Source organism: Carcharodon carcharias, chromosome 17 (assembly GCF_017639515.1).
Source record: "Carcharodon carcharias isolate sCarCar2 chromosome 17, sCarCar2.pri, whole genome shotgun sequence".
Lineage (NCBI taxonomy): Eukaryota > Metazoa > Chordata > Chondrichthyes > Lamniformes > Lamnidae > Carcharodon > Carcharodon carcharias.
The window spans coordinates 9,365,926-9,438,014 of record NC_054483.1 but is presented as its reverse complement, the minus strand read 5'-3'; the positions used below and the strand labels follow the sequence as shown (position 1 = coordinate 9,438,014).

Genomic DNA, 72,089 nt, shown 5'->3' with positions numbered 1-72,089 from the left:
TATTACACCACACTCCCAGTTATAACACTCTCTCTGTATAGCTCACTCCCAGTTATAACATTCTCTCTGTTACACCCCACTCCCAGTTATAACACTCTCTCTGTTACACCCCACTCCCAGTTATAACACTCTCGCTGTTCACCGCATTCCCAATTATAACACCCTACCTGTTGCACTTCACTCTCAATTGCAACACTCTCTCTGTTACACCCCACTTTCAGTTATAACACTTTCTCTGTTATACCCCACTCCCAGATGTAACACTCGCTCTGTTACACCCCACTCCCAGTCATAACGTTCTCTCTGTTACACCCCACTTGCAATGATAACGTTCTCTCTGCTATACCCCACTCTCAGTTATAACACTCTCTCTTTTACGCCCAACTCTCAGTTAAAACATTCACTCTATTAAACCCCACTCCCAGTTATAACACTCTGTGACAACTCACTCCCAGTAATAACACTCTCTCTGTTACACCCCACCCCAGTTGAAACACTCTCTCTGTTACACCTCACTCCCAGTTATAACACACTACCTGATACACTTTCGGTTACAACAAGCTCCCTGTTACACCCCACTCCCGGTTATAACAATCAGTCTCTCTATTACACCCCGGTCCCAGTTATAACACTCTCTCTGTCACACCTCACTCCCAGTTATAACACACTCTCCCTCTGTCACTCCTCAATCCCAGTTATAACTCTATCTCTCTCTCTCTCTATTACATCACACTCCAGGTGCTAACATAGTCTCTATCACATCATACTCCCGGTTAGAACAGTGTCCCTGTTAAAACTCTATTAAATGACATTCCCGGTTATAACAAACTCTCACTTTCTCTCTCTCTCTCTCACTCTCGCTCTCTATTACATCCCACTCCCAATTATAACACTCTCGCTGTTACACCCCAGTTTCAGTTATAATGTTCTCTCTGTTATACCCCATTCTAAAGTTATAACACTCTCTCTGTTACACTCCACTTTCCATTATAACACTCTTTTGCACTTTTACACCCTAGTCCCTATAGCACTCTCTCTGTCACACCTCATTCCCAGTTATAACACAATCTCTCTCTGTTACCGCTCACTCCCTGTTATAACACTCTCTCTCTTGATTACATCATACTCCCGATTCTAACACTCGCTCTGTTAAACCACACTCCCAGTTATAACACACTCACTGTTTCACCCCACTTTGTTATAACATTCTTTCTGTTACACCCCACTTTCAGTTACAACACGCTCCCTGTTTCACCCCACTCCCTGTTATAACACTCTCTCTGTTACACCCCAATTTCTGTGATAACACTCTCTCTGTTACACCCCAATTTCTGTGATAACACTCTCTCTCTCTCTTACACCCCAGTCCCTGTTATAACACACTCTCTGTTACACCCCACTTTCCATTATAACACTCTCTCTCTCTTTGTTACACCTCACTCCATGTTATAAGACCTCTCTCTGTCTATTACATCACACTCCAAGTTATGACACGTCTCTATCACATCATACTCCCCGTTAGAACACTGTCTCTGTGAACACTCTATTACATGACAGTCCCGGTTATAACACACTCTCTCTCTCACTCTCCCTATTACATCACACTCCAGGTTATAACACTGTCTCTATCACATCATACTCCCGGATAGAACACTCTCTCTGTTATACCCAACTCCCAGTTATAACGCTCTCTCTGTTACACCACAATCCTTGTTATAACACTCCCTCTGTTATACCACACTTCCAGTTATAACACTCTCTCTGTTATACCCCACTTTAAGTTACAACACGCTCCCTGTTACACCCCGCTCCTGGTTATAACACTCTCTCTCTCTGTTACACCCCAGTCCCAGTTATAACACTCTCTCTATCACACCTCACTCCCAGTTATAACTCTCTCTCTCTATTACATCACACTCCAGCTTCTAACACTGTCTCTATCACATCATACTCTCAGTTAGAACACTCTCCCTGTTAAAACTCTATTACATGACATTCCCGATTATAACACACTCTAGCTCTCTCTCTCGCTCTCTATTACATCACACTCCCAATTATAACACTCTGGATGTTACACCCCAGTTTCAGTGATAACATTCTCTCTGTTACACCACAGTCTCAGTTAAAACAGTTTCTCTGTTCTAGCTCACTCTTATTTATAACACTCTCTAGTACATCACACTCCCGATTCTAACACTCGCTCTGTTACATCACACTCCCAGTTATAACACTCTCTCTGTTACACCTCACGCCCAGTTATAACACTCTCTCTGTTACACCCCAGTTTCAGTTATAATACTCTGCTATCCTCCACTCCCAGTTCTAACACACTCTCTGTTACACACCAGTTTCAGTTATAACACTCTCTCCGTTATACCACACACCCAGTTATTTCGCTCTCTCTCTTACACCATACTCCCAGTTATAACACTCTCCCTCTATTACATCTCACTCCCGATTCTAACACAAGCTCTGTTACACTACGCTCCCAGTTATAACACACTCTCTGTTACACCCCATATTCAGTTATAACAGTCTCTCTGTTACACCCAATTTTCATTTACAACATGCTCCCAGTTACACTCCACTCCCAGATATAACACTCTCTCTGTTACACCTTACTCCCAGTTATAACACTCACTCTGTTGCACCTCACTCCCAGTTATAACACTCTCGCTGTTATACCACACTCGCAGTTATAACACTCTCTGTGTTACACCCCACTCCCAGTTATAACGTTCTTTCTGTTATACCCCATTCCCAATTATAACACTCTCTGTTATACCACACTCCCAGTTGTAACACTCTGTCCCTCTCTCTCTCTCTCTCTATGACATCACACTCCAGGTTATAACATTGTCTCTATCACATCATACTCATGGTTAGAAAACTCTCTCTGTTAAAACTCTATTACATCACACTCACAGTTATAACACTCTCTCTGTTACACCGCACTCCCAATTATAACACACCTGCTGTTATACCACACTCCCAGTTTAATACTTGCTCTGTTACACCGCACTCCCAGTAATAACACTCTCTCTATTATACCCCACTCCCAGTTATAACACTCTCTCTGTTTCACCCCACTTTCAGTTATAACACTCTTTCTCTTACACCCCAGTTTCAGTTATAATACTCTCTCTGTTATCCTACACTCCCAGTTACAACGCTGTCTCTGTTATACCTCACGCCCAGTTATAACACTCTCTCTGTTATACCACACACCCGGTTATTTCGCTCTCTTTCTTACACCATACACCCAGTTATAAAACTCTCCCTCTATTACATCTCGATTCTAACACGCGCTCTGTTACACTACACTCCCAGTTATAACACACTCTCTGTTACACCCCACCTTCAGTTATAACACGCTCCCTGTTACTCTCCACTCCCAGTAATAACACTCTCTCTGTTACACCACACTTTCCGTTATGACACTCTCTCTCTGTTAAACCCAAGTCCCAGTTCTACTACTCTCTCTGTCACACCTCACTACATATTATAACACACTCTCTCTCGCTCTCTGTTGATTACATCACACTCCAGGTGATAACACTGTCTCTATCACATCATACTCCCAGTTAAAACACTCTGTTACACCACCCTCCCAGTTATAACACATTCACTGAGACACCCCACTTTCATTAACAACATGCTCCCAGTTACACCCCACTCCCGGTTATAACACTTTTTCTATTACACCCCAGTTTCCATTATAACACTCTCTCTCTCTCTCTCTCTCTCTCTCTCTCTGTCTATTACATCACACTCCAGATGATAACACTGTCTCTATCACATCATACTCCCGGTTAGAACACTCTCTCTGTTAACACTCTATTACATGCTGGTCCCGGTTATAGCACTCTCTCTCTCTCTCTATTACATCACAGTCCAGGTTCTAACATTGTCGTTATTACATCACGCTCCCAATTATAACACTCTCTCTGTTACACCCTACTTTCAATTATAACACTCCCTCTGTTCTACGTCACTCCAATTTATAGCACTCTCTAGTACATCACGCTCGTGATTCTAAAACTCACACTGTTACACCACACTCCCAGTTATTACACACTCACTTTTACACCCAGCTTTCAGTTATAACACTCTCTGTTACGCCTCACTTTCGATTATAACATTTGTTCTGTTACACCTCACTCCCAGTTATAACACTCTCTCTGTTGCACCCCAATTTCAGTTATAACACTGTTTCTGTTACAAAACAGTCCCAGTTATAACACTCTCCATGTTACACCACACTCCCAGTAACAAAGCTCACACTGTTATACCACACTCCCAGTTAAAACACTAACTCTATTACACCACCCTCCCCGTTATAACACTCTCTCTGTTACACCACACTCCCAGTTATAAAACTCTCCCTCTCTTACATCATACTCCCGATTCTAACACCCGCTCTGTTACACCACCCTCCCAGTTATAATACATTCACTGTGACACCCCACTTTCAGTTATAACAGTCTCTCTGTTACACCCCATTTTCATTTACAACATGCTCCCAGTTACACCCCACTCCTGGTTATAACACTTTCTCTATTACACCCCAATTTCCATCATAACACTCTCTTTTACACCCACTCTCAGTTATAACAGTCTCTCTGTTATACTACACTCCCAGTTATCACACTCTCGCTGTTACACCTCATGCCCAGTTATAACACACTCTCTGTTACACACCAGTTTCAGTGATAACATTCTCTCTGTTACATCTCAGTCTCAGTTATAACACTCTCTCTGTTATACCATACTCACAGTTATAACGCTCTACCTCTATTACATCTCACTCACGATTCTAACACACGCTCTGTTACTCCATTATCCCAGTTATAACACACTCACAGTTACACCCCACCCCCAGTTATAACACACTCTCTGTTACACCCCACTTTCAGTTATAATACTCTCCTGGTTACACCCCACTCCCGGTTATATCACTATCTCTGTTACACAACAGTCCCAGTTATAACACTCTCTCTGTTACACCCCACTTTCAGATATAAATCTCTCTCTGTTATACTCCACACACAGTTATAACACTCTCTCTGTTACACCTCACTTTGAGTTATAAGACTCTCTCTCACTGTTACACCCCAGTCTCAAATCTTACACTCTCTCTGTCACACCTCACTCCGTATCATAACATCTCTCTCTCTCACACACTCTCTCTCTGCCTATTACATCACACTCCAGCTGTTAACACTGTCTCTATATCATCATACTCACGGTTAGAACACCGTCTCTGTTAACACTCTATTACATGACAGCCCGATTATAAAACACTCTCTCTCTCTATTACATCACACTCCAGGTCCTAACATTGTCGCTATTACATCACACTCCCAGTTATAACACTCTCGCTGTTAGACCCCACACCCAGTTATAACACTCTCTCTGTTACACCCCACTTCCGGTTATAACACTGCCTCTGTTATACTGCACTCCCAGTTATAACACTCTCTCTGTTACACCTCACGCCCAGTTATGACACACTCTCTGTTACACCCCAGTTTCAGTGATGACATTCTCTCTGTAATACCACACGACCAGTTATAACGCTGTCTCTGTTACACCATACTTCCAGTTATAAAAATCTCCCTCTTATTATATCTCACTCCCGATTCTAACACGCGCACTGTTACACCACGCTCCCAGTTATAACACACTCTAAATTACACCCCACCTTCAGTTATAACACTCTCTCTGTTACACCCCATGCCCAGTTATAACACACTCTCTGTTACACCCCACCATCAGTTATAACACGCTCCCTGTTACGCCCCACTCCCAAATATAACACTCACTCTGTTACACCTCACTCCGTATTATAACACTCTCACTCTCTCTCTCTCTCTCTCTCTCTGTCTATTACATCACACTCCAGGTGATAACTCTGTCTCTATCACATCATACTCCCGGTTAGAACACTCTCTCTGTTAACACTCTTTTACATGCCGGTCGCAGATATAGCACTCTCTCTCACACTCTCTATTACATCACACTCCAGGTTCTAACATTGTCGCTATTACATCACACTCCCAATTATAACACTCTCTCTGTTACACCCTACTTTCAGTTATAACACTCCCTCTGTTCTACGTCACTCCAATTTATAGCACTCTCTAGTACATCACACTCGCGATTCTAAAACTCACACTGTTACACCACACTCCCAGTTATTACACATTCACTTTTACACCCAGCTTTCAGTTATAACACTCTCTGTTACGCCTCACTTTCGATTATAACATTTGTTCTGTTACACCTCACTCCCAGTTATAGCAATCTCTGTTACACCACACTCCCAGTTACAACACTCTCTCTGTTGCACCCCACTTTCAGTTCTAACACTGTCTCTGTTACAAAACACTCCCAGTTATAACACTATCCATGTTACACCACGCTCCCAGTAACAAAGCTCGCTCTGTTATACCACACTCCCAGTTAAAATACTCTCTGTTACACCACACTCCCAGTTATAAAACTCTCCCTCTCTTACATCATACTCCCGATTCTAACACCCGCTCTGTTACACCACCCTCCCAGTTATAACACATTCACTGTGACACCCCACTTTCCGTTATAACAGTCTCTCTGTTACACCCCATTTTCATTTACAACATGCTCCCAGTTACACCCCACTCCCGGTTATAACACTTTCTCTATTACACCCCAGTTTCCATTATAACACTCTCTCTTTTACACACACTCTCAGTTATAACACTCCCTCTGTTATACTAAATTACCAGTTATCACACTCTCGCTGTTACACCTCATGCCCGGTTATAACACCCTCTCTGTTACACGCCAGTTTCAGTGATAACATTCTCTCTGTTACACCTCAGTCTCAGTTATAACACTCACTCTGTTATACCATACTCACAGTTATAACGCTCTACCTCTAATACATCTCACTCACGATTCTAACACACGCTCTGTTACACCATGCCTCCAGTTATAACACACTCACAGTTACACCCCACCCCCAGTTATAACACCCTCTCTGTTACACCCCACTCTCAATTATAACACTCTATCTGTTATGCTACACTCCCATTTATAACACACTCTCTGTTACACCCCACCTTCAGTTATAACACACTCCCTGTTACATGCCATTCCCAGTTATAACACTCTCTCTGTTACACCGCACTTTGCGTTATAACACTCTCTCTCTCACTGTTACACCCCAGTCCCAGTTCTTACACTCTCTCTGTCACACCTCACTCCCAGTTATAACACACTCTCTCTCTGATACACCTCACTCCGTATTATAACACTCTCTCTCTCTCACTCTCTCTCTCTCCCTATTACATCACACTCCAGGTGATAACAGTGTCTCTATCTCATCATACTCCCGATTAGGACACCCTGTCTGTTAACACTCTAATACATGACAGTGGCGATTATAACACACTCTCTCTCTCTATTACATCACATTCCAGGTTCTAACGTTGTCGCTATTACATCACACTCCCAGTCATAACACTCTCTCCGTTACACCTCACGCCCAGTTATGACACACTCTCTGTTACACCCCAGTTTCAGTGATGACATTTTCTCTTGTTATACCACACGACCAGTTATAACGCTGTATCTGTTACACCATACTTCCAGTTATAAAAATCTCCCTCCATTACATCTCACTACCGATTCTAACACACGCACTGTTACATCACACTCCCAGTTATAACACCCTCTCGGTTACACCCCACTCTTAGTTATAACACTCTCTCTGTTATACTACACTCCCGGTTATAACACACTCTCTGTTACACCCCACTCCCGGTTATAACACTCTCCACATCACACTCCAGGTGACAACACTGTCTCTATCTCATCATACTCCCGGTTAGAACACTCGCTCTGTTAACACTCTATTACATGACAATCCCGATTATAACACACACTCTCTCTCCCTCTATTACATCACACTGCAGGTTCTACCATTGTCGCTATTACATCACACTCCCAGTCATAACACTCTCCCTGTTAGACCCCACTCCCAGTTATAACACACTCTCTGTTACACCCCACTCCCAGTTATAACACTCTCACCGTTACACCCCACTTTCGGTTATAACACTGCCTCTGTTATACTGCACTCACTCTGTTACATCTCATGCCCAGTTATGACACACTCTCTGTTACACCACAGTTTCAGTGATAACACTCTCTCTGTTATACCACACGACCAGTTATAACGCTCTCTCTCTCTTACGCCATACTCCCAGTTATAAAACTCTCCCTCTGTTACATCTCACTCCCGATTCTAACACGCGGTCTGTTACACCATGCTCCCAGTTATAACACTCTCTCTGTTACACCCCACGCCCAGTTATAACACACTCTCTGTTACACCCCACCATCAGTTAAAACACGCTCCCTGTTACACCCCATTCCCAGATATAACACTCACTCTGTTACACCTCACTCCGTATTATAACACTCTCACTCTCTCTCTCAGTCTATTACATCACAATCCAGGTGATAACACTGTCTCTATCACATCATACTCCCGGTAGGAACACTCTCTCTGTTAACACTCTATTACATGCCGGTCGCGGTTATAGCACTCTCTCTCTCTCTCTCTCTCTATTACATCACACTCCAGGTTCTAACATTGTCGCTATTACATCACACTCCCAATTATAACACTCTCTCTGTTACACCCTACTTTCAGTTATAACACTCCCTCTGTTCTACGTCACTCCAATTTATAGCACTCTCTAGTACATCACACTCGCGATTCTAAAACTCACACTGTTACACCACACTCCCAGTTATTACACACTCACTTTTACACCCAGCTTTCAGTTATAACACTCTCTGTTACGCCTCACTTTCGATTATAACATTTGTTCTGTTACACCTCACTCCCAGTTATAACAATCTCTGTTACACCACACTCCCAGTTACAACACTCTCTCTGTTGCACCCCACTTTCAGTTATAACACTGTTTCTGTTACAAAGCAGTTCCAGTTATAACACTCTCCATGTTACACCACACTCCCAGTAATAAAGCTTGCTCTGTTATACCACACTCCCAGTTACCACAATCTCTCTGTTACACCCCACACCCAGTTATAACACACTCTCTGTTACACCCCACCATCAGTTATAACACACCTGTTACACCCCACTCCCAGATATAACTCTCTCTCTGTTACAACGCAATTTCTGTTATAACACTCTCTCTCAGTGTTACACCCCAGTCCCAGTTCTTACACTCTCTCTGTCACACCTCACTCCCAGTTATAACACACTCTCTCTCTGTTACACCTCACTCCATATTATAACACTCTCTCTCTCTCTCTCTCTCTCTCTCTCTCTGTCTATTACATCACACTCCAGGTGATAACACTGTCTCTATCACATCATACTCCCGGTTAGAACACTCTCTCTGTTAACACTCTATTACATGCTGGTCCCAGTTATAGCACTCTCTCTCTCTCTCTCTCTCTATTACTTCGCACTCCAGGTTCTAACATTGTCGCTATTACACCACACTCCCAGTTATTACACACTCACTTTTACACCCAGCTTTCAGTTATAACACTCGCTGTTACGCCTCACTTTCGATTATAACATTTCTTCTGTTACACCACACTCCCAGTTATAACAATCTCTGTTACACCACACTCCCAGTTACCACAATCTCTCTGTTGCACCCCACTTTCAGTTATAACACTGTCTCTGTTACAAAACACTCCCAGTTATAACACGCTCCATGTTACACCACACTCCCAGTAACAAAGCTCGCGCTGTTATATCACACTTCCAGTTAAAACACTCTCTCAGTTACACCACACTCCCAGTTGTAACACTCCCTCTGATACACCACACTCCCAGTTATAACACTCCCTCTGATACACCACTCTCCCAGTCATAACACTCTCCATGTTAGACCACACTCCCAGTAACAAAGCTCGCTCTGTTATACCACTCCCATTATAACACTCGCTCTGTTACACCACCCTCCCAGTTATAACACATTCACTGTGACACCCCACTTTCAGTTATAACAGTCTCTCTGTCACACCCCATTTTCATTTACAACATGCTCCAAGTTACACCCCACTCCCGGTTATAACACTTTCTCTATTACACCCCAGTTTCCATTATAACACTCTCTCTTTTACACCCACTCTCAGTTATAACACTCTCTCTGTTATACTACACTACCAGTTATCACACTCTCGCTGTTACACCTCATGCCCAGTTATAACACACTCTCTGTTACACGTCAGTTTCAATGATAACACTCTCTCTGTTATACCATACGCCCAGTTATAACGCTCTACCTCTAATACATCTCACTCCTGATTCTAACACACGTTCTGTTACACCACGCTCCCGGTTATAACACACTCACAGTTACACCCCACCCCCAGTTATAACACACTCCCTGTTACACCCCACTTTCAGTTATAACACCCTCCTGGTTACACCCCACTCCCTGTTATATCACTATCTCTGTTACACAACAGTCCCAGTTATAACACTCTCTCTGTTACACCCCACTTTCAGTTATAACACTCCCTCTGTTATATTCCACACCCAGTTATAACACTCTCTCTGTTACACCCCAATCTCAGTTATAACACTCTCTTTGTTATGCTACACTCCCAGTTATAACACACTCTCTGTTACACCCCACCTTCAGTTATAACACACTCCCTGTTACACGCCACTACCGGTTATAACACTCTCTCTGTTACAACGCACTTTGCGTTATAATACTCTCTCTCTCACTGTTACACCCCAGTCCCAGTTCTTACACTCTCTCTGTCACACCTCACTCCCAGTTATAACACATTCTCTCTCTGATACACCTCACTCCGTATTGTAAAAGTCTCTCTCTCTCTCTCTCTCTCTCACTCACTCTCTCTCTGCCTATTACATCACATTCCAGGTGTTAACACTGTCTCTATCTCATCATACTCCCGGTTAGAACACCCTCTTCGTTAACACTCTATTACATTACAGTCCCGATTATAACACACTCTCTCTCTCTATTACATCACACTCCAGGTTCTAACGTTGTCGCTATTACATCACACTCCCAGTTATAACACTCTCTCTGTTACACCTCATGCCCAATTATGACACACTCTCTGTTACACCCGTTTCAGTGATGACATTCTCTCTGTTATACCACACGACCAGTTATAACGCTGTCTCTGTTACACCATACTTGCAGTTATAAAAATCTCCCTCTATTACATCTCACTCCCGATTCTAACACACGCACTGTTACATCACACTCCCAGTTATAACACTCACTGATAGACCCCAATTTCAGTTATAACACACCCTCTGTTACAACCCACTTTCAGTTATAACACTCTCTCTCACTGTTACACCCCAGTGCCAGTTCTTACACTCTCTCTGTCACACCTCAACTCCCAGTTATAACACACTCTCTCTCTGTTTCACCTCACTCCGTATTATAACACTCTCTCACTGTCTCTCTCTCTTTGTCTATTACATCACACTGCAGGTTATAACACTGTCTCTATCACATCATACTCCCGGTTAGAACACTCTCTCTGTTAACACTCTATTACCGATTATAACACACACTCTCTCTCCCTCTCTCTCTATTACATCACACTCCAGGTTCTAACATTGTCGCTAATATTTCACACTCCCAGTTATAACACTCTTGCTGTTACACCCCACTTTCGGTTATTACACTCCCTCTGTTCTACATGACTACTATTTATATCACTCTCTAGTACAACACACTCACGATTCTAACACTTGCACTGTTACACCACACTCCCAGTTATAACACCCTCTCTGTTACGCCTCACTTTCGGTTATAACGTTCGCTCTGTTACACCTCAATTCCCGTTATAACACTCTCTCTGTTGCACCCCACTTTCAGTTATAACACGCTCTCTGTTACAACAAACTCCCAATTATAAGACTCTCTCTGTTACTCCACACTCCCAGTTATAACACACTCACTGTTTCGCCCCACTTTCAATTATAACATTCTCTCTGTCACCCCCACTTACCGTGATAACACTCTCTCTCTCTGTTATACCCCGTCCCAGTTATAGCACACTCTCTCTCTGTTACACCACAGTTTCAGTTATAACTTTCACTCTGTTAGACCTCACTCCCAGTTATAACACTCTCTCTGTTACACCCCACGCCCAGTTATAACACACTCTCTGTTACACCCCACCATCAGTTATAATACGCTGCCTGATACACCACACTCCCAGATATAACACTCTCTCTGTTACACCTCACTCTGTATTATAACACTCTCTCTCTCTCTCTCTCTGTCTATTACATCACACTCCAGGTGATAACACTGTCTCTATCACATCATACTCCCGGTTAGAACACTCTCTCTGTTAACACTATTACATTACAGTCCCGATTATAGCACTCTCTCTCTCTCTATTACATCACACTCCAGGTTCTAACATTGTCGCTATTACATCACACTCCCAATTATAACACTCTCTCTGTTACACCCTACTTTCAGTTATAATACTCCCTTTGTTCTACGTCACTCCTATTTATAGCACTCTCTGGTACCTCACACTCGCGATTCTAAAACTCACACTGTTACTCCACACTCCCAGTTATTACACACTCACTTTTACACCCAGCTTTCAGTTATAACACTCTCTGTTACGCCTCACTTTCGATTATAACATTTCTTCTGTTACACCACACTCCCAGTTATAACAATCTCTGTTACACCACACTCCCAGTTATAACACTCTCTCTGTTACACCCCACTTTCCGTTATAAGACTCTCTCTCTCTGTTACACCCCTGTCCCAGTCATAATACACTCTCTCTCTCTGTTGCACCTCACTCCGTGTTATAACACTCCCCCTCTCTCTGTCTATTACATCACACTCCAGAGTATAGCACTGTCTCTATCACATCATACTCCCTGTTAGAACACTCTCTCTGGGAACGCTCTATTACATGACGTCCCGGTAATAACACTCTCTCTCTCTCTCTTTCTCTCTATTACACAACACTCCCAGTTATAACAAAAACAGAATTACCTGGAAAAACTCAGCAGGTCTGGCAGCATCGGCGGAGAAGAAAAGAGTTGACGTTTTGAGTCCTCATGACCCTTCGACAGAGCTAGGTGAATCCCAGGATGGGGTGAAATATAAGTTGGTTTAAGGTGGTGGGGGGGGGGGGGGGGGGGGGGGGGGGGGGGGGGAGGGGGGGGGAGCGGGGCGGGGGGGAGGTGGGGGGCGGATGGTGGTGGGTGGGGGGTTGGGGTCGGGGGAAAGAAGTGGAGGGGGGTGGTGTGGTTGTAGGCAAAAGCAGTGATAGAAGCAGGTCATCAAAAGATGTCACAGACAGCAGAACAAAAGAACACATAGGTGTCGAAGTTGGTGATATTATCTAAACGAATGTGTTAATTAAGAATGGATGGTAGGGCACTCAAGGTATAGCTCTAGTGGGGGTGGGGGGAGCATAAAAGATTTAAAAATATTTAAAAAATAATGGAAATAAGTGGGAAAAAGAAAAATCTATATAATTTATTGGAAAAAAACAAAAGGAAGGGGGAAGAAACAGAAAGGGGGTGGGGATGGAGGAGGGAGGTCAAGTCCTAAAGTTATTGAATTCAATATTCAGTCCGGAAGGCTGTAAAGTCCCTAGTCGGAAGATGAGGTGCTGTTCCTCCAGTTTGCGTTGGGCTTCACTGGAAAAATGCAGCAAGCCAAGGACAGACATGTGGGCAAGAGAGCAGGGTGGAGTGTTAAAATGGCAACATTTGTGTTGAACACACTCGACCTCTCCCTCCAGCAGCACCGCCGGACCCTTTTTCAAAGCTGCGCCTGCCCCCAGTTTCATTTTATTCTTCGTCTCATCCGACGCCTCAACAAGAAACTTTTTCTCTTTCTCTCAAGTGCTAAGGAACGCAAGCTCCAACAACTCATCGACACCAACACCCATCCAGGACCGTCCACCCCTGCCTGTCCCTCCGTCCCCACCCCATCTTCCAATCCCAACCCCGGCCGTGTATTCACTATACCCCCTGACCTTCCCCTCTCCGATGCTGAACGTTCAGTGCTCAGCAAAGGACTTAGTTTATACCCTTACGCCCTCATCTCAATGAATTTCGGGCTCGGCACGATGCTGAACTCTTCTTCCGCCGTCTTCGTCTCCGGGCTCACTTCTTTGGGCAGGAGTCCTCTCCCCGTTCAACAGATCCTTTCACCCACCTCCAATATTCTCCCTCCACCTGGACTCCTCCCTCTGGATTCTTACCTTCTCTTGATCTTTTCATTGAGAACTGTCGGCGCGACATTAGTCGTCTCAATTTCTCTGCTCCTCTCACCCATTCTAATCTGTCTCTCGCTGAACTTACTGCACTCCATTCTCTCAGGTCCAACTCTGACATTGTCATCAAGCCCGCTGACAAGGGTGGTGCTGTTGGTGTCTGGCGCACTGACCTCTACCTCGCAGAGGCTGAGCGTCAACTCGCAGACTCTTTCTCCTACCTCTCCCTGGACCATGACCCCACCACTGAACATCAAGCCATTGTTTCCAGGACTGTCACTGACCTCATCTCCTCTGGGGATCTTACTCCCACAGCTTCCAACCTGATAGTCGCCCAAGCTCGGACGGCCCGCTTCTACCTCCTACCCAAAATCCACAAACAGAACTGTCCCGGTAGACCGATCGTCTCAGCTTGCTCCTGCCCCACAGAACTCATTTCTCGTTATCTTGACTCCCTTCTCTCTCCCCTTGTCCAGTCCCTTCCCACCTACATCCGTGATTCCTCTGACACCTTACGTCACATCAACAATTTCCAGTTTCCTGGCCCCAACCGCTTCCTCTTCACCATGGACGTCCAATCCCTCTACACCTCCATCCCCCACCAGGATGGTCTGAGGGCCCTTAGCTTCTTCCTTGAACAGAGGCCCGAACAATCCCCATCCACCACTACTCTCCTCCTTCTGGCTGAACTTGTTCTCACACTGAACAATTTCTCCTTCAACTCCTCTCACTCCCTCCAAATAAAAGGTGTGGCTATGGGTACCCGCATGGGCCCCAGCTATGCCTGTCTCTTTATGGGATATGTGGAACATTCCTTGTTCCAGTCCTACTCCGGCCCCCTTCCACAACTCTTTCTCCGGTTACATCGATGATTACTTCGGTGCTGCTTCATGCTCTCGTCGGGACTTGGAAAAATTTATTAATTTTGCTTCCAATCTCCACCCCTCCATCATTTTCACGTGGTCCATCTCTGACATTTCCCTTCCCTTCCTTGACCTCTCTGTCTCAATCTCTGGTGATAGACTGTCCACCAATATCCATTACAAGCCTACCGACTCCCACAGCTATCTCGACTACAGCTCCTCACACCCCGCTTCCTGTAAGGACTCTATCCCATTCTCTCAGTTCCTTCACCTCCGTCGCATCTGTTCCGATGATGCTACCTTCAAAAACAGTTCCTCTGACATGTCCTCCTTCTTCCTTAACCGAGGTTTTCCACCCACGGTCGTTGACAGGGCCCTCAACCGTGTCCGGCCCATCTCCCGCGCATCCGCCCTCACGCCTTCTCCTCCCTCCCAGAAACATGATAGGGTCCCCCTTGTCCTCACTTATCACCCCACCAGCCTCCGCATTCAAAGGATCATCCTCTGCCATTTCCGCCAACTCCAGCATGATGCCACCACCAAACACATCTTCCCTTCACCCCCCCTATCAGCATTCCGTAGGGATCGCTCCCTCCAGGACACCCTGGTCACTCCTCCATCACCCCCTACTCCCCAAACCCCACCTATGGCACCGCCCCATGCCCACGCAAAAGATGCAACACCTGCCCCTTCACTTCCTCTCTCCCCACCGTCCAAGGGCCCAAACACTCCTTTCAAGTGAAGCAACATTCCACTTGCATTTCCCCCAACTTAGTCTACGGCATTCGTTGCTCCCAATGCGGTCTCCTCTACATTGGAGAGACCAAATGTAAACTGGGCGACCGCTTTGCAGAACACCTGCAGTCTGTCCGCAAGAATGACCCAAACCTCCCTGTCGCTTGCCATTTTAACACTCCACCCTGCTCTCTTGCCCACATGTCTGTCCTTGGCTTGCTGCATTGTTCCAGTGAAGCCCAACGCAAACTGGAGGAACAACACCTCATCTTCCGACTAGGCACTTTATAGCCTTCCGGACTGAATATTGAATTCAACAACTTTAGTTCTTGACCTCCCTCCTCCATCCCCACCCCCTTTCTGTTTCTTCCCCCTTCCTTTTGTTTTTTCTCAATAAATTATATAGATTTTTCTTTTTCCTACCTATTTCCATTATTTTTAAATATTTTTACATCTTTTATGCTCCCCCCACCCCCACTAGAGCTATACCTTGAGTGCCCTACCATCCATTCTTAATTAGCACATTCATTTAGATAATATCACCAACTTCGACACCTATGTGTTCTTTTGTTCTGTTGTCTGTGACATCTTTTGATGATCTGCTTCTATCACTGCTTGTTTGTCCCTACAACCACACCACCCCCCTCCACTTCTCTCCCCCCCCCCCCACCACCACCTTAAACCAGCTTATATTTCACCCCTTCCTGGGATTCACCTAGTTCTGTCGAAGGGTCATGAGGACTCGAAACGTCAACTCTTTTCTTCTCCGCTGATGCTGCCAGACCTGCTGAGTTTTTCCAGGTAATTCTGTTTTTGTTATCGATTTCCAGCATCCACAGTTTTTAGTTTTTACTCCCAGTTATAACCCTCTCTGTTGGACCACTCTCCCAGTTATAAAACTCTCCCTGTTAAACCACACTACAGTTATAAAATTCTATCTGTTACACCACACTCTCCGTGATAACACTCTCTCTGTTAAACACCAATCCCAGTTATAACACTCTCTCTCTCTGTTTTACCCCAGTTTCAGTTATAACATTCTCTCTGTTACACACCACTCTCAGCTGTAACACTCTCTCTTTTATACCCCACTCCCAGTTATCACACTCTCTCTGTTACACCACACTCCCAGTTATAACGCTCTCTATTTGACACCACACTCCAAGTTATAACACTCCCTCTGTAATACCTCACTCCTTTTTATAACACTCTCTAGTAAAACCCACTCCTGATTCTAACACTCGCTGTTACATCACACTCCCAGTTAGAACTCTCTCTCTGTTACATCACATTCCCAGTTATAACACTCTCCCTCGATTACCTCAGACTCCCAATTCTAACACTCGCTCTGTTACACCACACTCCCAGTTATAACACACTCACTGTTACACCCCGCTTTCAATTATAACACTCTCTCTGTTGCAGCAGAATCCCAGTTATAACACTCTCTCTGTTACACCACACTCCCAGTTATAACACTCTCTCTGTTACACCTCACTTTCAGTTATAACATTCGCTCTGTTACACCACACTCCCAGTTATAACACTCTCTCTGTTATACTCCACTCTCAGTTATAACACTCTCTCCATTGCACCTCACTCCCAGTTATAATACTCTCGCTGTTATACCACACTCGCAGTTATAACACTCTCTGTGTTACACCCCATTTCCAGTTATAATGTTCTCTCTGTTATACCACACTCCCAGTTGTAACACTCTCTCCCTCACTATCTCTCTCTCTCTCTCTCTCTCTATGACATCACACTCCAGTTTACAACATTGTCTCTATCACATCATACTCCCGGTTAGAAAACTCTCTCTGTTAAAACTCTATTACATCACACTCCCAGTTATAACACTCTCTCTGTTAGACCACACTCCCAGTTATACCACTCCCTCTGTTATACCACACTCCCAGTTATAACACTCTCTCTGTTACACCACACTCCCAGTTATAACACTCTTGCTGTTACACCCCACTTTCAGTTATAACACTCCCTCTGTTCTACCTCATTCCTATTTATAACACTCTCGAGTAGATCACACTCCCGATTCTAACACTCGCTCTGTTGCCTCACACTCCCAGTTATAAAACTCTCCCTCGATTACATCAGACTCCCGATTCTAACACTCCCTGTTACACCACACTCCCACTTATAACACACTCACTGTTCCACTCCACTTTCAGTTATAACACTATCTCAGTTGCAGCAAAATCCCAGTTAAAACACACTCTCTGTTACTCCTCACTCCCAGTTATAACACTTTCTCTGTAACACCTCAATTTCGGTTATAACACTCGCTCTGTTACACCTCACTCCCATTTATAACACTTTCTCTGTTATACTCCATTCCCAGTTATAACACTCTCTCTATTACACCGCACTCCCAGTTATAATACTCCCGCTGTAATACCACATTCACCGTTATAACACTCTCTGTGTTACACCCCACTCCAGTTATAACATTCCCTTGTTACACCCCACTTTCAGTTATAATGTTCTCTCTGTTACACCCCACTTTCAGTTATAACATTCTCTCTGTTACACCCTACTTTCAGCTATAATGTTCTCTCTGTTACACCCCACTCCCAGTTATAATGTTCTGTCTGTTACACCCCACTTTCAGTTATAACATTCTCTCTGTTACACCCCACTTTCAGTTGTAACACTCTCTCCGTTACACCCCACTTTCAGTTATAACATTCTCTTTTTTACACCCCACTTTCAGTTATAATGTTCTCTCTGTTACACCCCACTTTCAGTTATAACGTTCTCTCTGTGACACCACACTCCCAGTTATAACGTTCTCTCTGTTACACCACAAACGCAGTTATATGGTTCTCTCTGTTACACCCCACTTTCAGTTATAACGTTCTCTCTGTTACAGCCCACTCCCAGTTATAATGTTCTCTCTGTTACATCCCACTTTCAGTTATAATGTTCTCTCTGTTACACCCCACTCCCAGTTATAATGTTCTCTCTGTTACACGCCACTTTCAGTTATAACGTTCTCTCTGTTACACCCCACTTTCAGTTATAACGTTCTCTCTGTGACACCACACTCCCATTTATAACATTCTCTCTGTCACACCCGAAAAGCAGTTATAAGGTTCGCTCTGTTACACCCCACGTTCAGTTATAACATTCTCTCTATTATATCCCACTCCCAGTTAGAACACTCATGCTGTTACACCCCACTTTCCGTTAGAAATTTCTCTCGCTTACACCTCAGTCCCAGTTATAACACTCCCTCTGTTTTACCCCAGTTTCAATTATAACACTTTCTCTGTTACTCACTCCCAGTTATAACGCTCTCTCTGTTACACCTCACTCCCAGATATAACACTCTCTCTGTTATATCTAACTTTCAGTTATAACGCTCTCTCTATTACACCGTACTCACAGTTATAACACTCTCTCTGTTACACCACACTCCCAGTTATAACACTCTCTCCCTCTTTCTCTCTCTCTCTCTATGACATCACACTCCAAGTTATAACATTGTCTCTATCACATCATACTCCCGGTTAGAACACTCTCTCTGCTAACACTCTATTACATGACAGTCTCAGTTATAACACACTCTCTCTCTCTCCCTATTACATCACCCTCCCAGTTATAACACTCTCTCCGTTAGACCACATTCCCAGTTAAAACGCTCTCTCTCTGTTAGACCACACTCCCAGTTATAAAACTCTCCCTCTCTTACATCATACTCCCGATTCTAACACTCGCTCTGTTACACCTCATTCCCAGTTATAACGTTCCCAACGTTTCACCCCACTTTCAGTTATAACACTCTCTCTGTTACACCCGACTTTGTTATAACACTCTCTCTGTTATACCTCACTCCCCGATATAACACTCTCTCTGTTACACCCCACTTTCAGTTATAACACTCTCTCCCTCTTTCTCTCTCTCTCTCTATGACATCACACTCCAGGTTAGAACATTGTCTCTATCACATCATACTCCCAGCTAGAACACTCTCTCTGTTAACACTCTATTACATGAGAGTCTCAGTTATAACACACTCTCTCTCTCCCTATTACATCACACTCCCAGTTATAACACTCTCTCTGTTAGACCACATTCCCAGTTAAAACGCTCTCTCTGTTAGACCACACTTTCAGTTATAACATCTCTCTGTTACACCTCACTCCCAGTTATAACGGTCTCTCTGTTACACCTCATTCCCAGTTACAACACTCTCTCTGTTATACCCCACTTTCTGTAATAACACTGTCTCTATTACACCGCACTCCCAGTTATAACACTCTCTCTGTTATACCCCACTTTCGGTTATAACATTCTCTCTCTTACACCCCACTCCCAGTTATAACACTCTCTCTGTTACACCTCACTCCCAGTTATAACACTCTTTCTGTTATTCCCCACTTTCAGTTATAACGCTCTCTCTATTACACCGTACTCACAGTTATAACGGTCTCTCTGTTACACCTCACTCCCAGTTACAACACGCTCTCTGTTATACCCCACTTTCAGTTATAACGCTCTCTCTATTACACCGTACTCACAGTTATAACACTCTCTCTGTTACACCTCACTCCCAGTTATAACACTCTCTCCCTCTTTCTCTCTCTCTCTCTATGACATCACACTCCAGGTTAGAACATTGTCTCTATCACATCATACTCCCAGCTAGAACACTCTCTCTGTTAACACTCTATTACATGAGATTCTCAGTTATAACACACTCTCTCTCTCTCCCTATTACATCACACTCCCAGTTATAACACTCTCTCTGTTAGACCACATTCCCAGTTAAAACGCTCTCTCTGTTAGACCACACTTTCAGTTATAACATCTCTCTGTTACACCTCACTCCCAGTTATAACGGTCTCTCTGTTACACTTCACTCCCAGTTACAACACTCTCTCTGTTATACCCACTTTCAGTTATAACACTCACTCTATTACACCACACTCCCAGTTATAACACTCTCTCTGTTACAACCCACTTTCAGTAATAACGTTCTCTCTGTTACAGCCCACTCCCAGTTATAACGTTCTCTCTGTTACACCGCACTCCCAGTTATAACACTCTCTCTGTTACACCTCACTCCCAGTTATAACACTCTTTCTGTTATTCCCCACTTTCATTTATAACGCTCTCTCTATTACACCGTACTCACAGTTATAACACTCTCTCTGTTACACCTCACTCCCAGTTATAACACTCTCTCCCTCTTTCTCTCTCTCTCTCTCTCTATGACATCACACTCCAGGTTATAATATTGTCTCTATCACATCATACTCCCAGCTAGAACACGCTCTCTGTTAACACTCTATTACATGAGAGTCTCAGTTATAACACACTCTCTCTCTCTCCCTATTACATCACACTCCCAGTTATAACACTCTCTCTGTTAGACCACATTCCCAGTTAAAACGCTCTCTCTGTTAGACCACACTCCCAGTTATAAAACTCTACCTCTCTTACATCATACTCCCGATTCTAACACACGCTCTGTTACACCTCACTCCCAGTTATAATGTTCCCAACGTTTCACCCCACTTTCAGTTATAACACTCTCTCTGTTACACCGCACTCCCAGTTAAAACACTCTCTCTATTACACTGCATTCCCAGTTATAACACTCTCTCTGTTACACCCGACTTTGTTATAACACTCTCTCTGTTGTACCTCACTCCCCGTTATAACACTCTCTCTGTTACACCACACTTTCAGTTATAACATTCTCTCTGTTACACCCCACTTTCAGTTATAACGTTCTCTCTGTTACACCCCACTTTCAGTTATAATGTTCTCTCTGTTACACCCCACTTTCAGTTATAATGTTCTGTTACACCCCACTTTCAGTTATAACGTTCTCTCTGTTACAGCCCACTCCCAGTTATAATGTTCTCTCTGTTACACCCCACTTTCAGTTATAATGTTCTCCCTGTTACACCCCACTTTCAGTTATAACGTTCTCTCTGTGGCACCCCACTCCCAGTTATAACATTCTCTCTGTTACACCCCAAACGCAGTTATAAGGTTCTCTCTGTTGCACCCCACGTTCAGTTATAACACTCTCTCTGTTATATCCCACTCCCAGTTAGAATACTTATGCTGTTACACCCCAATTTCAGTTAAAAAGTTCTCTCGCTTACACCACACTTCCAGTTATAACACTCTCTCTGTTACACCTCACTCCCAGTTATAACACTCTCTCTGTTACACCCCAATCCCAGTTATAACGGGCTCTCTGTTACACCTCACTCCCAGTTACAACACTCTCTGTTATACCCCACTTTCAGTTATAACACTCTCTCTATTACACCGCACTCCCAGTTGTTACACTCTCTCTGTTATACCCCACTTTCAGTTATAACATTCTCTCTCTTACATCCCACTCCCAGTTATAACACTCTCTCTGTTACACCTCACTCCCAGTTATAACATTCTCTCTGTTATTCCCCACTTTCAGTTATAATACTCTCTCTATTACAACGCACTCCCAGTTATAACTGTCTCTCTGTTACAGTTCACTCCCAATTACAACACTCTCTCTGTTATACCCCACTTTCAGTTATAACACTCTCTCTATTACACCACACTCCCAGTTATAACACTCTCTCTGTTATACCCCACTTTCAGTTATAACATTCTCTTTGTTACACCCCACTCCCAGTTATAACACTCTCGCTGTTACACCTCACTCCCAGTTATAACGTTCTCTCTGTTACACCCCACTTTCAGTTATAACGTTCTCTCTGTTACAGCCCACTCCCAGTTATAACGTTCTCTCTGTTACACCCCACTTTCAGTTATAATGTTCTCTCTGTTACACCCCACTTTCAGTTATAACGTTCTCTCTGTTACATCCCACTTTCAGTTATAACGTTCTCTCTGTTACAGCCCACTCCCAGTTATAACGTTCTCTCTGTTACACCCCACTTTCAGTTATAACGTTCTCTCTGTGACACCCCACTCCCAGTTATAACATTCTCTCTGTTACACCCCAAACGCAGTTATAATGTTCTCTCTGTTGCACCCCACGTTCAGTTATAACACTTTCTCTGTTATATCCCACTCCCAATTAGAACACTCATGCTGTTACACCCCACTTTCAGTTAAAAAGTTCTCTCGCTTACACCGCACTCCCAGTTATAGCACTCTCTCTGTTACACCTTCCTCCCAGTTATAATACTGTCGCTGTTACACCACACTCCCAGTAAAGTCACTCTCTCTGTTACACCTCACTCCCAGTTATAAAACTCTCACTGTTACACCTCACTCCCAGTTATAACACTCTCTCTGTTATACCTAACTTTCAGTTATAACGCTCTCTCTATTACACCGCACTCACAGTTATAACACTCTCTCTGTTATACCTCACTCCCAGTTATAACACTCTCTCCCTCTTTCTCTGTCTCTCTCTATGACATCACACTCCAGGTTATAATATTGTCTATATCACATCATACTCCCGGCTAGAACACTCTCTCTGTTAACACTCTATTACATGACAGTCTCAGTTATAACACACTTTCTGTTAGACCACTTTCCCAGTTAAAACGCTCTCTCTGTTAGACCACACTCCCAGTTATAAAACTCTCCCTCTCTTACATCATACTCCCGATTCTAACACTCGCTCTGTTACACCTCACTCCCAGTTATAATGTTCCGTCCATTTCACCCCACTCCCAGTTATAACACTCTCTCTGTTACACCTCACTCCCAGTTATAACACTCTCTCTGTTATACCTAACATTCAGTTATAACGCTCTCTCTATTACACCGCACTCCCAGTTATAACACTCTCTCTGTTACACCCCATTTTCAGTTATAATGCTCTCTCTATTACACCGCACTCCCAGTTATAAAACTCTTGCTCTATTACATTTCATTCCTGATTCTAATACTCGCTCTGTTACGCCACACTCCCAGTTATAACATTCTCGCTACTAAACCACTCTCCCATTCTAACACTCTCTCTGTTTTACACCAGTTTCAGTTATAACAGTCTCTCTGTTACATCTCACTCCCAGTTATAACGTTATCTCTGTTACAGCCCACTCCCAGTTATAACGTTCTCTCTGTTACACGCCACTCCCAATTATAACACTCTGTCTGTTATATCCCACTCCCAATTAGAACAATCATGCTGTTACACCACACTTTCCATTAGAAAGTTCTCTCGCTTACACCTCACTCCCAGTTACAACACTCTCTCTGTTATACCCCAGTTTCAGTTATAACACTCTCTCTGTTACACCCCACTCCCAGTTATAACACTCTCTCTGTTACATCTCACTCCCAGTTATAACACTCTCTCTACTTTACCCCATTCTCAGTTATAACACTCTCTCTGCTTTACCCGACTCTCAGTTATAACACTCTCTCTGCTTTACCTCACTCTTATTATACTCTTTGTTTTCCCCCACTCTCAGTTATACCACACTCTCTGTTTTACCCCATGCTCAATTATTACACTCTCTCTGTTTTACCCCACTCTCAGTTATTACACTCTCTGTTTTACCCCGCTCTCAGTTATTACACTCTCTCTGTTGTACCCCACTCTCAGTTATTACACTCTCTCTGTTTTATCCCATTCTCAGTTATAACACACTATCTGTTTTACCCTGCTCTCAGTTATAACGCTGTCTCTGTTTTATCCCACTCTCAGTTATAACGTTCCCTCTGCTTTACCCCACTCTCAGTTATAACACTCTCTATGCTTTACCCGACTCTCAGTTATTACACTCTCTCTGTTTTACCCCACTCTCAGTTATTATACTCTTTCTGTTTTCCCCCACTCTCAGTTAGACCACACTCTCTGTTTTACCCCACTCTCAGTTATTATACTTTCTCTGTTTTACCCCACTCTCAGTTATAACACTCTCTCTGTTTTAAGCCACACTCAGTCATTACACTCCATCAGTTTTACCCCGCTCTCAGTTATTACACTCTACCTGTTGTAACCCACTCTCAGTTAGTATGCTCTCACTGTTTTACCCCGCTCTCAGTTACTACTCTCTCTGTTACACCCTATTCTCAGTTATAAAACTGTGCTATTACACTCTCTCTGCTTTATCCCACTCTTGATTATTACATTCTATCTGTCTTTCCCCACTCTCAGTTATAACACTCTCTCTGTTTTACCCCAATCTCAGTTATAACACTCTCTCTGCTTTACCCCACTCTCAATTATTACACTCTCTCTATTTTACCCCACGCTCAATTATTACACTCTCTCTGTTTTACCCCACTCTCAGTTATAACAATCTTTCTGTTTTACCCTGCTCTCAGTTACTACACTCTCTCTGTTTTACCCCACTCTCAGTTATTACACTCTATCTGTTTTACCCCACTCAGTTATTACACTCTCTCTGTTTTACCCCACTCTCAGTTATAAAACTATCTCTGTTTTATCCCACTCTCAGTTATAACACTCTGTTTTACCCCACTCTCAATTATAAAACTGTCTCTGTTTTACCCCACACTCAGTTGTAACATTCTCTGTTTTGCCCCACTCTCAGTTATTACACTCTCTCTGTTTTACCCCACTCTCAGTTATTACACTCTCTCTGTTTTACCCCACTCTCAGCTATAAAACTCTTTCTGTTTTACCCCACTCTCAGTTATAACACTCTCTCTGCTTTACCACACTCTCAGTTATAACACTCTCTCTCTGCTTTACCCCACTCTCAGTTATAACACTCTCTCTGCTTTACCCCGCTCTCAGTTATAACACTCTCTCTGCTTTACCCCACTCTCAGTTATTATACTCTCTCTGTTTTCCCCCACTCTTGGTTATAACACTCTCTCTGTTTTACCCCACTCTCAGTTATTATACTCTCTCTGTTTTAATCCACTCTCAGTTAGTATGCTCTCTCTGTTTTACCCCGCTCTCAGTTACTACTCTCTCTCTGTTACACCCTATTCTCAGTTATAAAGCTGTGCTATTACACTCTCTCTGCTTTATCCCACTCTTGATTATTATATTCTCTCTGTCTTTCCCCACTCTCAGTTATTACACTCTCTCTGTTTTACCCCACTCTCAGTCATTACACTCTCTCTGTCTTTCCCCACTCTCAGTTATTACACTCTCTCTGTTTTACCCCACTCTCAGTTATTACACTCTCTCTGTTTTACCCTATCAGTTATTACACTCTCTCTGTTTTACCACACTCTCAGTTATTACACTCTCTCTGTTTTACCCCACTCTCAGTTACTACACTCTCTCTGTTTTACCCCACTCTCAGTTATTACACTCTCTATGTTTTACTCCGCTCTCAATTATTACACTCTCTCTGTTTTACCCTATCAGTTATTACACTCTCTCTGTTTTACCACACTCTCAGTTATTACACTCTCTCTGTTTTACCCTACTCTCAGTTACTACACTCTCTCTGTTTTACCCCACTCTCAGTGATTACCCTCTCTCTGTTTTACTCCACTCTCAATTATTGCACTCTCTCTGTTTTACCCCATGCTCAATTTTTACACCCTCTCTGTTTTACCCCACTCTCTTGTTATTACCCTCTCTCTGTTTTACTCCACTCTCAATTATTACACTCTCTCTGTTTTACCCCACTCTGTGATATAAGAAGAACGGGAGCCAGCAAGAATGAGCGACTCCGTCAAGCATAAGATGAGAGGCAGCCTCTGCATGATAAACACTTACACCCAGCCGCCTAAAGTCAAGGAAGAGCTTCATGAACAGTGTTGTTCCATTACAATCAACCCCATCTGAAGCCTGCATTGCCTTGTGGAAAGATCGGCTCACCAGTCTCGAACAACCCCCAGCGATGGAAATTCTACTGGATGAAAGCCTTCCCCCAGGAGCTAATTGCAACTGGACAACCTGGTAGTGCCTTAACAGACTTAGGACTGGTGTACGTCGTTCAAAGGTGTCACTAAGCAAATGGGCATATCCAACCAGCCCGACAACTTGTGGATGTGGAACTGAGCCACAGATATACAACATCTCCTGCAATGCCTATCACTAGAGGAACCCTGCACGGTTGCAGATCTTGCCGAATTCAACAACAAGGCACAAAAATGTGTTCAGTTCTGACTGGGCCATGTGTATACTGTCCGTGGACAAGATAAGAAGACCCCCACTCTCCGTTATTACACTCACTCTGTTTTATCCCACTCTCAGTTATAACACTCTCTCTGTTTTACCCCACTCTGTGATATAAGAAGAACGGGAGCCAGCAAGAATGAGCGACTCCATCAAGCATAAGATGAGAGGCAGCCACTGCATGATAAATACTTACACCCAGCCGCCTAAAGTCAAGGAAGAGCTTCATGAACAGTGTTGTTCCATTACAATCAACCCCATCTGAAGCCTGCATTGCCTTGTGGAAAGATCGGCTCACCAGTCTCGAACAACCCCCAGCGATGGAAATTCTACTGGATGAAAGCCTTCCCCCAGGAGCTAATTGCAACTGGACAACCTGGTAGTGCCTTAACAGACTTAGGACTGGTGTACGTCGTTCAAAGGTGTCACTAAGCAAATGGGCATATCCAACCAGCCCGACAACTTGTGGATGTGGAACTGAGCCACAGATATACAACATCTCCTGCAATGCCTATCACTAGAGGAACCCTGCACAGTTGCAGATCTTGCCGAATTCAACAACAAGGCACAAAAATGTGTTCAGTTCTGACTGGGCCATGTGTATACTGTCCGTGGACAAGATAAGAAGACCCCCACTCTCAGTTATTATACTCACTCTGTTTTATCCCACTCTCAGTTATAACACTCTCTCTGTTTTACCCCACTCTCAGTTATAACACTCTTTCTGTTTTACCCTGCTCTAGTTTATAACACTCTCGCTGTTTTACCCCACTCTCAGTTATACCACACTTTCTGTTTTAAACCACTCCCAGTTATAATACTCTCTCTGTTTTACCCACACTCAATTATTACATTCTCTCTGTTTTACCCCACATTCAGTTATAACACTGTCTCTACTTTGCCCCGCTCTCAGTCACTACACTCTCTCTGTTTTACCCCAATCTTACTTACTACACTCTTTCTGTTTTACCCCACACTTAGTTCCTACACTCTGTTTTATGCCACTCTCAGTTATTACACTCTCTCTGTTTTACACCACTCTCAGTTATTACACACTCTCTGTATTACCCCACTCTCAGTTATTACACACTCACTGTTTTACCCTGCTCTCAGTTATTACACACTCTCTGTTTTAGCCTGCTCTCAGTTATTACAGACTCTCTGTTTTACCCCACTCTCAGTTATTACACACTCTCTGTTTTACCCCACTCCCAGTTACTGCACTCTCTCTGTTTTACCCCACTCTCAGTTATTACACTCTCTCTGTTACACCCTATTCTCAGTTATAAAGCTGTGATATTACACTCTCTCTGCTTTACCCCACTCTTGATTATTACACTCTCTCTGTTTTACCCCACTCTCAGTTATTACACTCTCTCTGTTACGTCCTTTTTCTCAGTTATAAAGCTGTGATATTACACTCTCAGTTACTGCACTCTCTCTGTTTTACCCCACTGTTAGTTATTACACTCTCTCTCTTTTACCCCATTCTCAGTTACTATACTCTGCCTTACCCCACTCTCAGATTTTGCACTCTTTCTGTTTTACCCCATTCTCAGATATTACACTCTCTCTGTTTTACCCCACTCTCAGTTATTACACTCTCTCTGTTTTACCCCACTCTCAGTTACTACACTCTCTGTTTTACCCCACTCTCAATTATTACACGCTCTCTGTTTTAACTCACTCTCAGTTATTACACTCTCTCTGTTTTACCCCACTCTCAATTATTACAGTCTCTCTGTTTTACTCCACTTTCAATTATTACATTCTCTCTGTTTTACCACACTTACAATTATTAGTCTCTCTGTTTTACCCCACTCTCAGTTATAACACTCTCACTGTTTTATCCCACTCTCAGTGAGAATATTCTCTCTGTTTTAACCCAATCTCAGTTATTACACTCTCTCTGTATTATCCCACTCTCAGTTATAACACTCTTTCTGCTTTACCCCATTCTCAGTTATAACACTATCTCTGTTTTACCCCACTCTCAGTTACTACACTCTCTCTGTTTTACCCCACTCTCAGTTATTACATTCTCTCTGTTTTAACCCACTCTCAGTCATTACATTCACTCTGTTTTACCACACTCTCAATTATTAAACTCTCTCTGTTTTACCCCAATCTCAATTATGACTCTCTCTGTTTTACCCCAAACTTAATTATTACACTCGTTCTGTTTTACCCGACTCTCAATGATTACACACTCTCTGTTTTACCCCACTCTCAATGATTACACACTCTCTGTTTTACCCCGCTCTCAGTTATAACAATCTTTCTGTTTTACTCCGCTCTCAGTTACTACACTCTTTTTGTTTTACCCCACTCTCAGTTACTACACTGTCTCTGTTTTACCCCGCTCTCAGTAACTACACTCGCTCTGTTTTCCCCTGCTCTCAGTTACTACACGCTCTCTGTTTTAACCTGCCCTCAGTTCCTACACTCTCTCTGATTTATACTGCTCTCAGTTACTACACTCTCTCTGTTTTCCCTCGCTCTCATTTACTACACTCTCTCTGTTTTACCCTGCTCTCAGTTACTACACTCTCACAGTTTTACCTCGCTCTCAGTTACTACATTCTCTCTGTTTTACCCCACTCTCAGTTACTACACTCTGTTTTACCCAACAACCAATTACTACACTCTCTCTGTTTTAACTCGCTCTTAGTTACTACACTCTCTCTGTTTTACCCTGCTCTCAGTTAATACAATCTATCTGATTTACCCTGCTCTCAGTTACTACACTCTCTCTGTTTTGCCCTGCTCTCAGTTACTACACTCTCTCTGATTTACCCTGCTCTCAGTTACAACCCTCTCTCTGTTTTACCCCGCTCTCAGTTACTACACTCTCTCTTTTTAACCCCGCTCTCAGTTACTACGCTCTCTCTGTTTTACCCCACTCTCAATTACTACACTCTCTCTGTTTTACAATGCTCTCAGTTACGACATTCTCTCTGCTTTACCCTGCTCTCAGTTACTACACTCTCTCTGTTTTACCCCGCTCTCAGTTACTATCCTCTCCCTGTTTTACCCCACTCTCAGTTACTACCCTCTCTCTGTTTTATCCCGCTCTCAGTTATAACAATCTCTCTGTTTTACCCCACTCTCAGTTACTATACTCTCTCTGTTTTACCCCGATCTCAGTAACTACACTCTCTCTGTTTTCCCCTGCTCTCAGTTACTACACACTTTCTGTTTTAACCTGCCCTCAGTTCCTACACTCTCTGTTTTACCCTGCTCTCAGTTACTACACTCTCTCTGTTTTACCCCACTCTCAGTTACTACACTCCGCTTTACCCGACTCTCAGTTATTGCACGCTTTCTGTTTTACCTCACTCTCAGATATTACACTCTCTCGGTTTTACCCCACTCTCAGTTATTACACTCTCTCTGTTTTACCCCACTCTCAGTTACTACACTCTCTCTGTTACACCCTATTCTCATTTATAAAGCTATCTGTTACACTCTCACTGCTTTACCCCACTCTTGATTATTACACTCGTTCTGTTTTACCCGACTCTCAATGATTACACACTCTCTGTTTTACCCCACTCTCAATTATTACACTCTCTCTGTTTTACCCCACTCTCAATTATTACACTCTCTCTGTTTTACTCCACTCTCAATTATTACACTCTCTCTGTTTTACCCCACTCTCAGTTATAACACTCTCACTGTTTTATCCCACTCTGTGAGAATATTCTCTCTGTTTTATCCCAATCTCAGTTATTACACTCTCTCTGTTTTACCCCACTCTCAATTATTACACTTTCTCTGTTTTACCCCACTCTCAATTATTACAGTCTCTCTGTTTTACTCCACTTTCAATTATTACACTCTCTCTGTTTTACCACACTCACAATTATTAGTCTCTCTGTTTTACCCCACTCTCAGTTATAACACTCTCACTGTTTTATCCCACTCTCAGTGAGAATATTCTCTCTGTTTTAACCCAATCTCAGTTATTACACTCTCTCTGTATTATCCCACTCTCAGTTATAACACTCTTTCTGCTTTACCCCATTCTCAGTTATAACACTATCTCTGTTTTACCCCACTCTCAGTTACTACACTCTCTCTGTTTTACCCCACTCTCAGTTACTACATTCTCTCTGTTTTACCCCACTCTCAGTCATTACACTCACTCTGTTTTACCACACTCTCAATTATTAAACTCTCTCTGTTTTACCCCAATCTCAATTATGACTCTCTCTGTTTTACCCCAAACTTAATTATTACACTCGTTCTGTTTTACCCGACTCTCAATGATTACACACTCTCTGTTTTACCCCACTCTCAATGATTACACACTCTCTGTTTTACCCCGCTCTCAGTTCTAACAATCTTTCTGTTTTACTCCGCTCTCAGTTACTACACTCTTTTTACCCCACTCTCAGTTACTACACTGTCTCTGTTTTACCCCGCTCTCAGTAACTACACTCGCTCTGTTTTCCCCTGCTCTCAGTTACTACACGCTCTCTGTTTTAACCTGCCCTCAGTTCCTACACTCTCTCTGATTTATACTGCTCTCAGTTACTACACTCTCTCTGTTTTCCCTCGCTCTCATTTACTACACTCTCTCTGTTGTACCCTGCTCTCAGTTACTACACTCTCACAGTTTTACCTCGCTCTCAGTTACTACATTCTCTCTGTTTTACCCCACTCTCAGTTACTACACTCTCTCTGTTTTACCCAACAACCAATTACTACACTCTCTCTTTTTTAACTCGCTCTTAGTTACTACACTCTCTCTGTTTTACCCTGCTCTCAGTTAATACAATCTATCTGATTTACCCTGCTCTCATTTACTACACTCTCTCTGTTGTACCCTGCTCTCAGTTACAACCCTCTCTCTGTTTTACCCCGCTCTCAGTTACTACACTCTCTCTTTTTAACCCCGCTCTCAGTTACTACGCTCTCTCTGTTTTACCCCACTCTCAATTACTACACTCTCTCTGTTTTACAATGCTCTCAGTTACGACATTCTCTCTGCTTTACCCTGCTCTCAGTTACTACACTCTCTCTGTTTTACCCCGCTCTCAGTTACTATCCTCTCCCTGTTTTACCCCACTCTCAGTTACTACCCTCTCTCTGTTTTATCCCGCTCTCAGTTATAACAATCTCTCTGTTTTACCCCACTCTCAGTAACTACACTCTCTGTTTTCCCCTGCTCTCAGTTACTACACACTCTCTGTTTTAACCTGCCCTCAGTTCCTACACTCTCTCTGTTTTACCCTGCTCTCAGTTACTACACTCTCTCTGTTTTACCCCACTCTCAGTTACTACACTCCGCTTTACCCGACTCTCAGTTATTGCACGCTTTCTGTTTTACCTCACTCTCAGATATTACACTCTCTCGGTTTTACCCCACTCTCAGTTATTACACTCTCTCTGTTTTACCCCACTCTCAGTTACTACACTCTCTCTGTTACACCCTATTCTCATTTATAAAGCTATACTGTTACACTCTCACTGCTTTACCCCACTCTTGATTATTACACTCGTTCTGTTTTACCCGACTCTCAATGATTACACACTCTCTGTTTTACCCCACTCTCAATTATTACACTCTCTCTGTTTTACCCCACTCTCAATTATTACACTCTCTCTGTTTTACTCCACTCTCAATTATTACACTCTCTCTGTTTTACCCCACTCTCAGTTATAACACTCTCACTGTTTTATCCCGCTCTGTGAGAATATTCTCTCTGTTTTATCCCAATCTCAGTTATTACACTCTCTCTGTTTTACCCCACTCTCAATTATTACACTTTCTCTGTTTTACCCCACTCTCAATTATTACAGTCTCTCTGTTTTACTCCACTTTCAATTATTACACTCTCTCTGTTTTACCACACTCACAATTATTAGTCTCTCTGTTTTACCCCACTCTCAGTTATAACACTCTCACTGTTTTATCCCACTCTCAGTGAGAATATTCTCTCTGTTTTAACCCAATCTCAGTTATTACACTCTCTCTGTATTATCCCACTCTCAGTTATAACGCTCTTTCTGCTTTACCCCATTCTCAGTTATAACACTATCTCTGTTTTGCCCCACTCTCAGTTACTACACTCTCTCTGTTTTACCCCGCTCTCAGTTACTACACTCTCTCTGTTTTACCCCGCTCTCATTTAATACACTCTCTCTGTTTTATGCCACTCTCAGTTACTACACTCTCTCTGTTTTACCCCGCTCTCAGTTACTAAACTCTCTCTGTTTTACCCCGCTCTCAGTTACTACACACTCTCTTTTTAACCCCGCTCTCAGTTTCTACACTCTCTCTGTTTTACCCCACTCTCAATTACTACACTCTCTCTGTTTTACAACACTCTCAGTTACGACATTCTCTCTGCTTTACCCTGCTCTCAGTTACTACACTCTCTCTGTTTTACCCCGCTCTCAGTTACTATCCTCTCCCTGTTTTACTCCGCTCTCAGTTACTACCCTCTCTCTGTTTTACCCCGCTCTCAGTTATAACAATCTCTCTGTTTTACCCCGCTCTCAGTTACCAAACTCTCTTTGTTTTACCCCACTCTCAGTTACTACACTCTCTCTGTTTCACCCCGATCTCAGTAACTACACTCTCTGTTTTCCCCTGCTCTCAGTTACTACACACTCTCTGTTTTAACCTGCCCTCAGTTCCTACACTCTCTCTGTTTTACCCTGCTCTCAGTTACTGCACTCTCTCTGTTTTACCCCAGTTTCAGTTACTACACTCCGCTTTACCCCACTCTCAGTTATTGCACTCTTTCTGTTTTACCCCACTCTCAGATATTACACTCTCTCGGTTTTACCCCACTCTCAGTTATTACACTCTCTCTGTTTTACCCCACTCTCAGTTACTACACTCTCTCTGTTACACCCTATTCTCATTTATAAAGCTATACTATTACACTCTCACTGCTTTACCCCACTCTTGATTATTACACTCTCTCGGTCTTTCTCCACTCTCAGTTACTACACTCTCTCTGTTTTACCCCACTCTCAGTTATAACACTCTCACTGTTTTATCCCACTCTGTGAGAATATTCTCTCTGTTTTATCCCCATCTCAGTTATTACACTCTCTCTGTGTTATCCCACTCTCAGTTATAACACTCTTTCTGCTTTACCCCATTCTCAGTTACAAAACTCTCTGTTTTACCCCACTCTCAGTTATAACACTCCCTCTGTTTTAGCCCGCTCTCAGTTACTACACTCTCTCTGTTTTACCCTGCTCTCAGTTACTACACTCTCTCTGTTTTACGCCACTCTCAGTTACTACACTCTCTCTGTTTTACCCCGATCTCAGTAACTACACTCTCTCTGTTTTCCCCTGCTCTCAGTTACTACACGCTCTCTGTTTTAACCTGCCCTCAGTTCCTACACTCTCTCTGCTTTACCCTGCTCTCAGTTGCTGCACTCTCTCTGTTTTACCCCACTGTCAGTTATTACACTCTCCCTGTTTTACCCCAGTCTCAGTTACTACACTCCGCTTTACCCCACTCTCAGTTATTGCACTCTTTCTGTTTTACCCCACTCTCAGATATTACACTCTCTCGGTTTTACCCCACTCTCAGTTATTACACTCTCTCTGTTTTACCCCACTCTCAGTTACTACACTCTCTCTGTTACACCCTATTCTCATTTGTAAAGCTATACTGTTACACTCTCACTGCTTTACCCCACTCTTGATTATTACACTCTCTCGGTCTTTCCCCACTCTCAGTTACTACACTCTCTCTGTTTTACCCCACTCTCAGTTACTACACTCTCTCTGTTTTACCCCACTCTCAGTTATTACATTCTCTCTGTTTTACCCCACTCTCAGTCATTACACTCACTCTGTTTTACCACACTCTCAATTATTAAACTCACTCTGTTTTACCCCAATCTCAATTATTACACTCTCTGTTTTACCCCAAACTTAATTATTACACTCATTCTGTTTTACCCGACTCTCAATGATTACACACTCTCTGTTTTACCCCACTCTCAATTATTACACTCTCTCTGTTTTACCCCACTTTCAATTATTACACTCTCTCTGTTTTACCCCACTTTCAATTATTACACTCTCTCTGTTTTACCACACTCACAATTATTAGTCTCTCTGTTTTACCCCACTCTCAGTTATAACACTCTCACTGGTTTATCCCACTCTGTGAGAATATTCTCTCTGTTTTATCCCAATCTCAGTTATTACACTCTCTCTGTATTATCCCACTCTCAGTTATAACACTCTTTCTGCTTTACCCCATTCTCAGTTATTACACTCCCTCCGTTTTACCCCGCTCTCAGTTACTACACTCTCTCTGTTTTACCCTGCTCTCGTTTACTACACTCTCTCTGTTTTACGCCACTCTCAGTTACTACACTCCCTCTGTTTTACCCTGCTCTCAGTTACTAAACTCTCTCTGTTTTACCCTGCTGTCAGTTACTACACTCTCTTTTTAACCTCGCTCTCAGTTACTACACTCTCTTTGTTTTACCCCACTCTCAGTTACTACACTCTCTCTGTTGTACCCCGCTCTCAGTTACTACACTCTCTCTGTTTTACCCCACTCTTGGTTATGACACTCTCTCTGTTTCACTCCGCTCACAGTTACAACGTTCTCTGTTTTACCCCGCTCTCAATTACTACAGTCTCTTGTTTTACCCTGTTCTCAATTACTACAATCTCTCTGTTTTACCCCACTCTCATTTACTACACTTTCTCTGTTTTACCCTGTTCTCAATTATGACACTCTCTCTGTTTTACCCTGTTCTCAATTGCTACACTTTCTCTGTTTTACCCTGTTCTCAATTACTACACTCTCTCTGTTTAATCCTGCTCTCAGTTACTACACTCTCTGTTTTACCCTGTTCTCAATTACTACACTTTCTCTGTTTTACCCCGCTCTCAGTTATAACAATCTCTCTGTTTTAGCCCGCTCTCAGTTACTACACTCTTTTTGTTTTACCCCACTCTCAGTTACTACACTGTCTCTGTTTTACCCCGCTCTCAGTAACTACACTCGCTCTGTTTTCCCCTGCTCTCTGTTTTAACCTGCCCTCAGTTCCTACACTCTCTCTGGTTTATACTGCTCTCAGTTACTACACTCTCTCTGTTTTACCCTGCTCTCAGTTACTACACTCTCACTGTTTTACCTCGCTCTCAGTTACTACATTCTCTCTGTTTTACCCAACAACCAATTACTACACTCTCTCTGTTTTACCTCGCTCTTAGTTACTACACTCTCTCTGTTTTACCCTGCTCTCAGTTACTACAATCTATCTGATTTACCCTGCTCTCAGTTACTACACTCTCTCTGTTTTGCCCTGCTCTCAGTTACTACACTCTCTCTGATTTACCCTGCTCTCAGTTACAACCCTCTCTCTGTTTTGCCCAGCTTTCAGTTATTATATTCTCTCTGTTTCACCCCGCTCTCATTTACTACACTCTCACTGTTTTAACCCGCTCTCAGTTACTACACTCTCTCTGTTTTACCCCACTCTCAATTATTACACTCATTCTGTTTTACCCCACTCTCAGTGAGAGCACTCTTTCTGTTTTACCCTGCGCTCAGTTATAACACTCTCTCTATTTTACCCCGCTCTCAGTTACTACACTCTCACTGTTTTACCCCACTCTCAGTTACTACACTCTCTCAGTTTTACCCCACTCTCAGTTATAACACTCTCTCTGTTTTACCCCACTCTCAGTCATTACACTCTCTCTGTTTTACCCCACTCTAAGTTATTACACACTCTCAGTTTTACCCCACTCTCAGTTACTACACTCTGTTTTACCCTGCTCTTAGTTACTACACTCTCTCTGTTTTAACCCACGGTCAGTGATTACACTCTCTCTGTTTTACCCCACTCTCAGTTATAACACTCTCTCTGTTTTACCCCACTGTCTGTTATTACATACTCTCAGTTTTACCCCACTCTCAGTTACTACACACTCTCTGTTTTACCCCACTCTCAGTTACTACACTCTCTCTGTTTTACCCCACTCTCAGTTACAACACTCTCTCTGTTTTACCCACTCTCAGTTACTACATTCTCTCTGTTTTACCCTCCTCTCAGTAACTACATTCTTTCTGTTTTACCCCGCTCTCAGTTACTACACTCTCTCTGTTTTAATCCACTCTCAGTTGCTATCCTCTCTCTGCTTTATCCCATGCTCAGTTACTACACACTCTCTGTTTTACCCTGCTCTCAGTTACTATACTCTCTCTGTTTTACCCTGTTCTCAGTTACTATAGTCTCTCTGTTTTACCCCACTCTCAGTTATTACACTCTCTCTGTTTTACCCCACTCCCAATAATTGAACTCGTTCTGTTTTACCCCACTCTCAGTCATTACAATCTCTCTGTTTTATTCCACTTTCAATTATTACGCTCTCTCTGTTTTGCCCCACTCTCAGTCATTACACTCTCTCTGTTTTACCCAACTCTCAGTTACAACACTGTCTCTGTTTTACCACTCTCTGAGTTACTACACTCTCTCTTTTTTACCCTGCTCTCAGTTGGTACATTCTCTCTGTTTTTCCCCGCTTTAAGTTACTACACTCTCTCTGTTTTAATCCACTCTCAGTTATTACAGTCTCTCTGTTTTACCCCACTTTCAATTATTACACTCTCTCCGTTTTATCCCGCTCTCAGTCATTACACTCTCTCTGTTTTACCCCGCACTCAGTTACTACACTCTCTCTGTTTTACCCTGCTCCCAGTTACTACACTCTGTTTGACCCAACTGTCAGTTACTACAATCACCCTGTTTTACCCCACTCTCAGTTACTACACTCTCTTTGTTTTACCGCGCTGTCAGTTACTACACTCGCTCTGTTTCACCCCACTCTCAGTTACTACACTCTCACTGTTTTATCACACTCTGTTACTAAACTCTCTCGGTTTTACCCTGCTCTCAGTTACTACACTCTCACCATTTTACCCCACTCTCAGTTACTACACTCTCTGTTTTACCCCACTCTCAGTTACAACACTCTCTCTGTTTTACCACTCTCTCAGTTACTCCACTCTCTCTTTTTTACCCTGCTCTCAGTTAGTATATTCTCTCTGTCTTTCCCCGCTCTAAGTTACAACACTCTCTCTGTTTTAATCCACTCTCAGTTATTACAGTCTCTCTGTTTTAATCCACTCTCAGTTATTACGCACTTTCTGTTTTACCCCACTTTCAATTATTACACTCTCTTTGTTTTATCCCGCTCTCAATCATTACACTCTCTCTATTTTTCCCTGCACTCAGTTACTACACTCTATCTGTTTTACCCCGCTCTCAGTTACTTCACTCTCACTGTTTTACCCCACTATCCGTCATTACACTCTCTCTGTCTTACCCGACTCTCAGTCATTACACTCTCTCTGTTATACCCCATTTTCAATTATTATGCTCTCTCTGTTTTACCCCACTCTCAGTCATTACACACTCTCTGTTTTTCCCTGCACTCAGTTACTACACTCTTTCTATTTTACCCCACTCTCAGTTACTACACACTCTCTGTTTTACCCCACTCTCAGTTACTAGCCTCTCTCTGTTTTACCCCACTCTCAGTTACCACATTCTCTCTGTTTTACCCACTCTCAGATACCACACTCTCTCTGTATTACCCCGCTCTCAGTTAGCAAACTCTCTGTGCTTTACCCTGCTCTCAGTTACTACACTCTCTCGGTTTAACTCTCCTCTACGTTACTACCCTCTCACTGTTGTACCCCACTCTCAGTTACTACACTCTCTCTGTTTTACCCAGCTCTCAGTTACTACTCTCTCTCTGTCTTGGCCCGCTCTCAGTTACTACACTTTCTCTGTTTTCCCCCACTCTCAGTTACTACACTCTATATGCTTTACCCCGCTCTCAGTTACTACACTCTCTCTGTTTTATCCCGCACTCAGTTGCTACCCTCTCTCTGCTTTATCCCACGCTCAGTTACTACACACTCTCTGTTTTACCCTGCTCTCAGTTACTATACTCTCTCTGTTTTACCCTGTTCTCAGTTACTATAGTCTCTCTGTTTTACCCCACTCTCAGTTATTACACTCTCTCTGTTTTACCCCACTCTCAGTTACTACACTCTCTCTGTTTTACCACCCTCTCAGTGATTACACTCTCTCTGTTTACCCCACTCTGAGTTATTACACACTCTCTGTTTTACCCCACTCTCAGATATTTCACTTTCTCTGTTTTACCCCACTCCCAATTATTAAACTCGTTCTGTTTTACCCCACGCTCAGTGAGAACATTCTATCTGTTTTACCCCACTCTCAGTCATTACAATCTCTCTGTTCTATGCCACTTTCAATTATTACGCTCTCTCTGTTTTGCCCCGCTCTCAGTCATTACACTCTCTCTGTTTTACCCCACTCTCAGTTACAACACTCTCTCTGTTTTACCACTCGCTGAATTACTACACTCCCTCTTTTTTACCCTGCTCTCAGTTAGTATATTCTCTGTTTTCCCCCGCTCTCAGTTACTACACTCTCTCTGTTTTAATCCACTCTCAGTTATTACAGTCTCTGTTTTACCCCACTTTCAATTATTACACTCCCTTCGTTTTATCCCGCTCTCAGTCATTACACTCTCTCTGTTTTTCCCTGCACTCAGTTACTACACTCTATCTGTTTTACCCCGCTCTCAGTTACTTCACTCTCACTGTTTTACCCCACTCTCCGTCATTACACACTCTCTGTCTTACCCGACTCTCAGTCATTACACTCTCTCTGTTATACCCCATTTTCAATTATTACGCTCTCTCTGTTTTACCCCGCTTTCAGTTGCTATCCTCTCTCTGTTTTACCCCACTCTCAGTTACTACACTCTCTCTGTTTTACCCCACTCTCAGTTACTACACTCTCTCTGTTTTACCCCACTCTCAGTCATTACACTCACTCTGTTTTACCCCACTCTCAGTTATTACACACTCTCTGTTTTACCCCACTCTCAGTTATTACACTCTCTCTGTTTTACCCCACTCCCAATTATTACACTCGTTCTGTTTCACCCCACTCTCAGTGAGAACACTCTCTCTTTTTTACCGTGCTCTCAGTTATTACACTCTCTCAATTTTACCCCACTTTCAGTTATAACACTCTCTGTTTTACCCCGCTCTCAATCATTATCACACTCTCTCTGTTTTAACCCGCTCTCAGTCATTACATCTCTCTGTTTTACCCCACTCTCAGTTATTACACACTCTCAGTTTTACCCCACTCTCAGTTACTACACTCTCTCTGTTTTACACCGCTCTCAGTTACTACACTCTCACTGTTTTACCCCACTCTCAGTTACTACACTCTCTCTGTTTTACCCCACTCTCTGTTACTACACTCTCTCTTTTTTACCCAGCTCTCAGTTACTAAATTCTCTCTGTTTTAGCCCACTCTCAGTTACTACACTCTCTCTGTTTTAATCCACTCTCAGTTATTACACTCTCTCTGTTTTAATCCACTTTCAATTATTATAATCTCTCTGTTTTACCCCACTCTCGGTCATTACACTCTCTGTTTTAATCCACTCTCAGTTACTACATTCTTTCTGTTTTACCCCGCTCTCAGTTACTACACTCTCTGTTTTACCCCACTTTCAATTATTACGCTCTCTCTGTTTTACCCCGCTCTCAGTCATTACACTCTCCCTGTTTTACCCATCTCTCAGTTACTACACTCTCTCTGTTTTACTCACCTCTCATTTACTACACTCTCGCTGTTTTACCCCGCTCTCAGTTACTACACTCTCTCTGTTTTAATCCACTCTCAGTTATTACACTCTCTCTGTTTTAATCCACTTTCAATTATTATAATCTCTCTGTTTTACCCCACTCTCGGTCATTACACTCTCTGTTTTAATCCACTCTCAGTTACTACATTCTTTCTGTTTTACCCCGCTCTCAGTTACTACACTCTCTGTTTTACCCCACTTTCAATTATTACGCTCTCTCTGTTTTACCCCGCTCTCAGTCATTACACTCTCCCTGTTTTACCCATCTCTCAGTTACTACACTCTCTCTGTTTTACTCACCTCTCATTTACTACACTCTCGCTGTTTTACCCCGCTCTCAGTTACTACACTCTCTCTCTTTTACCCTGCCCTCAGTTACTGCTCTCTCTCTGTTTTACCCCGCTCTCAGTTACTACACTCTCTCTGTTTTACCCCGTTCTCAGTTACTAAACTCTCTCTGCTTTACCCTGCTCTCAATTAGTACACTCTCTCTGTTTTACCCCACTCTCAGTGATAACACTCTCTCTGTTTTACCCCACTCTCAGTGATAACACTCTCTCTGTTTTACCCCACTCTCAGTTACTACACTCTCTGTTTTACCCCGCTCTCAGTTACTACACTCTCTCTCTTTTACCCTGCCCTCAGTTACTGCTCTCTCTCTGTTTTACCCCGCTCTCAGTTACTACACTCTCTCTGTTTTACCCCGTTCTCAGTTACTACACTCTCTCTGCTTTACCCTGCTCTCAATTAGTACACTCTCTCTGTTTTACCCCACTCTCAGTGATAACACTCTCTCTGTTTTACCCCACTCTCAGTGATAACACTCTCTCTGTTTTACCCCACTCTCAGTTATAATACTCTCTCAGTTTTAACCCACTCTCAGTTATTATACTCTCTCTGTTTTACCCCACTCTCAGTGATAATTCTCTCTCAGTTTTAACCCACTCTCAGTCACTACACTCTCTTTGTATTACCCCACTCTCAGTTACAATACTCTGTCCGCTTTACCCCGCTCTCCGTTATTACACTCTCCCTGTTACACCAGCTATCTCTGGATAAGTCTCTGAGTTCAGTCAGAGGACCAACTGCTAATGTTCGATGTTTTTCAGAACTCCTTGATTCAATAGCAGACGTTGTGCAAGAGGCTAAGAGAAATGCCACAGGTGTTGATCTTACAATCCGAGTCAATCATCAATGCTGGTAAGTTCCTCAATGACCCCGGAAAGGGGATCATCCATCTAGGTGAGGACTGTGACCCCAGTCATTCTCCAGGCACCATTTGGGGAGATGGAAGGAGGGGGAATCACTCTTTCGAGCCAACTGAGAGTTTCGGGATTTCCTCCATTTGGTTCTGGATGAGGGGATCGTGTGGCGCAATGTGCTAACCTGCTGCCCTTTCACCTCTGGAGCCTGTGAGCCTATCTCATCCGCTTGAACTTGGCCGGTGGGATTATCCAGTTAGCGGGGGAATGAGCACGCAATAGTTTCTCTGACACCATGCATCATGGACTTCAGAAACCTATCGGAGGGATAATGGCTTGGACTTGCAATATGCTGCAGCGTCCTGGGAGGCCTACAATGTGTCCAAGCAGTGCAGTCCAGGCACTGCAATGGGCTCTGTTCTCTGAATGTCATCACAGCCCTGGAGTTGGCCATATTCAGCTCATGTCTTATTGTCCTGCAGGTCCCAAATTTCAGAAGGTTTGTGGGCCCTGCTGCTCTCCTGTGTGCAACTCCTCATGATCGTTGTTAATGCTGTCATCAAGGCTTGTCAACAGGGCCTACTGAAGACCAGGTATCGTTCCTTTCAACCACATCAACCTAGCATGTGTAAGCTGGTCACTCCTCACAGTATAAGTGGCTTCCTCAGGCACTGATGGCGAGCGGAGTTTAAATGGGTTCAAAGAGCCACCGTTTCAGTGGACGTTGTGACTGGCGTGCAGTGTTCCCAAGAGGAGTGGGAAGGATTAGGCTTCTCCGTCTTCTTCGAGGTGAAGCAGCCTTCCTTAAATAATGCAAACCAAGAGTGTTCACACAGCCTCCCATCCTTCCCCAGCCTAGTTTGCGGGGAGTTAGATTGCCTCTGTTGGAGCAGGACTAGGGAGACAAGAGAATACCACTCCCACACTCGATCACTCCCCACCAAAGTCATTGAGCGTGGCACTGAGGTCAGCCTTGGTTACTTTGCCAGCTTATCATGCCAGTAGAGAAGTGGTCAGTTTTCCAGCCTTGTGCCCCTGGTTTCTTGCACAGGGTACCATTGGCAGACTGGGGCACGAAGGTGTCCAGTTTCCCATTTGGCATCCCCTAATCCCCCGACCCGGTTACAGTGGAGGGCTGGGCAGAGGGTACAAGGTCAAAGCAGCAAACACACTCTGATGCCAACATCTCTCAGGAGATCCGCCCCAAGAGCTTTTCCTTTTAACCAAGAGATATTTTTTTTCATTATCCATAACATTCTCTACCTTTAGTGTACAAGCCCAGGGTTTCAGTCAGGAAGGTGTTTGAGTAACCTGCACTGCAGCACAGTAAGTGAGCTCATTCCCCCAGAATTTTGGCTGCTACCATCTGTGGCCCAGCAGAGTCGATGATTCTAGTTTGCCTCCCAGTTTTGGTTCACTCCCTCCCTCCCACACCATCTCCCTCCCTCCCCCACCCCCTTGGCCTCTTGGCTGCGATTCAATGATGAGCAGTGAGGAGCAATGTGAGGGGGAGTTCAAGTCCCAACCCCCAAGTCTGCTAGGAAATGACCAAGAATTTACAAACGTGACGATTTCACAGGGAAGTGGCCGTGTCTTACAGGGGCCTGTTTCGAGCAGCAACCCAGGTTCCAGGAACGCCCAACAGCACCACAGGTTCCCTGGTGCCAGACCAAGTCAGTGCCACCTCTGGCCTTTCTGAGTGCAGTGAAGCGAAGGCTCCCGATCAAACTGACCAACAGGCAGCCCAGGATCAAATGTTCTTCATCTACCTCCCAGCAGATGGCAAGAGGGCCTTACCAGATCCGGTGGGTTCCCTAAACTGTGAGGCAGAGCCGTACGATTTCTGGTGCTCTGCCTCATCCAGAAGCTCGGGTTGTAGTATCTGCCGGAATTCAGATGGGGAGGCTTACTGCCTTTCGTCTAGCACCGCCTCTTCCTCCTCCTCCTCCTCCCCATTTTCGTCAGGTTACGACCCAGCTGCTAGGGACGGGCTCTTGGCGACTCACCTTACCGCCAATGACGGCCAATTGAAACAGAGCAAGAGGAATGAACCCCAGCGCCCGGTGCAGTGTGGCAGGTTCGCCAGCCAAGATAGCCTTCCATCCATCCGAGGCTTGGGCATATATATCACCGGCAAGTACAGCAGCAACCTACGGGACCAAAGCCTGGCACCTCAGGCAACGAGGCAGAAGGTGCCGGACAAGACCAGCTGCCCGGCTGGCGCGGGCCCTCCCAAGACGAGCCGAGCCAAGAGGCACCAGCATGGCGGTGTGAAGCCCACAAGGAGCCCAGCTGACTCGCCAGGCCCGCTGGCCCAGCAACCCTCCCGCTCCACGTGCAGCCCAGCGGACAGCTCCCAACCTGAGGCCCAGGGCAGCAAGCAAGGGTGGCCCACTCTTCTGCAGCCAGAGCCAAGTCGCAGGGAGGAGGTGGGAGAGTCCAGCGAAGCATCGGGGAGCAAATAGATAGGCTGAACGCCTCCGGACCAGCGGGACCTTCAACTCGCTGATAGGGACAGGTCACAACTGCAGCTCACTCAGGCAGTGGGATTTCTCACCTTAACCCGGGGGCTCACTCCACACAACTGTGCTGGCTAACCGACTAACATGACTGGAGTACACCAACCAAACATTCTTGCCGAATGCAACACTGACTTTTGGACTGCCTGTGTTCACTGACTCATTTATAACAGATTTTTTTTTTTATTTATATGATGGAATTAAGTTGCCAGTGGTACCAGCGGAATCCGAGTGAGGCTAAACCACACCCCCCCCACCCACCCAAGTTGTGTCACGTTCCTCGTTGCAGCTCCATCTCCAGTCAGGAGGAGCCTGATCGGCTCCTTTGAGTTGATGTGTAAACGCATTTTAAGCTTCATTTGTAGGGACAATGTTTTAAAGTAAAACTGGTGACATTTTGTCACTTTAAGACTTTGCTCTTAGCTGGAGAATGAGCCCTGCCTCGTGTAGCATTTCAACATTTTATACTTTGTATCGCTGTCTGCAATCAACACTTTGAAAAATCCCGCCCCCCACCCCAGTCCTCAACCTGCAGTGTCAAAACAATTAAACTCGTTTCTGTTTGCATTTCGGTTTAAGTCTGTGTTTCTCTCGTGTAAAGCGAAGCTGTGCAAGCTTTCTCAAATTGAAATGCGAGCTCCTGGTTCAATGCCCAATCCCCGGGGAGTGTTATGAAGCTGACCGCTCCTGCAGACTGTGCTCCACAGGGACAGGCTCCGCATGCCCTCCGAGTGGGCAGGCGAGTGGCGCTCCAGCTCTGCGAGGAGTGGCGAAGAGGGGGGCCGGTCTCTGCAGCAGGAATGCTGCTACTGCCCTGCAGCCTTGGGCTGCGACGCGGGAGGGAGATGGTGTGGGGGGTGGGGGGTGGTGGAGGTAACAGAGAGGGAAGCTGTGTGCTGGGAGGGAGGAGAGAATGGAACACACAGGAAACTTGCCGCACAGCAGCAGGGAGCCATTCGGCCCACTGTGTCTGTGCTGCTGGGCAAACAGCTAAGCAGCTGAATCCCAATTTCCAGCTCCTTATCCATGGGGCGTATTCGTGTGTTTTAAATACAGTGCCTCTACCACCCTTTCAGGCAATGAGCACCATAGTCCCATTTAAATTCCCCTCTAATCCATCTAACAATTACATTAAATCTGTGCCCCCTGGATATTGACATGTCCTTCCTGTCCACCCTATCAAGGCCCCTCAGTACTCCTCAATACAATCTCCCCTCAGCCTCTTTTCCAATGAAAACAACACTAGCCTATCCGATCTTTCCTTACTACTAAAGGACAAAAGAGCTGAATTGCAGAGGTGAGAGTTACTGTCCTTGACCGAGTGTGGCATCAAGGAGCCCTGGCAAAACTGGAGTCAATGGGAATCAGGGGGGAAACTCTCCGCTGGTTGGAGTCATACTAAACACAAAGGAAGGTGGTTGTGGTCGTTGGAGGTCAGTCATCTCAGCTCCAGCACATCACTGCAGGAGTTCCTCAGGGTTGTGTCCTCGGCCCAATCATCTTCAGCTGCTTCATCAATGACCTTCCCTCCAATGGGGAGATTTGGAAAGCTAGAGAGGAAAGTCCAGGTAGTAGTGCAGAGTAATGATGAGGGTAATGATAACCCGAGTGTGATAGAATGTGCAAACATGAGTGTATACCAGCAAATAAGGTCAGAGTAAGCCAAAATAGTAAAAAGACAGAACTAAAGGCTCTTTATCCAAACACTGGCAGTAGTCATAACAAGATGGCTGGACTGATAGCTGAAATGGAAATAAATGAGTCTGATATGATAGTTATTAGAGAGGCTTGATTGCAATGTGGTGAAGGCTGAGAGTTGAAAATTTCAGGGCAGTCCATGTCCAAATGGAGCGAGACCTGGACAATATCCAGGCTTGGGCTGACAAATGGTAACTAACATTCACACCACACAAGTGTCAGGCAATGACCATCTCCAACAGGGGAGAATCCAAACATCACCCCTTGATGTTCAATGGCATTACCATCACTGAATCCCCCACTATCAACGTCCTGGGGGTTACCATTGACCAGAAACTGAACTGGACTAGCTATATAAATACTGTGGCTACAAGAGCAGGTCAGAGGTTAGGACTCCTGCGACAAGTAACTCACCTCCTGACTCCCCAAAGCCTGTCCACCATCTACAAGGCACAATTCAGGAGTGTGATGGAATACTCCCCACTTGCCTGGATAAGTGCAGCTCCAACAACACCCAAGAAGCTTGACACCATCCAGGACAAAGCAGCCCCGCTTGATTGGCACCACATCCACAAACATTCACTCCCTCCACCGCCGACGCACAGTAGCAGCAGTGTGTACCATCTACAAGATGCACTGCAGGAATTCACCAAGGCGGCTCAGGCAGCACCTTCTAAATTCACAACTGCTACCACCTAGAAGGACAAGGGCGACAGATACATGGGAACACCACCACCTGCAAGTTCCCCTCCAAGTCATACACCATCCTGACTTGGAAATATATCGGCCGTTCCTTCACTGTAGCTGGGTCAAAATCCTGGAACTCCCTTCCTAACAGCACTGTGGACGTACCTACACCACAGGGACTGCAGTGGTTCAAGAAGGCAGCTCACCACCACCTTCTCAAGGGGCAATTAGGGATGGGCAATAAATGCTGACCCAGCCAGCGAAGCCCACATCCTGTAAATGAATAAAGAAAAAAATTGACATTTCAGGAAAGGATGAAAAGAAAAGGAGGTGGGGTAGCTCTGTTAATAAAGGGTGAGATCAGTACAATGAGGTGAGATGATTTTCATTCAGAGATCAAGATTTAGAATCAGTTTAAGTGGAGATAAAAAATAACGAATGAAAGAAGTCACTGGTGGCAGTAGCTAACAGGAGCTATACTTTCAGACAGAATATACAACAAGAAATACCAGGGCTTGCAAGAAAGATACTGCAGTAATCGTGGAACATTTGAATCTTCATATAGATTGGACAAATCAAATCGGTAAATGTAACCTGGAGGATGAGTTCAGAATGTATTCAGGACAGCTTTTTTGAACAATACATTCTGGAACCTACCACAGACCAGGCTATTTTGAACCTGTAGTGTGTAGTGCAACAGGATTAATTAAGGATCATAGTAAAGCAAGAGTGATCATAACATGATGGAATTTCACATTCAGTTTTAGAGTGAGAAGTGTGGGCCTATAACTGGCATCTCAAACTTAAATAAAGGCAAATATAAGAGTATGAAGACAGACTTGGCTAACATGGGCTAGTAAATGGGTTAAAAGGTAAAATGGTAGAGATGCAGGGCAGATATTTAAGGAGGCGTTTCATAACTCTAAACAAAGATTTATATCACTGAGAAAGAAAGACTCCACCAGAAGGATGCACCATCCGTGGCTAACTAAGGAAGTTAAGGGTGATATCAAGATGAAACGAAAGGCCTCCAATGTTGCAAAGATTAGTGATCGGCCAGAAGATTGGGAGAGTTTTAGAAACAGCAAAGGATGACTAAAAAAATTAAAGGGGGAAATTGGAGTATGAGAGAAAACTAGTAAGAAATATAAAAGCATACGGTAAAAGCTTCTGCATGTATATAAAAAGGAAAAGAGTAGCGGAAGTGAGGATTGGTCCCTCTGCGGGTGAGACCGGGGTATTAATAACGAGCAAATAGCAGAGGCTTTAGACAAATATTTTGCATCTATCTTCACATCAGAAAACACAAAAAGCACCCACGAATAGTAGAAAATCAAGAGGCAAAGTGGAGGGTGGGGGGAGGAACTAAAAATGGTTACTATCAGCGCTGTGGTCTCAACTATTTAAATGAATGATTTGGGTGAAGGGACCGACTGTATTGTCATCAAATTTGCTGATGATATGAAGATAGGCAGCAAAGCAAGTTGTGGGGAGGATACAAAGAATCTGTAAAGGGATTGTAGATAAGTCAGTGGGTAAATATTTGACAGATGGAGTATAATATGGGAAGATGTGAGGCTGTCCACTTTGGCAGAAGAAAAGCAGGGTATTATTTCAATGTAGAGAGGCTGCAGACTGCTGCGGCACAGAGGGATCTGGGTGTCCTTTTACATGGATCACAAAAAGTGAGCATTTCGGGGAGATGGTGGTTTCGTGGTCATGTCACTGGAGTAATCCAGAGGCCCAGGCAAATGCTCTGGAGATACGGGTTCAAATCCTACCACAGCAGCTGGTGGAATTTGAATTCAATTAATAAATCTGGAATATAAAGCTAGTCTCAGTAATGGTGACCATGACAACTATCATCGACTTAAAATCCCATCTGGTTCACTAATGCCCTTTAGGGAAGGAAATCTGCTGCTTTTACCAGGTCTGGCCTAAACATGACTACAGATTCACAGCAACGTGATTGATTCCTAACTGCCCTCAGATACAGCTGAGCAAGCCACTCAGTTCAAGGGCATTTAGGGATGGGCAACAAATGCTGGCCTTGCCAGTGATACCCACATCCCATGAAAGAGTAAAGAATAAAATATCCAGGCTTGGACTGACAAGTGGCAAGTAACATTCGCACCACACAAGTGTCACATTCGCACCACACAAGTGTCAGGCAATGACCATGTCCAACAAGAGAGAATCCAACCATCAACCCTTGACATTCAATGGCATTACCATCACTGAATCCCCCACTATCAATGGGGGTTACCATTGGCCAGAAACTGAACTGAACTAGCCATATAAACACTGTGTCTACAAGAGCAGGTCAGAGGCTGGGAATCCTGCAGCGAGTAACTCACTTCCTGACTCCCCAAAGCCTGTCCACCATCTACAAGGCACAAGTCAGGAGTGTGATGGGATATTCTCCACTTCCACTTGTGCAGCTCCCACAACACTCAAGAAGCTCGACCGCATCCAGGACAAAGCAGTCCGCTTGATTGGCAGCCCATCCACAAATATTCACTCCCTCCACCACCAACGCACAGTAGCAGCAGTGTGTACCATCTACAAGATGCACTGCAGGAATTCACCAAGGCTCCTTAGACAGCACCTTCCAAACCCACGATCACTACCATCTAGAAGGACAAGGGCAGTAGATAGATGGGAACACCACCACCTGGAATTTCCCCTCCAAGTCACTCACCATCCTGACTTGGAAATATATCGCCGTTCCTTCCCTGTCGCTGGGTCTAAAATCCTGGAATTCCCTCCTTAACAGCACTGTGGGTGTACCTACACCACATGGACTGCAGCGGTTCAAGAAGGCAGCTCACCACCACCTTCTCAAGGGACAATTAGAAATAGGCAACAAATGCTGGCCCAGCCAGTGACACCCACATCCTGTGAACAAATAAAAAAATTAAATTTAAGCATAACCTCCCAGCTCTTATATTCTAACCCATGGTAAACAAAGGTAAATATTTTCTCTGCATTTTATCTACGAGTCTGACTATTATCAGGAATCTGTGGACGCTAATCTTGTTCATCTACACTTCTCAGTATCCTACCATGTATTGTGCCGTCTCTTAGTTTGTCCTTGGATTCTTTACCTCACAATTCTCCAGACTGAATTCCATTTGCTAGCTTCATGCCCACCTGCTCACTCCATTGATACCTTTAACAACCTACAACTATCTCTCCTTACCAGCCGCCTGACCAACTATTGCATTGATTAGACCGGTAAGTTTTAAAGAGAGTTTTATTGTGGGGGGGGGGGCATTGTGGGAGGTGAGGCAGCGAAGCGGAGAGGTTCAGGGAAGGAATTCCAGACCATGGAGCCTCGACAGCTGAAAACATGGCAGCCAATGGATCAGGATTGGGGCGAGTGCAGAATTGGAGGAGTGCACGGACTTTGGAGGGTTGGAGGACTGGCGGAGTTGACAGAGGTAGGGAGGGATTTGTACACAAGGATGTAAATTGTGATTGAAGGCAATGCCAGACCAGAAGCCCATATAGATCAGTGAGCAGAGGGGTAACGAGGAATGGGAGTGAGGGCAAGTTCGGACACAGGTAGCAGAATTTTGGATGAGCTGACTTTTATAGTTCGGGGGAAGCTGAGAGTCTGGCTGGGACAACTTCAGAATAGTCACGTCTGGAGGTGGCAAAGGGGATGGGGGAAGAGCCTCGCGTGAGATGAAATAAGGGGCAGAGGGAGGCAACAATGAAATTGCTGAAAAGAGACACATGTTGTCGGAGCTTTTCATCTTGCATTCATCAGGACAAACACAAGAATGCCAAATTTCAAACAGTCACAACAATTTATACGACAGGAGAAAAGAGTGCTGATTGGTTGGCAAGTCAACTCCCATTGGCAGAGGAGTTGCCATGGAGAAAGCAACAGGGAGCTCGCTGTTTATCACACAAATTTGCAATTGGCCAAGGGCACCACTCTTGGACATCAAAATTGCCCATTCTACCTCCAATTACCCTGCAAAGGCAGAGTATCTCCAAAATTTGAACAACAGGTCAGGCAAGCCATTTCACACTGCTGCTATTCAGTGGCTACTCAAGTGGTATTTTCCACTGACGGGGTGTCTATCACACAATTCAGCAATGTTGTGCTTGAATTTCAGTACTGGTGCAATTCCAAGTACATCGGCTGCAGGCTCCAATGATCGGCTGATCGAATCAAACAGCATAGCGCTTCGGTTTATTTTTATTCATTCACAGGATATGGGCTTCACTGGCTGGGCCAGCATTTATTGCCCATCCCTAGTTGCCCTTGAGATGGTGGTGGTGAGCTGCCTTCTTGAACCGCTGCAGTCCATGTGGTGTAGGTACATCCACAGTGCTGTTAGGAATTTGATGCAGCAACAGTAAAGGATCGGTGATATATTTGCAAGTCAGGATGGTGAGTGGCTTGGAGGGGAACTTCCAGGTGGTGGTGTTCCCATATATCAGCTGCCCTTGTCTTCTAGATGGTAGCGGTCATAGGTTTGGAAGGTGCTGTTGAAGGAGCTTTGGTGAATTTCTGCAGTGCATCTTCTGGATGCACTCATCCAGGCAAGTGGAGTGTATTCCATCACACTCCTGGCTTGTGCCTTGGAGATGGTGGACAGGCTTTGAGGAGTCAGGAAGTGAGTTACTTGTCGCAGGATTCCCAGACTCTGCCCTTGTAGCCACAGTATTTATATGGCTAGTCCAGTTCACTTCTGGTCAATGGTAACCCCAGGATGTTGATAGTGGGGGATTCAGTGATGATAATGCCATTGAACACCAAGGGATGATGGTTAGATTTTCTCTTGTTGGTGATGGTCATTGCCTGACACTTGTGTGGTGTGAATGTTACTTGCCACTTGTCAGCCCAAGCCTGGATATTGTCCAGGTCTTGCTGCATTTGGACATGGAATGCTTCAGTATCTGAGGAGTCACGAATGGTGCTGAACATTGTGCAATCATCAGCGAACACCCCCACTTCTGACCTTAAGATAGAGGGAAGGTCATTGATGAAGCAGCTGAAGATGGTTGGGCCTAGGACACTACCCTGAGGAACTCCTGCAGTGATGTCCTGGAGTTGGGATGACTGACCTCCAACAACCACAACCATCTTCCTTTGTGCTGGGTATGACTCCAACCAGTGGAGAGTTTCCCCCTGATCCCCATTGACTTCAGGTTTCCTAGGGCTCCTTGATGTCACACTCAGTCAAATGCTACCTCGATGTCAAGGGCAGTCACTCTCACCTCACCTCAGGAGTTCAGCTCTTTTGTCCATGTTTGAACCAACGCTGTAATGAGGTCAGGAGCTGAGTGGCCCGGGCGGAACCCAAACTGGGCATCAGTGAGCAGGTTATTGCTAAGCAAATGCTGCTTGATAGCTCTGTTGATGACCCCTTCCATTACATTTCTGATGATGGAGAGTAGACTGATGGAGTGGTAATTGGCCGGGTTGGATTTGTCCTGCTTTTTGTGACCAGGACAAACCTGTACAAACTCCTCCTCCGGTGAGTTGTTTAATTGTCCACCACCCATTTATGTTTGGATGTGGCAGGACTGCAGAGCTTAGATCTGATCCGTTGGTTGTTAGTTCTATCAATCACTTGCTGCTTATGCTCTTTGGTATGCAAGTATTCCTGTGTTGTAGCTTCACCAGGTTGACACCTCATTTTTATGTGTGCCTGGTGCTGCTCCTGACATGCCCTCCTGCACTCTTCACTGAACCAGGATTGACCCCCTGGCTTGATGGTAATGGTAGAGTGGGTGAGATGTCGGGCCATGAGGTTATAGATTATGTTCGAGTACAATTCTGCTGCTGCTGATGGCCCACAGCACCTCATGGATGCCCAGTCTTGAGTTGCTCGATCTGCTGGAACTCCATCCCATTTAGCACGGTGGTAGTGCCGCTGGTTGTTTGTAACTGGCAAAGTACAGACCATACTCAACCCCAGACCGCACACACAAAACCCAAAATGAGACATCTACTGCTAGATATGATAGCATGATGGGGCAGCACCTACTGAATAATCCAAGTGCGCTAATAGCTACACTAACAGCTAGTTTAAGATAATCAGTTGAGCTCATTTACACTTGCTACAAGTGACATACATTCATACACAAGGACCCGTCTTGTGCAAACAAAAGGAATATGTTCAAGCCTTGCATCTTTTTTGAATTACCCAGGAGTTTGGGCAGCCAATCGCTCCCTGTTGCCTTCTCCATGGCAACGCCTCAGCCAATCAGAGTCGATGTGCCAACCAATCAGCCCCCTCTTGTCCTGTAGTATAAATTGTCGTGATGGTTTGAAACTTGGCATTCTTGCATTTGTCCTGATAAGTGCAAGACAAAAAGCTTCAGCCACTTGACCCCCTTTCCCGGCGATGGCCAAGAGGTGAAATTGGACAGGTTCGGTGATGGAGGGGACGTGAGGTTGAAGATGGGCTGAAGATGACCCGTGGCAAGGGGAGGTGAGGAGAATTCATTTTATGCAGCGAGTTTCCTGAAAGGGGTGGAGGGGTGGAGGGGGGGGGGGGGAGCGGGTTAAATTCAAACAGGGTGGGAAAGAAACTGCAAAACTATGGGGGAAAGAGCCAGGGCGAGCGGATCGTATGATGGGCCGAAAGGCCTCCTTCCACGCTGAGAGGGACACTGCCCCTTTAAGGGGGTGGGGGGCGGATGAAGCTCTCTCCTTAAGGGTCTGACACCTTCCTTCAGCTGCTGTTGAGCCAGAGTGCTGTGCAAGGCTGTAGCTATGAATTACATGCCTGGAACAGCCAGTCTGATTGAGGATATCGACAGTGAGTGTGTCTTCACCTTGTTACAGTCCAGTGGCTGGGAGCAGCTAGCTCCCGTTTTATGCGGCTTCCTTCGGGACTTTGTTATCCCAAGACCCGAAGTTTGAGGCCTGCTCCGGCTACTCTCGGTGCATTGGTGGCTTGTCAGTGAATCCCTGTCTGCCCAGCTCCAGTGACCCCACCCAATGGACATGTAGTGGGCAGTGTGGGAGGGAGAGATGGAGTTTCCCAACGGTGGGACTTGCATGGTGCTGCATGTCTGGCAAAGCTGTATTCCAGTTCACACTCGCATGTGAAGGGTTTCCAGATGCCTCTGAGTTGGGGGGGGGGGGGGGGGGGGAGGTGGGGTGGTGTGGGGGGGGAGTGAGGGGTTTATTGCCGAGTTACAAGTTTTCCAAAAAGCCTCAGGCTGTTGTGTTTGCAAACCTGGATTCATATTTCGTTTACACCCCAAACCACCTGCAGTCTTTTAGCAGCCTGGCCGAGCTTCTTGCTGGTTGGTTGATTGTTTTCAAAGCTGCAAATAATTCTTTTATCCTCCTTTCAAAGGTCACCAGGAGATCACAGCCGCTCTCGGCTCCCTCCCTGGCTGAGACTCGCAGTGGAACTGGGGGCTGGCTGATGTCCCACAGTGAGCACAATGCCTTCTGCAATTGTTTTCCAAAACCTGAGCATTGAATGGGTTTTTTTTTTTGTTGAAATTTTGTTTGTGAAACTGCTTAAGGATTGCACAAGAGGTCAGTCAACATCTGAAAAGACTTTTTTTTTTAGTTAGTTCTGATGTGGAAGGAACCTATTATACTTGTGAACTGGTCCTCCTGTGCATCTGCACCATTGGTTTTTCTCTCTCTCTCTCTCTCTCTTCCCCCCCCCCCCCCCCCCCCTCTTCTGGATCAACATAATTGCGAGTTGCAAAGGAGCATGACTGAGTAAAACCTGTGGCAGGTCAGCTCGTCCACTTATTTCGGGAAGGTGGCTTTGGAAAGAGGTCCAGTGCAGATTGACCAGAGTGTTCCTGTGGCTGAAAGGGTTAAGCTGAAGACAACCTAAGCGGTGATATCATTTGGGATGTGGTAGATGTACCCCATGCCCTGAATAGGGTTGGGGGGGGGGGGGCAAGTAATCTTTAAAATTAGAATTGGAACACACACACACACACACACACACACTGAGGCTGGGGGGTCAATTGAAAATTTCAAGGCTGAGCGTGCTCTAGACTTCAGGGTACTTAAGGTTTAAGGAGCCAAGGTGAATAGGTGGAGTTAAGATGCAGATCAGTCAGGATCTCATTGAATTATTGGAAGTTGGGACATGTTGGAGGGGCTAAATGGCCTCTTCCTGTATTTTTCCCCCCCACTCCCTTTTGATGTAGTCTTCGGGAGAGGGCTCTAGATGGTGCTGCTGTACCATAAACCGAGGAACGTCCTCTGCTGCCACACGGTGGTGGAAGCTGGTGATGGGCAATTCTCAGCGCGACGCTGAGTTCACACAGAGACGATCTGACTCAGGTTTACGATCAGGTTTAACCTCAGGAACTAACGAAGCCAATGCTTCCAAATTCTGGAGGCAGCTTCTCTTAGAGTGGGAGAGCTGACCTACTGCAGTTACTGACTGAGTGAGTGAGTGAATGAATGAATGAGGCAGTAGTGCCTGAGGGCAACAATATCCTGAATTTGTATGGCGCCTTTAACATTCTGAATGGTCTCCAGGTGCTTCACAGGAACGACTATCAAACCAAATTCGCGACTCAGCCACTTAAAGGGGGTGGGGTGGGGGGGGGGGGGGGAGATTAAAAACCTGGTGAAAGAGGTAGCACGTCAATGGCAAGCAAATCAGGAAATACTGGGAATGCTCAGCATCTCTGTGGAGAGAGAGAGAGAGATCTTGTTCACGTCTCAGGTCAATGACTTTGAAGGTAAATGGATTAGTTTCTATTTAAGTTTCAACATCTGCAGGTTTTTTGTTTTGCATTGGGGTTGGGTTTTATTCCAGCTGCACTTTTTGAATGAGAATTTCCGAGTGTGGTGGCCAAAATGGCGAAAGGTAGGGAACAGCATTGCAAACCTGCCAGATGTTGGATGTGTTCCAGTTGTTGTGGGTGACAGTGGTGGGCAGTGACTGAAAAATCAGTTCGTACAAGCCAGAACTTGCGGCAGTTGCCCAGACTAATTGTCGGGCGTGGTTTGATAACACACACCAGCGCGGGGGAGGCCATTCGGCCCTTCATGCCCTGTGCTAGCCCCCAGAAAGAGTCATGCTCAGCCCCCTCGCTTCTTGGCTGCAACACAGTGTGCCCCTGCGCAGAGGTGTTTGGCTCCTCCCGGTCAGTGCCGCCCAATCTGTGGGGGGGGGGGGGGGGGGGGGGGGGGAAGGGGTGTGGGGGGGGGGGGTGGGTTGGGGTTTGTGCCATGTGTGGGCAGGGGGAGGTCATGATGGTGTTGGGGGTGGGCACCGTGTACTGGAAGTGGACAAGGACGGGAATGAGCCTGGATTGCCCTTTGGTGAGCACAAATCAGGGGTTCCCGCTGCGCCTGGATGAGGCCACAGTCTTGCCAATACCATCCTGGTCGAATGTTCTGTCCACCACTTACTGTCTGCAGTCTCATGTGGATTTGCCCCTCCGCTAACAGTGGGGAAGCCATTAACCAGGCGACCTACTCGAGCAAGACGGGCTAAGGGTAATGGGAGGGAGAAAAACATGGGATAAATAATTAGCCCACTGTGTTTAATATTACAGAGAAACATCTCGTTCTCCTGCGTGATGGGCGGACTTTAATTGGATATTTGAGAAGTATCGATCAGTTTGGTGAGTAATAAAGTTAGCCACTAACACAACAAATAAAGACACTTGTCAATTTAGCGTTCAATGGTTTAATTGCTCTGTGTTAGATTAGGAGAATCTGGTAACTGATCTATGCTCACTGTGCTTGATTAAGCTTGGGTGTGGACTCCGAGCAAAGTAAACAGACACCACAGGAGCTGAGCTGCAAGCATGCACTGACCTTTTGTGATTGCAGAGATACTTTAAAACTCTTGTGAATAAATCTGTTGCACACCAGTGTCATCTCTGCATTGCGCAGAGCTATGCAACACCCAAAAATGTCACATCATGAGAGTATAGATTGACCAGAATGACACCAGGGCAGGAACCTGACTTGTATTGCTCTTGAGTCCAGGAGGCCATTCAGCCCCTGAAGCCTGTTCTACTGTTCTGTTAGATTGTGGCTGATCTGCACCTAAACTCAGCTTGCCAGTCTTTTGCTGCCCTAACCCCATCGACCTCCCTCCAAACCCATGTTTACCTCACTGCTTCTCTCAGTGGTGGGTGGACACATTTCTCCTCTGCGCCTCAAGGCCTGACTGCCTCCCAGGTTGGGGAGAAGGTTAGTGTGGGAGCTGACTGCAAAGTCAGGCCCTCTCCTGGTTGTGTTTGAGAACTATCAGAAGGATTACTTTATATTTAAAAATAGGGGGCTGTCTCATTCCAAACTGTACAGGTTAAGGTGCTATTGGAGTGTACCTCTGTTAGTGTGATGCCGCTGTTGTTCATCAGCATGTTTCAACTTAATTATTTATCTGATCTCTCCAGCCAACCTGGTGCTCCATCAGACACTGGAAAGGATTCACGTGGGCCAGAAGTATGGAGATATCCCTCGTGGGATATTCGTTGTGAGAGGAGAGAATGTGGTTCTGCTTGGAGAGATTGTAAGTTTGCGTGGCCTTGTGGTCAGACTGGACTCCGGGGTCAGAGGGGATGGCATGCAAAGCTGTCCTTTGTCTCTTGTCTGCCTCTCTTGTCTGCCTCTCTTGTCTGCCTCTCTTGTCTGCCTCTCTTGTCTGCCTCTCTTGTCTGCCTCTCTTGTCTGCCTCTCTTGTCTGCCTCTCTTGTCTGCCTCTCTTGTCTGCCTCTCTTGTCTGCCTCTCTTGTCTGCCTCTCTTGTCTGCCTCTCTTGTCTGCCTCTCTGAATGTACTGTTTGGAACTGGTGCGAGTCTCACTGAGATCGGACCAAGCCATTTACCCCCAGTCTGATCTTGGTTTGTTTCATGTAGAGGGTAGGTGATGGTGTAGTGGTATTTTTACTGGACTAGTAATCCCGAGACCCAGGGTAACTCTAGGGACCTGGATTTGAATCCCATCACGGCAGATGGTGAAATTTGAACTCAATAAAAATCTGGAATTAAATTATTGTTGTTAAAAACCCAACTGGTTCACTAATGCCCTTTAGGAAAGGAAATTTGCCACCCTCACCCGGTTTGGCCTATATATGATTCCAGACCCACAGCAATGTGGTTGACTCTTAAATGCCCTCTGAACAAGGGCAGTTAGGGATGGGCAATAAGTGTTGGCCTAGCCAGCGATGCCCACACCCCATGAATGAATTAAAAAAAAAGGTATTTTTATCACTGATTAGACCATTAACACCGACATGGCAAGTTCCTGAGCTGGGGTGGGCTGTGTGGATGAGGCCGAGCCCCTTCCTCCGAGATGCCTTGGCTATTGCTGCCCCCCTCCCTGCTCATCCCCAGCGATGTGACCTTTGTGAAGCCAAGACCGTCAACTCTGTGAGCAGCGAGAACTATTGCTCTGCCTGTCGTGCTATTGGATAGGCATCAAGTCAACGTCAAAGATGTTGCAAAGTATTTAGTGATAGGTTTTTCAATTCTCTGACGTGAGCATCGCCAACGTTTATTGCCCATCCCTAATTGCCCTTGAGATGGTGGTGGTGAGCTGCTGCCTTGAACCGCTGCAGTCCCTTTGGTGTAGGTACACCCACCGTGCTGTTAGGGCGGGAGTTCCAGGATTTTGACCCAGCGACAGTGAAGGGACGGTGAGATTAAAATATCTGGACTTTACCCTGAAGGAAATAAAGCCATGCTTTTGGGGGATGGGACTAATCTGTTGTGAATTCGGGGTTGGGGGGGTGGGGAGGAGGCTTAGGGGTCCCCAATCCGTTCTCAGATTCTGGAGAATTCCAAGACATCCCTGTCCCTTTTCCCAGCTTAGGAACGTCAGGATTTTAAGGCACGGGGATTGTGGGGGCGTGAGTGGTAATAGAAAGTGACACTACGCCGATCTCTCCTTGACAGGATCTGGATAAGGAGAGCATGTCGTCTCTGCAGCAAGTAACCATTGAGAAAATTCTGGAAGAACTGCGGATGGAGCAGGAGGTCAAGAACAAAGCCGAAAAGCTGAAGATTCAGGTTTTTAAGGAGCGTGGGCTGATCCTCCCTCACCTCGACACTCTCGATGAATATTAAGAAAGGGACGAGGGAAACCTGTGTGAGAACTGGACTGGAAGTGAAGTGAGTTTGTGACTGAAACTAACTTGTTCACACTGACTGAGTGGTTGGATTTTTACTTCCATTGATCCAGTTGTGTAGAAAGTCACTGAATTTAATGTTTTTTTTCCTACAGGGTAAATACAGAAGAATAAATGTACAAGTACCGCTGATTACATCTCAAACTCCTCTTGAACTGTTCAGAATCGCGTTGGCAATCTCACTGTTGGCCGGATTTGTGGATAACTGTGAATAAGTTTGGGAATTTGGGCCAAGTGAAAATTCCTTCTCTTCCACCAATTAAGGAAGTTTGGACTTCATCGACAGGGCGATAAAGGGATGAGAGAGCAAAATATAATCTCAGCAAAATGGTCAAGAAATGAGATTTTATCAATATTTTTTAACAAGCAGTTGGGGTGGGGATGTGACTGGAAGCCACAAGCATTGGACTTTGTGTGGTCCACCTTCAAGCGTGGTGCCATTCACTGGCACAAGCCCAGCGGGAAATTCAAGCTGGGTCAAAGGCGCCCCCCCCCCCCCACCCCCGCGTTTGCTCAGTGGGAAACCGGGTCTGATATTGGAAAGGTGCACACTGGGGTTGGCCATAATATCGACGCTGGCTTTCGGTGTCAAATCCAATGTGAAAAATAAGCTTCTAAACGATATGTGGGCCTTTGAATTTATCTGATAGTTGTCTTTGGCAGGATATTGACCTTGAATCTTCCCCTATTTCCACACATTCCCCACCCCCACCATCTTTCCACTCAGATATTGGAAGATTCTGAATATGAATTGTGATTGGCTTGGAGCCTTGTCTGATTTTTTTTCTTTTCTCTCTCTCTCTCTCTCCTGCAGGAAGGAAATACTTGTCGATCGGACAAGCGCACTTTGTTTTTGGGATGGAACGATTGCATCGAGGCTGAATGAATCTCCTGCAGTAGCTTCCCTGAGCAGGTGGAGCCTACCTGAGCCACATCAGCCCCTCTGACGATGATGTTTGGGGAGGTTTCCAGGATGTATTTACTTCATGTAAAGAGACACTTTTTTTTTTCTCTTTTTCTACATGTGACTGACTGACTGACTGGGAAATCTTGTGTTCCTATGTCATCGTCTCTCTCTCCCCCCACCCAACCACCCACATCCCCTTGAATCCACGACTGCTTTTGGTATTTAATTTCACCTTTCCTGCCCCCACCCCGCAAAAGGGTAAGTTTGCCACTTGCGTGACGTGTTTTCAGTGACCAGTCCCAGCTCAGCCTTCCATGTGGAACTAGTTCGATTGTACACCAGGACCCTGTTGGGCTGATGGTCCCCGGTATTAGTTTGCTTGAGAGTGGGGGAGGGGCAAGTACAGCCACCGGCTCTCGGCGGAGTTAAACTGGATGGCCTTACAGGGCCGTTGGGTGTGCACGCTGAGAGTCTTGTTTGGTTTGGAGAAGCCTCATCGAAATGTTACCCCTGTGGTCTCTGCAGCCTCGGGGGTGGTGGGGGGGTGGGGGGGGTGCTTGTACTCGGTCCTGGCGCAGCTCTGTGCTTTTGTTCATTCTCATTGTGGGTCAGCAATAAAATGGTTTTCTTCAGAAATGAAGCAGCTTGTGGTTTGTAATCCACTTTCTCTGATCTAAATGAGGGAGTTGGACTTGTTTCTAAGCGAGAAGGCCAACCACATTTTTGGAAAACTCCAGTTACCAGTGGGATTGGTAAAGACAAATCGAGGGGCTTGATGAAGGGGCTGTATCTTGAAAATCTGAAAGGCTCGGAGGCAATGGGGAATTGAGACCAGCACTGGACACGTTACATTTCGAGTATAGTGAGTGTAATGTGCTATCCAGATAATGACTTGTTGTGATTTGAAATTGACTTCTGTCTTTTTTTTTCTCCTCCTGTTAAAAGGTAATTGAGGCCTTCCCTAGTTGGTGTTAGCACACTCCCTCCTGTCACTGGCTAGATCTATACTGTACTGTCCGTCACTTAGAGTATCAGAGCCATTAGCTCTTTGAGGTGATTAAGTGTGCACCACTTCTACAGCCATTATAGTTTGAAAGGAATTAGTGTGTCCCCACCATTTCCTCGGTGCTAAGTCCTTCCCTTTGCTGGCACTAACTTTCTCACTGAAGAGACTGGTTCCATGCACACACTCCCTGATGTCACCATCCTTCATGTCTGCACCTTGGTATATTCAGTGTAATGTTTAATGTGCTAAAAACGTTCCCAGCTGAGTTAGAGGAGCGCGGGTGAACGAAATGTCACACAAGGAGATTTCAGATGGCTGGTCAAAGAAATAGGTCTTCAGCATTGTTTCAAAGGAGGTGCAGATGTTTACAGGAGGAATTCCAGGGCTTGGGGCCCAGGCAACTGATGACACAGCCGCCGGTGGGAATGTCAAAGGGGCTGGAATTGGAGGAGCATGGATATTTTGGAGGGTTTCGAGGGCTGGAGGAGGTTACAGAGTTGGGGAGGGTTTTGGGGGCTGGAGGAGGTTACAGAGTTGGGGAGGGTTTTGGGGGCTGGAGGAGGTTACAGAGTTGGGGAGGGTTTTGGGGGCTGGAGGAGGTTACAGAGTTGGCGAGGGTTTTGGGGGCTGGAGGAGGTTACAGAGTTGGGGAGGGTTTTGGGGGCTGGAGGAGGTTACAGAGTTGGGGAGGGTTTCGGGGGGCTGGAGGAGGTTACAGAGTTGGGGAGGGTTTCGGGGGGCTGGAGGGGGTTACAGAGTTGGGGAGGGTTTCGGGGGGCTGGAGGAGGTTACAGAGTTGGGGAGGGTTTTGGGGGCTGGAGGAGGTTACAGAGTTGGGGAGGGTTTTGGGGGCTGGAGGAGGTTACAGAGTTGGGGAGGGTTTTGGGGGCTGGAGGAGGTTACAGAGTTGGGGAGGGTTTCGGGGGGCTGGAGGAGGTTACAGAGTTGGGGAGGGTTTCGGGGGGCTGGAGGAGGTTACAGAGTTGGGGAGGGTTTCGGGGGGCTGGAGGAGGTTACTGATAAGGACAGTTGCAGGGGCTGGAGGAGTTCACATAGGGAGGGGTGAAGCTTTCAACGGACTTTTTGTTGAGGATAAGAGTTATAAAATTGAATGCATTGGAAGACTATTTGAACACCTGAGCTACTGAGGCCAAGTCACATTCCTTCCCACTCTCAGGAATGCTCTATTCCAGCAGGGATTCCTGTTCGCTGACCGAGACCTGCGACTGACTGTCCCCTCCAGCAACTGAAGTCAATGGCAGTGTCTGTCTGGTAGGCATAGGGCAATCCACTGGGTCTGTGCAAGGATTTGAAGCTGGCTCAGTCTCTCTGGTTGATGCAGCTAATTGCAGGATGAGCGTTCACTATAGAATCCCCAACCCCCTCCACTGCCCCAAACAAGGTCATGGTAAGTAATTCTCTCTGAACACAGGATCGGGGTGGGGGTGGGGGTGGGTCTTGTAGTGCAGTGGACAATGTCTCTTCCTCTTGGCCAGAAGCTTTGGTTCAAGTCCCACTTCTGGACTGGATAGCCAAATGGAAGGTGTGTTTGTAACACGGCCAGTTTGGCTCTTTAGCAGGTTGTAACTATTTCCAGTATGGTGCAAGAGTAGGAATTTTCTGCTCAGTCATGTTGCAGAAGGCAGTGGCAAACCACTGCAGTGCTTTGCCAAGCATAATCATGGATCAATCCAGTGGAAGCCCCTGGTCGCCAACAGCCATTGTACTGAAGGGGGAGGGACACAGGATCTGGCCTATCTATCCAATAGGGTACAGGGAGCCAATTTGCTCCAATTTGAGTTGGGATTGGATATGCGTTGAAGTTCACGGTTGCACATTATTCCATTGGTATATGAATTATTGCCTGCTGTCGGCTTTCTGTTTCCCGTTGACCGAATTGCCTCTGATCCAACTGCTCTCACCCATGTTTATATCTCCACAAAACACTTGGTGACTAACAGTTGACGTAGGAAGTCCTGTCACCAGATTGTCTCAGCCACTGTTAGTGAAGCCTCTGATAACGCTTTCTGTTATCACATTCTGACACTTGGTTTCTGTGCCTTTTTGCCCCTGGATCAATCTATTCTTAGTTTCGGATGGTTGTTCTTTATCGTGTTTTGATATGTTGTTTATTTTTCTGTTTTACGTTTTTAGCCTTGTCGAGGTCACTAGTTGCTTGAAGCTGCTTTGCCCACTCTCTATCCAGGCCCCTCAGCTGAGGACTAACCAATGTGACCACGTGTTTGAGACGATTTTCAGCTTGGTGTGTGAGGACAATTATGTTGAATTTGATGAAGAATGTGAAGTACATATTTTAAGTTAGTCAATCCTTCTATTTTGTGCAGTGTTCTGTCCCTGAACTTTCAACAGTTGAAGTTGGAGCAAGACATGTGTAGTGGTCTGGCCACACTCTATCGTGGCCTGTTGTGACTAGGCCTGGTCACTCAGTCTCAGGAGGCATTTGCAGAGGAGACCCAACTCTGACCCCCCGGCGATCAGGACTGCCTTAAAGAAGAGAGACTGGACTGTAGGGGCTCTGTCAGATTAGAAAGGGAACTGTACTGACTGAAGGGCTGGGGCAGGGTCAAACTGAAACCCAAATGTTCCAGTCAGTCATTAACCAAGGTTTTGAGATAGAGCAGTGAAGAAAAGTCCGGGCTTCGCTGAAGTCGTGGATGGAGGTTGTGATTGGAAGATCTGCTTGCACAGCCTCCCTTCCTCCCTCCGCTGAGTCACTGCTCAGTTCTGTTGGTCATTGTAGCATGACTGAGGATCTCGACCAATTCCAAGCTGCTACCTCCCAATGCAGTGAAGCCTGTGGGATTTGTGGTTCGCCTGTTGCACAGGGAATCTTGTTCAGCTTATACTCATCTGCTCTTGAATGCTTGACTTATCACTCATAACCTTGGACGTTTCTAAGCCCTATCGCTGAGTTTGGCATCCTGTACTTCCTGAACAAGTTGCCAAACTGTTTGAAGCCATCTCGTTTCCCTCCCTCTTGCTCAGTGCTGTAGTGAATGATTCACTCATCAATGCAGGCTTTCTCAGGCTCTGTCCCCTTTCACAATCCTGTTGTTCTTTTAGTTATCTCAGTCATTCTGTTCAGCCTGTTTCCAGATCACATCGACACTTGTTCTGATTGCCAGAGCCTCCAGTTCTCTCCAAGCGATAGCTGACTGTTTGACCTTCGACACCTCCCTAAGTGGGGCACTCAAAAATAATCTACAGTTTGGCGTGCATGAGAAAGCAGCAAATTCAAAATGAAACAAGCACACAGGGAATGCCTTGAATGTTAAATGTTCCGGACAATGAAAAGGAAAGGTGTTAAAACTGCAGACCCACCCACCCACCTACCCAGCCATTGCATCACTTGTTTGAGCAGGAGTGGGGGAATCATAGGATACAAAGCAGGTTAGAAACTGGGGGAGATGGTGGCGTAGTGGTAATAGCACTGACTCGTAATCCAGAGGCTCAAGTTAATGCTCTGGGGATGTGAATTCTAATCTCAAGGCAGCTGGTGGAATTTAAATTCAATTAATAAGATTTGGAGTATAAAGCTAATCTCAGTGACCATGAAACTATCATCAATTGTTGTTTAGAAACTCATCTGGTTCACTGATGCCCTTTTTAGGGAAGGATATCTGCTGTCCCACCACAGCAATGTGGTTGACTCTTAACTGCCCTCTGGAATGGCTGAGCAAGCCACTCAGTTCAAGGGCAATTAGGGATGGGCAACAAATTCTGGCTTCACCAGCGACGCCCACATCCCATGAATGATTAAAGGAACTGAGCTGAAGTTGGACAGGGCTGAAGCCAAAAATCGTCTTCCAGAGCAGTTTGAGGAACACGCTTCCTCTTAGAGTTTTGACTTTGTTTGGAGGCCCTGACAATATTACCTTTTCAGCAAAATAATAACTTCAGGAATGGTTCGATATTTTGTGGCACTTTGAATGGAATTCAAGACCCTTGAGAAGGTGGGGGTGAGCTGCCTTCTTGAACCGCTGCAGTCCCATGTGGTGTAGGTACACCCATGGCGCTGTTAGGGAGGGAGTTCCAGGATTTTGACCCAGTGACAGTGACAAGGTACGGCGATATATTTCCAAGTCAGGATGGTGAGTGGCTTGGAGGGGAACTTCCAGGTGGTGGTGTTCCCATGTGTCTGCTGCCCTTGTCCTCGGTGGTAGTGTTCGTGGGTTTGGAAGGTGCTGCCTAAGGAGCCTTGGTGAGTTGCTGCAGTGCATCTTATAGATGGCCCACACAAGGAAAGCCAATTTAAGTGGGTTGACTGATTACAGACCCTGCAATCAATCCATAAACACCTGACGATTTTGTGGATATAAGGGAACCGATCCAGAATCTGCCATTTTTTAAAACTTTTAATTGTTTCTGACCCAGCCGAATTCTTAACTTTGTTTCCAAAAGCCGGCAGTTTTCCAAGTGCAGCCTTTCTGGTTTGCTTTGGATCCTGTGTTTTTGAAGGTTGAGTGTTGAGGAGCTTAAAATGATACAAGTATTTAATGGGACAGATACAGGGAAACTATTTCCTCTTGTTGAAGAGCCCAGAACAAGGGGTAGAAAAAAAACACACACATGGAGCAAGGCCATTTTGGAATGAAATCAGGAAGCCTGCTGAGGTAGTGGAAATCTCTCCCTTAAATATCTGTGGCTGCTGGACAATTGGAAATTCCAAGGTCGGAGATGGTGATGTTGTTGTTGTTTGGGGGAGAATATTGAGGGATGTGGTTTAAAGGTGGGAGTTGAGATACAGACCAGGCGGGGTCTCATTTAAATGATGGAACAGGCTTAAGGGGCTGAATGGCTGAAAAGTCTTTGCAGGTGGCGATATAGGTTTTTGCTCATTAATCCTTTTACTGCTCTATCTCTGGACATTCTTGGCTGTTTCTCCCCCTGACCTCCAGGCGAAATACTCTACATTATCCACTGTTCGAGGTGCCCCCTCTCCACACCTTTCTTATGGCTCTTCCTTCGAACCTTGCACTCCTGCAGAATGCGGGGGGGACAACGTGTTCCTTTGTCCCCCTGTGCCTTTCTCCTTCCTCTCTGCACCTCTTTCGCCCCCATCCCCCACCCACCCGCCACTCACCCCGAAAATGCCTTTCTGCATTTGCCCTCCACCATTCCAATTCAGAATGTAATTTGAGTGAGAAACAATTTTTGGAACTCCTGTGGACGTGACAGGCGCTGCATAAATATAAGTTGTTTTTTTTTTAGTTCTGTTTCTATTTTATTTGATCTGTGCTCCTTTGAACTTGGCTTTAAAGTTCCAAATTTGCGGGATTACAGAAATCCCCACTGTGTGAGAAACAGTTCCCACTCGAGAGAACATCAAGAACTAGAGGGCACAGATTCAAAATAATTGGCAAAAGGAGTAAATGTGATGTGAGGAGAATAAAATTTTCACCCAGAGGGTGGTTGGAGTCTGGAACAAACTTCCTGGAAGGGTGGTAGAGGGCAGGTTCAATCGAGGTATTCGAAAGGGAATTGCATTGGCATCTGAAAAGGGAAAATGTGCAAGGTTATGGGGATAAGTGCTGACTTGATGGGCCAAATGGCCTCCTCCTGGACTGTAAAGATTCTGTGATACTGTGTTGAAATCAACTTCTTGCGGTCTCCCATTCTTTCCCAGGAACTATTCACCTCCCTTAGTCTATCCTTCCCTTAAACTCTCTAATTCTTTCCATGTTGTGAATGCTGAACACCAATATAACCATTGAATGGTAGAGGGGCCATGTTGAAGAATGAGGAATATGCAGAACATTTAACATTCTTTTTCAAGTCACTATCTTCCTGTACCAAAAGAATTTCAGTGCTTTATTTCAAGAGTGGTTGTGTGCTTGTCGAAAAGTACCATCTGAGTGATTGGAAAGAAATGTATTCTCTACGATACTGATAAATCAGTGGCTCTCCAGGTCGTATACAAGACCTAGCACAGGCACGATGGGCCAAATGGCCATTGTGCACTGAATAATTCTATGATCTTATCATTAGCAAGAGAGGGGGCATTTCTAGGCAAAGGTGTTGAAGGGAGTGAAAGGTGCAGCAGGAACTTAGTGACACGTGAGGATGGTCCAACTGATGGCTCTCCAGAATTGGAAGCAATCTTGTCATCATTTACCCTGTCAATGTTCTTGATGATATCTCTAACTTCAGCGTGGGGTGGGGGAGGGGGATAGAAAGAGGATAACTTCTCTGGATAGCTATTGGTTCAGACCTGCTAACCTCAGTGTGGATTTATCCAGTGTATTTCCTTACACCACCCAACACTGAAGTCCATCTTCCACTCTGTGTTACTTTTCTTCCACTTTAACCTTGCTCTTGTGCGTGAGAGTACAGAGTCTTTTGCAATAATTCAGTTGGACCATCCTCACGTGTCACTAAGTTCCCTCTGCACCTTTCACTCCCTTCAACACCTTTGCCTAGAAATGCCTCCTCTCTTGCTAATGATAAGATCATAGAATCAATCAGTGCACAATGGCCATTTGGCCCATCGTGCCTGTGCTAGCTCTTGTATACAATTTGTCCCATTCCCCATAACATTACACGCTCCATTCCTTTCGTGTATTTATTCAATTCCTTTTTGCAACTACTAAATCTTCTGCCACCATCCTTTTGGACAGGATCAATGGTGGTTCAGTGGGTAGCACTCCTGGCTGAGTCGCAAGGCGGTAGGTTCACGTCCCACCACAGGACTGGAGCACAAAGAAATTCTCAGCTGACGCTCCCGGTGCATGACTGAGGGAGTGCTGCACAGTCTTTCGAATAAGAGGTTAACATAACTGCTATCTGATGGACGGAGGTAAAAAAAAAAATCTATTTTGAAGAGTAGGGGCGTTCTTTCCAGCTTTCTGACCGATGTTTGTCCCTCAATCAACATGGCTACGTTTGAATTTTGCTGCTGAGAGAGAAGTGTTGAGTGCAAGACAAGAATCTTCATCAGCGCAAATCCAAGAACATCAAATTTCAAACGATCAGAACAATTTATTCTGCAGTCAACTTGCACGTTAACCAATCCGCCCCCTTATCCCCCCGTTCCATAAATTGCGATCGTTTGAAATTTGCCATTCTTGCATTTGCCCTGATGAGTGCAAGACCAGAAGCTTCAACATACCTCTCTTTTTCGGCAAGACTGATAACACCATTTGGTACATTATAGACCTGATGGCACTTTGAAAGGTGGCAGCAAAGAGACAAATGGCCAGTTGTGAAAAAGGGCTATATATATATATATATATATAAATGCCAGTCTTTCATGGAAGGCTAGTCATCTGGTCATTCTGGTGTGGCTGTTCGGAGGGAGCTTGCCCTGAGCTAATTGGTTGCCATGTTGCCTCAAGGGAAAAAAAACCAGACAAGGTCGGGAATTGACTGGACTTGTTTTTCTGCGTCTGGAACTCCAGTCCGGACCTGTGCCGGTCATTTCCAAGTTTTACTAGGGGGGGCGGGGTTGGTCCTCTTGGGTTAACGCAACAATGGCTAAACTTCAAAAGGACTTTCGTTGGCCTGAGAACTTTTTATTTTTGTTTGCAAGTGGGGGGGGGGGGGGTGGAGGTTGGGGTTTGGTGGCGGGAGAGGATGGGAAAGGCGCTCCACAAGTGCAAACCTTCAGCAGCGTATGCGTGAAGCTGTTTGTTTGAGAGTGCCCTGGGCGGGCGGACGCAGTGTGGGGGCGGGAATGACGCAGAGATTGACGTCAGCGGGGTGGTGGCCCCGCCCCCTCTGGGCTCAGGCCCCGCCCCCCCTTCCCCTCCGCCTGTGGAACGTAGTGTATCCAAAGGGGGGGAAATTACAATTGGAAGGTGGTGGATACACTGAACTCGGAGAGAGGGGGATTCCCTCAGGAAACTGACAGCCGGACTAACCTTGGCTATGTGTGTCTGTGTGTGACCCTGCACCCTGAGAGAAGGAGGGAGGGACAGCATCTGGGCAACTTCACCCCCCCTCCCTCCCTCCCTCCCTCCCACCCAATTAACACCACCTCTTCTCTCCCCCCCCCTCAACCCCACCACCTTCTCCCCAGAGGAACCCCCAGTGCTGAACACCTCCAATGGAGCTGGAGAATATTGTCGCCAACACCGTGCTGCTGAAAGCGAGGGAAGGTAAGCAGCGGCGCCAGTTCCCCCTTTCTCGAAGGGGCATTTCAAAGTTTTAGCATTGCCAAGGGGAGGGGGGGTGGTTTCGGGTTGGGAGAGGCGGCCAATGTCCCTCCCCCCCCTCCTACTCTCTACCCCCCCTACTCTCTACCCCCCCCTACTCTCTACCCCCCCCCACTCTCCCCCCTCACCTACTCTCCTCCCCACCTACTCTCTCCCCCCACTCTCCCCCCTTACTCTCCCCTACTCTCCTCCCCTCTCCCCTCTTCCCCCCTACTCCCCCCCCTTCATCTCGGGGAGGAAGAGCTCACCTTGAAGTGGGGGGAGTAACACCCACTCCCCCCCACCCCCCCATCCAAGTGAAAGCAATGATGTGAACCCCGGAAATAGACCAGTGTTTGTATTGGGGTGGGGTGAAGGAGCTTGTGCCATTAACAGTGACAGTCCCCCCCCCCCCCCCCCCACCGCCACCCCCACTGTGCAGTTTTCTTCCTGTTCGTTGTGTGGCTCTCTTACGGAAAACGTGAATGTGTTTTTGTTGTGTGGTGGGTCGTTTCACACCGTGGTTCCTGCCACACACACACAGAGAGAGAGAGAGAGATTGCTGCAACTGGGGTCAGTGCAGCCTCTCAGGAGAACCCTAGCCAGCCACTTGATCATTTACCTTTTTTGTTTTGTGGTTTGTTGTTCAGTTGTCAATGCCTTTAGAAACTCAAGTGTGTGAGATCTGTTGCTGGTCAGGGTCAAGGCAGTAGTAGTCAGTTGGGGGGGGTGGGGGATGATTCGAGTGAGCAGGACTCGCCACCACTCTCCTGGACCTGGTCTGTTTGATTGATTGAGTTAGCTCATTATAAAGGTGTTGGTTCACCCCTCACTGTATAAAACATCCAGCCACTCCGGTCAAGCCACACGATCAGTCTGGTTGGATAAAGTCGGTTGACCCGTTTGGCTGGGCTTCTCTCCACGTTTATTCCCTTCTCTACCATTTTCATTCAATGTGAGTTGGAACAAACTTTGGCGTCAAAGTGAACTCTCAAACTCTCAGCCGTTGGCGCGAGCGTTCCAGCTTCTCTTCCTACCCGGTATCTTCTCGCTTAACAATCATGTTCAGCATTGGAAACTTGAGTTGGACACTCAGGTGAGGGTGTGCCGCACTGTCTGAGCGGTTGTCTTTCGCTCTGAGATGTTTAACTGAGCCCACCCCACTTTGGATGGAGGGTGGGTGGGGGGGAAGAGGAAGAGGCCATTTAATGAGGCCGACTGACCTGAGACCCAGCTCTGTGTGTGTGTGTGTGTGTGTGTGTGGAGTGGGTGGGAAAGGGACACCAGCTCCTACACAACAACCACAACTGCTATGTGGGAGCAGGTCTGACAGCAATAGAGAGGAGAGGGAAACCGAGCTCCTTCTGGAACCAGAGGGGTGGGGGGGGGTGGAGGTGGAGGTGGAGTTCACCCTGGTGTCCTGGCCAATATTCAGCCCTCAGACCCGCCACCACATGCACGTGTGGGCCGCTGACCTGGTTGATGGCTGTTTTGTGGGAGCTTGCTGTGTCCGGACTGGCAGCCCCACGTTCCCGATGTTGCAACCTCGACCTTGCCCCATCGTCACCGGCTGTGAAGCAATTTGGGATGACATGTGATGTCATAAAGAAAGACCTGGTCCTCGTCTCCCCCCCACCCCCATGCTGTCCCTCTGGGTGAAACCAAAGACCCTGCTCCCACCCCCCCCCCCCCCCCCCCCCATATGCTGTGAAAGGGAAGCTAGCTATTCCCTGCAAACACAGGTGTGGGTGACCCTTGTGTCCATTCGATAGGAATAATAAACCAGCGGGGACCTCAGTCAAGAGCCCTTGACAGCTGAGGTTGTGTAAGTGGGGGATTATTTTCCAAACCTGCCCTTGGGAGAAAGCACGACTGCTGCCTTAAAGCTGGGGGTGGTTATTGTAACTGAGAAAGGATGCGTGTGGTTGAGCGCTGCTGAGGGAGGTTCTTCAACCCTTGTCTCACAGGGCAGGGAGTCACCCAATCCAGCAGCGTCGCCGGAGACCATTCCGCCCTGTGGGGTTCGTTCTAGCTCCCTGGCATTCTTCTCTCATCTCTCATCCCCCGTTCTGGAAACCTGGAACCTCTCGTTACCAAGCCAATGGAAACGGGTTCTCCCGAGTAGCACACGCGAAACCCTCACTGCGCGCATCTCTGTTCAGTCACCCCCTTAAGCCGCCTTTTGGTCTGAAGAGAGCAAGCCCAGCTTTTTTTTTTAAAAAAATCTTCCCACGGGGCGGACAGGACTCAGCCACACCGCAGCGCAGACAGAGACCTGGGGCAGCTTTGGAGGGGACATTAGGTCCGCCGGCAAAGTGACCGACCGCTTGGCTCTTGGTGCAATGCTCAAGTGTGATTGGTTGAGCCTGAAGACTTGGCTATTTCTCACAAAGCCCCCCCCACAAACGAGCATTTAAAAACAATAATTGAAGTATGTAAAACGTAGCCCCCCCCCCCCCCACCAAATGAGCATTTAAAAAATAATTGAAGTGTGTAAAATGTAGCCCCCCCAATGAGCATTTAAAAAATAATTGGCGTGTAAAATGTAGCCCCCCCCATGAGCATTTAAAAAATAATTGAAGTGTGTAAAATGTAGCCCCCCCAAATGAGCATTTAAAAATAATTGTAAAATGTAGCCCCCCAATGAGCATTTAAAAAATAATTGAAGTGTGTAAAATGTAGCGTAAAGTTCCAAGCGTATTTTTTATTTAAAGTTCCAGCTAGTTCAGGGTGATGGTTTAGACTACAGTGGGCTGTGATCCTGCAGGATGAGAGTCGTATTTGGATTTTGTGTGTGTGTGTGTGTACATTTCCAGCCCTGGTCTGGAATAAGCACATCTCGGGCAGGGTATCAGCTCCCATAAGATTCAGGCTCCCCTTGTTCTCCAAACACCCAACACTGCAACACGCCCCCGACACAGCCTCCTGCTCCCACTGGCGGCTTCACTGTCCTGGTCCGCTTGTGCAAGGGAGCAGGATTCGGCGCGTGCATGTGCGCGCGAGCAGGTCTGGCACGGCGTGTGCGCGCGAGCCGCGACACGGTGCTGATCCGCGTGTGTGTGTGTGTGAGTGAGTGAGCACCATGTCACAAACAAATCCCTCTATCTCCATCCTGACCTCCACGGTTCTCTCTGTGCGGAAA

The 72,089-nt window shown here is 45.6% G+C and overlaps 2 protein-coding genes across 7 annotated transcripts in view; both read left to right on the top strand.

Moving 5' to 3' along the window:
• Positions 1-55,372: 55,372 nt before the first annotated feature.
• Positions 55,373-60,308, top strand: LOC121290043 (U6 snRNA-associated Sm-like protein LSm1). Of its 2 annotated transcripts, none has more exons than XM_041210189.1 (5): positions 55,373-55,474; positions 56,297-56,365; positions 57,149-57,264; positions 58,649-58,863; positions 59,694-60,308. In XM_041210189.1, the coding sequence occupies exons 1-4, from the start codon at positions 55,408-55,410 to the stop codon at positions 58,817-58,819; spliced, it is 423 nt and encodes a 140-aa protein (XP_041066123.1). In that variant the 5' UTR covers positions 55,373-55,407; the 3' UTR covers positions 58,820-58,863; positions 59,694-60,308. The 2 variants fall into 2 exon arrangements, with proteins under 2 accessions (XP_041066123.1, XP_041066124.1); XM_041210190.1 differs by lacking the exon at positions 59,694-60,308 and adding an exon at positions 58,977-59,113 and having other exon boundaries at positions 58,649-58,864.
• An 8,261-nt stretch (positions 60,309-68,569) lies between these two features.
• grk5l (G protein-coupled receptor kinase 5 like) overlaps positions 68,570-72,089 on the top strand; it is a 201,783-nt gene continuing 198,263 nt past the window's right edge. For 3 of the 5 annotated variants that reach the window (XM_041209598.1, XM_041209596.1, XM_041209595.1), the window contains exon 1: positions 68,570-68,911. In XM_041209598.1, coding sequence (XP_041065532.1) covers positions 68,860-68,911 — 52 coding nt within the window. In that variant the 5' untranslated portion in view covers positions 68,570-68,859. The remainder of the gene's footprint in view (positions 68,912-72,089) is intronic. The other 2 variants (XM_041209597.1, XM_041209594.1) reach the window with 1 other exon arrangement.

What these genes read in the sequence shown, in the direction of transcription:
- LOC121290043 (XM_041210189.1), top strand. Translation starts at nt 55,408, where the DNA reads ATGCTCAGCATCTCTGTGGAGAGAGAGAGAGAGATCTTGTTCACGTCT. An exon ending in GAGAAGTATCGATCAGTTTG is followed by an intron (nt 56,366 to 57,148) that starts GTGAGTAATAAA and finishes TGATCTCTCCAG; the next exon opens with CCAACCTGGTGCTCCATCAG. An exon ending in TGGTTCTGCTTGGAGAGATT is followed by an intron (nt 57,265 to 58,648) that starts GTAAGTTTGCGT and finishes TCTCCTTGACAG; the next exon opens with GATCTGGATAAGGAGAGCAT.